The following is a 66589-nucleotide window of genomic DNA, read 5'->3' as shown; positions in this document are numbered from 1 at the left end:
GTCTCTCTCAAAAATAAACATTAAAAAAAATTTTTAAAGAAAAATATCCACCCAGAAGTAATATTTTGAAAGATGTTGTATCCATTAAATGGGAACAGGTGTTGTATCCATTAAATGAGAACAGGATGCTTTGAAAAGGGAAATTTGGTCTGTGTGTCCTCTCTCTCTGCCTCTCCCCCGCTCACACTCTCTCTTTCTCTCAAATATGAATAAACATTAAAGAAAAGGGAAATTTGGGGCAAGTAACTGTCCCTGGAAATTAAAAATGATAGCCAAAGTGATTCATTAGAAGGGTTGGAAGATAAAGTTTTTGAGAAACTCCCCCTGAAAGTATAACCAAAAGATAAAGTAAGAAAAAATAAAATTAGAGAATCAAATCAGGAGGCCTAACATTTTATAATAACAAGAGTTAAAGAAAGAAAACAAAGGCTTGAGGTAAGGAAATTATTAGATAATACAAGAAAAGGTCCACGAAGGGATATGTGTCTCTAGGTTGAAAGGATCCACGCTTTAAATGAAAAAGATCCTTACTGTCTTAATATCAGAACAATATAGTCAGAGAAGATACCATATTGCTGCTTCTAGCAATATAGTGGAAATCAGTAGGTACCATGAAGTCCTTTGATCTGTTGCTGGGCTCATGAGTCTGACATGAGTTTTCAAAGAAGTCTAAAGTTGGTGCAGGTCCTGAGTTCTGCCCCTCACCCCCTACCCCACTCCCTGTTCTGGCAGAAGCAAATACACATCTTTTCTGGAAAAAGTATCCGTAATTTTTTTTTTAACATTTATTCTTCAGAGACAGAGTGTGAGTGGGGGAGGGGCAGAGAGAGAGGGAGACAGAATCTGAAGCAGGCTCCAGGCTCTGAGCTTTCAGCACAGAGCCCAACATGGGGGCATGAACTCCCCAACCACAAGATCATGACCTGAGCCAACATTGGACGCTTAACTGAGCCACCCAGGCCCCCCCCAAAATATCCGTAATTTAGATCAGAAGTTGGCACACTTTTTTGGGAAGGGCCAGGAAGTAAATATTTGTTTTACTTTGTGGGCCATCCTGTGTCTAGCAACTAGTCAACTCTATTGTGCAAAAGCAGCTATAGACAGTCCATAAACGAATGGGCCTGGCTGTAGTGTAGTAGAACACTTACAAAAGCAGGTAATGGACCAAACTTGGCCCTTGGGGCATAGTCTGCTGACCCGTAATTTAGAACCTCACCCCTAATTAAGCTCACCCATATATGAGATGACAAAATTACCAAACACAAGGAAACAAGCCACTTGAACAAGTCAGAGATAAGCAACACACATAGACCCTGAAAGTGTGAGATACTAAAATTGTCACATCCAGATTATAATTATGATAGGTTTCAAGGGGAAAAATATAGGATCAAAAAGTAAGCAAGAAAAGGGAATAGCAAAAAAGACCAAGTAAATTATAAAAGCAAGCCAAAACAATATTTAGAAATGAAAAATTTTTTAAATCCATGGTGGAAGATCATGCCTCCAACACATACATTTAATTCTAACTCCCTTAGACATTAAAACAGCCAAAAGTTTGTTCAAGGCATTATCTCATAAAGACAAAAATAATGGGAGAGAAATAAATGAAAGTCACAAAATTTTGAAAGCTGGAAAACACATTAGTGGTGATCATTTTAGCAAACCTGAGAAGGCTGACTTAGCCTACAGTAGAGAAAGCTGAGGAGCAGCCTGATTTGCACCACACATCCTCCAGAATGCTCTAGGATTTGCAGCATCTGCTTGGGAAGGGGAAATAAGAGATTATTAAAAGTCTGTTAAAGAGGCAGAAACACACTGGAATGATAGAATTTGAAGTTGAATTACCAAGTGCAGAGTATGTGAAGCAACAGGATGTGTGTTGAAGGTGGGAGTGTCTGTTCATAATAACCATCTCCAGAAAGTAAATTTACATTACATTGTAAAGTATGTGCACATATCTGCTTATTTACCCTACAGAAGCTCTTGTACATGTGCCAGGAGGCATACTAAAGTCTTCATGTCTGCACTGTAAGAGCAAAAAAAAAAAAAAAAAAAAAGGAAAACTGTCCAAATACCCATTGACAGGAGAATGAATAAGTAAATTGAAGTTCAAACACCCAATGGCCTATTATGTAACACACAAAAAGGAACAAAATACCAGTGTCAATGAATCCCAAAAGTCATGTACAAAAAAGCAAGCCCAAAAGTATGATTTAACCTGTTTATTGAAAACAGGTAAATACAATACATTGTTGAGAGTTACTGATATATGTGGTGAAATTAACTTAAGAAACAAAGGAAGGGCACCTGGCTGGCTCAGTTGGAAGAACGTGTGACTCTTTTTTTTTTTTTTTTTAACGTTTATTTATTTTTGAGACAGAGAGAGACAGAGCATGAACAGGGGAGGGTCAGAGAGAGGGAGACACAGAATCTGAAACAGGCTCCAGGCTCTGAGCTGTCAGCACAGAGCCCAACGCGGGGCTCGAACTCACTGACCGCGAGATCATGACCTGAGCTGAAGTAGGCTGCTTAACCGACTGAGCCATCCAGGCGCCCCTGTGACTCTCGATCTTAGGGTCCTCAGTCCAAGCTCAATGTTGGGTGTAGAGATTACTTAAATAAAACTTTTTTAAAAATCAATAAAAAGTGAGGGATTATTAGTAGTTTTTTTAAGCTTATTTATTTTGAGAGAGAGAGAGAGAACACAAGCACCAGAGGGGCAGATAGAATCCCAAGCAGGATTTGGCTGTCAGCCCAGTCCCTGCTGCAAGGCTCCAACTCACGGACTGTGAAATCATGACCTGAGTTGAAACCAAGAGCCAGCTGCTTAACCTACTGAGCCACACAGGCACCCCTATTAGTACTTAATTTAGAATACTAGTTACTTCTAGAGGATTAGGAAGAAGATACAAACGAGGAACATACAAGGGGCTTTCAAAGTATTAATAGTGTTTAATTCTCTTGCTCTGTAACAAACCGCTCAAACTTAGTGATTTAAAATACTTGTTATGCTTAGGAATCTACAATGAGGTCAGAGCTTAGCATGGACCACTTTTCTGCTCCATTACAGTCACAGCTGGGTCAGCTCAAAGGGCAGGGGTTGGAATTTTTGGAATCACACACATCTGGAGGTTGATAGTGGCTGTTGTGCAGGAGTGGCAAACATCTGGAAGAGCATGCAGAACCAGAAATGTTGCAGCCATTCTTGAGAAAGGATATAGCTCAGCAGCCTCAGAAGCCCAGTATAGAGAAGAGCCCATCTTGACAAGATTTCCTGATGGGTCTTTGTCTCATAGAGTTGTTCATAAATTGATACATAAGAAACAATAAGATACCTAGGAATAAACTCCACTAAAGAGGTAAAAGATCTATATTCTGAAAACTATAGAAAGAAATTGAAGAGGGCACAAAGAAATGGAAAAGCATTCCATGGTCATGGATTGGAAGAACAAGCATTGTTAAAATGTGTATACTACCCAAAGCAATCTACACAATTAATGCAATCTCTTTCTAAATACCACCAGAGCTAGAACAAACAATCCTAAAATCTGTATGGAACCACAAAAGACCCCAAATAGCCAAAGCAACACTAAAAGAAAAGACTAGAGGCATCATGATTTCAGATTTCAAGCTATATCACAAAGCTGTAGTCATCAAGATAGTATGGTACTGGCACAAAAGCAGACACATAGATCAATGGAATGGAATAGAAACCCCAGAAATGGACCCACAACTATATGGTCAACTCATTTTTGACAAAAAGGAAAGAATATCCAATGGAAAAAAGTCTCTTCAACAAAATGGTGTTGGGAAAACTGGACAGCGACATGCAGAAGAATGAAACTGGACCACTTGTGGGGTGCCTGGGTGGCTCAGTCAGTTAAGCGGCCGACTTCGGCTCAGGTCATGATCTCACGGTCCGTGAGTTCAAGCCCCACGTCGGGCTCTGTGCTGACAGCTCAGAGCCTGGAGCCTGTTTCAGATTCTGTGTCTCCCTCTCTCTGATCCTCCCTCGTTCATGCTCTGTCTCTCTCTGTCTCAAAAATAAATAAACGTTAAAAAAAAAAAAAAGAAACTGGACCACTTGCTAACACCATACACAAAAATAAATTCAAAATGAATGAAAGACCTATATGTGAGACATGAAACCATCAAAATCCTAGGGGAGAACATGGGCAGCAACCTCTTTGACCTCGGCCTCAGGAACTTCTTATTAGACACATTGCCGAGGTAAGGGAAACAAAAGCAAACAGGAACTATTGGAACTTCATCAAGATAAAAAGCGTCTGCATAGTGAAGGAAACAATAAAACTCAAAGGCAACCAACAAAACGGGAGAAGATACTTGCAAGCGACATATCTGATAAAGAGTATCCAAAATCTTTAAAGAACTTATCAAACTCAACATCCAGAAAACAAATAGTCCAGTTAAGAAATGGGCAAAAGACATGAATAGACACTTTTCCAAAGAAGACATCCAGATAGTTAACAGACACATGAAAAGATGCTCAACATCACTCATCATCAGGGAAATACAAATTAAAACCACAATGTGATATCACCTCACACCTGTCAGAAGGGCTGAAATTAACAACACAAACAACAGGTTTTGGTGAGGATGCAGAGAAAAGGGAACCCTCTTGCACTGTTGGTGGGAATGCAAACTGGTGCAGCCACTCTGGAGAACAGTGTGATGTTTCCTGAAGAAACTAAAAATAGAACTACAGCAATTGCACTATTAGATATTAACCCAAAGGATTAAAAAAAATACAGATTCGAAGGAGTACATGCACCCCAATGTTTTTATCAGCATTATCAATAATAGCCAAACTATGGAGAGAGCCCAAATGTCCATCGACTGATGAATGGATAAATATATACAATAGAATATTACTCAGCCATCAAGAAGAATGAAATCTTGCCATTTGCAATGACACGGATGGCGGTAGAATATATAATGCTAAGCAAAATAAGTCAATCAGGGAAAGACAAACACCATATGATTACATTCATATGTGGAATTTAAGAAACGACAGATGAACATATGGGAAGGGGGGGGAGAAAACAGGAAAGAGGGAAACAAACCACAAGGGACTCTTAATAATAGAGAACAAACTATGAGTTATTGGAGGGAGATTGGTGGGAGATGGGCTAGATGGGTGATGGATACTAAGGAGGGTACTTGTGATAAGCACTGGGTGTTGTATGTAAGTGATGAATCACTGAATTCTGCTCCTAAAAACAATATTGCACTGTATGTTAACTAAAATTTAAATTAAAAAAAAATAATAAACGGGGGAACCTGGGTGGTTCAGTCTGTTGAGCTTCTGACTCGGTTTCTGCTCAGGTCATGATCTCATGGTTCATGAGTTCCAGCCCCGCATGGGGCTCTGTGCTGACAGCATGGAGCTTGCTTGGGATTCTCTGTCTCCCTCTCTCTGTGTTCTTCCACCACTCTCTCACCCCCTCTCAAAAATAAATAAACATTTAAAAATAAATAAATGTAATAATAAAAAAAATAAATTGTAAGAAGTTGTAACAATTGTATCATTTTGGACTAAAAGATACAGAACAGTACAAAAGAGACCTTTTGAACCTTTAAACTTATGTGGGGGGGGGAAGGGCTAAGAAAACTACTCAGCTATAGACATGGGCTCCTCTCTTTGTGAGAAATGAAAGATAATTTCCATGTGGCAATTGGCACAAGTGATGAGAGAGACAGAAAGAGGAGAGACAGACAGAAGCCAGACAGTCTTGTGACCTAGCTTGTCTTCCTCTGTTTGGGCTACTATAACAAAATACCAGACTGGGTGTGAAACCACTGTAGATGTAAAGATGGATGGAAATTAAGATGGACATGCTAACACTTTAGCAGGGCTTGACTTTAAAGTTTATTTATTTTGAGAGAAAGAGAATGAACGAGAGAGCATGTGTGAGTGAGGGAGGGACAAAGAGAGAGGGAAAGAGAATCCCAACCAGGCTCCCCACTTTCAGCACAGAACCGGAACTCACGAACTGTGAGATCATGACCTGGGCCCAAATCAAGAGTTGGATGCTTAACCGACTAAGCAACCCAGGCGTCCCAGGCAAGGCTTGACTTTAAACTGAACAAACTTTTCTCTTCCTCATTCTTGAAGCCTCCTCCTCCCTTTCACTTGTTTTTCTGTGGAATCCTTTGTTCCAGGAACCCAGTATCTGTATTGGCATCTCGCTGACCTCAATGTATACTTAGTAACGAGACTCGGATGGCCAGCACTAGCACTGGTCATGAAACCACCTTAAAGACATGACAAATGTGGCTGGCAGCATGTACCAGATTCCTCTCAAAACCGCCCAGATCCTATATTTTCCTATAATAAAGGGCAGGTGTGCACTTTTGAAGGCATTAGCCAGCTGCAGCCTCCTTTGCCTGGCAAGGTAATAAACTATCGTTCCTCTGTGTCCCCATACTATGTCTTTGTGTTATGCTTTGGCCCTGGAGCACAGAGGTTGGCTTTCAACAACAGGTGGCTTATAAACAACAAACATATATTTCTCACAGTTTGGGAGGCTTAAAGTCCAAGATCTGGGTGCCAGTCTGGTCAAGTTCTAGTGACTTCTTGCCACGGGTTGCAGATTGTTGCCTTCTCACAGTGTCCTCACATAATGGAAGGGGCTAAGGATCTCTCTGGAACCTCTTCTGGAGATACTAATCTCATCCATGAGGGTTCCACCCTCATTGCTTCTGTGTTATTTTATTCATTGAGGCAGACACAAAGGCCTCTCAAGTTCAGAGGGAGATAAAATAAACTATACCTCTTGATGAGACAGTGGCAAAATTCTGGAACAGTGTAAGGAACCAGAATTTTTTTTTGCGGCCACTTTTGGAAAATAATCCATCACATATAGTGTTCTCATAGGCTTGGTTGTAGACCTTTAAGATTGGACAGTTTTATATATATATTTCACAATGTTTGATAGAAAAACAGTCCTTAAATGGGAAAAAATGAAGCACTCTTAGACATTTCTACATTTCTACAATTTCCTGTATCTAGAGGAGGGGAATAAGTCCTTCAGAGATTGTTAAGCACAAATTGGTCCTTAAATAGATACGTACCAGAAAATTCAGTAAATTGTATTGGGAGAATGGAACATGAATATATGTGGTGTGTGTGTGTGTGTGTGTGTGTGTGGTGTTATCAAAGACCTAAATTCTTATCTTCTAGCTAAAATTTTAAAAATCTAGAAACAATGTAAGAATGTAATCTAGCAATATGTTAGTGAATAGCAAAATAGACAGCTAAATGGTTGAAATGACTCCCAGATTGATTTTGGGAGTTGGAAATTGCATAAGGAAGCAGTCCTATATGATTCTTCTGACCATGTACATATGTTCAATGTATTCAATTCTTAAAAAGAAAAAAAATGGAAGGGCTAAACAGCAAATTAGATTGTTAAAGACAGAATGAAGGGTTTTGGCAATATTTTTGTTCACATGAGCAGGAAAGTATTATTTGAATGTATTCTACATATCTCTTCAGGTTTCTTTGGCTCTGTAATAATAAAACTAATATCAATCTAATGACAAAAATCAGAACAGGGTACTATGACAAAAAAAAAGCAATCAGACATTAAGAAAGAGTCATTGAAATCAAATACAAAAATGTTGAAACAGAAAAAAAATCTACCAAGACAGTCTTGACTGTACCCACATAAGGAACAAATTAGTGGACTGCTACATAAAGGTGAAGGAGTGGCTCAGAATGTAAAATGCGAACATAGAAATAGAAAATATGCAGGTAAAAATTTAAAACATAAAAGATCAATCCAGAAGGACAAATAGTCACCTAATATCCAGATTCCAGAAATGGATAGGGGAAAGTATCAAAAGAACAATTTCTACAACTAACAATGACACATCTCCAAATTTAAAGATGCTGTTAAATTCCACCAAGGATCAACCAGAAAAAGCCCAAGATACATCTACATGAAATTTCAGAACTTAAAAAAAATGTTATTTACTTATTTTGAGAGAGGGAGAGAGAGAAAGTGAGAGAGACAGCGTGCAAGTGCACACAGAGGGGGAACAGAGAGAGAAGGAGAGAGAGAGAATCCAAGGTAGATTCTGCACTGTCAGCACGGAGCCCTATGTGGGGCTTGGACTCATGGACCGTGAGATCACAACCTGAGTAGAAATCAAGAGTTGGGCACTCAACCAACTGAGCCACCCAGGCACCCCAAGAAATTTCAGAACTTTAAAGACAAACAGAAAAATCTGAAAAACAAGTTTCTTGCAAAGGAATAAATAATTGTTGACCCTTGAACAACACAGGTTTAAACTACAAGGGTCCATTTAAATGCCAATTAAAATTTTTTTTTTAATATTTATTTTTGAGAGAGAGAGAGAGAGAGAGAGAGAGAGAGAGAGAGAGAGAGAGTGTGAGCAGGGGAGGGGCAGAGAGAGAGAAGGAGACACAGAATCTAAAGCAGGCTCCAGGCTCCCAAGCTGTCAGCACAGAGCCCGATGTGGGGATCGAACGAACCCATGAACCATGAGTTCATGACCTGAGCCGAATTCAGACACTCAACTGACTGAGCCACCCGGCCGCCCTAAATGCCGATTTTTTACAGTACTGTAAATGTATTTTCTTTATGATTTTATTGATATTTTCTTTTCTCTAGCTTACTTTAGTGTAAGAATAAATTATATAATACATATAAGCTTGTGTTAACTGGCTGTTTATATTATCGGTAAGGCTTCCAGTAAACAGTAGGTTATTAGTAGTTAAGTTTTTAGGGAGTCAAAAGTTATATGTGGATTTTCAACTGCATGGAGGGGAGGTGGTCAGCACCTCTGACCTGTGTTGTTCAAGCGTCACTGCATCAGATTGGCAGAAAGACTTTTATCAATGATATCAGATATTAGGAGGCAATGGAACAGTATTTCCAAGGTTCTACAAGAATTCCATGTCCTAGAATTCATTTTGACCCTAAAATTCTATGTCCAAGTAAATGATCAGTCAAAAGGGAAATTTTATTTCCTACAAACATTTTTTTTTTAATGCCTCAAGGGGTGCCTGGGTGGCTCAGTTAAGCGTCCAACTCTTGATTTCAGCTCAGGTCATTATCTCACCGTTGTGAAATCAAGCCCCTTATCGAGCTCCTCACTGAGTGTGAAGCCTACTTAAGATTCTCTCCTTCTCTGCCTCTGCCCTTCTCCTCTGCTCACGTGCTGTGTCTAAAAAAAATTTTTTAAGGTAATTTATCAAACTAATGTTTGTTGAGTACTTATAATAATACCAGGCACTGGGTTAAGTATTTTATGTGCCTCCTCTTATTTAATCCTCACAATGATCCCATAATGTAGGCAATATTATTAATCCCATTTTACAAGTGAGTAAAGTAGGGCTTAGAGAAGCTAAGCAACTTGCCCAGTATAGCTAGTAAGTGACAGAGCCAAGATTTGAAGAAGCCAGAAACCCTAGGGAAGGGCTCCCTAGGTATAGAGCAGAAAACACACGTAGTATGCTGGGGATCCATCCAAAAGACTGGAAAACAGAATCTGGAAGAGATATTTGTACTCCTATGTTTATCGCAACATTATCTACATTAGCCAAGCAATAGAAGTAACCTGAAATGTCCATCAAAAGATGAATGGATAAAGAAAATGTGATATGTACACGCAATAGAATATTATTCAGCCTTTAAAAAGAAGGAAATCCTGACATACACTACAACATGGATTAAATTTAAGGACGTTTTGCTCAGTAAAATAAGCTAGCTGCAGAAAGACGAGTACTACATGATTCTACTTATAGCAGGGATTTGAAGTGGCCAAACTTTTAGAAACAGAAGATAGAATGGTGGTTGCTGGGGGTTGGAGATAGAGGGAAAGGGGAGTTGTTCAATGCACACAGAGTTTCAGTTTTGCAAGACGCAAAGTTTCTAGAGATCTGCTGAACAGCAATGTGCGTATAGTGTTACTTGTACGTAAGCGTAAGTACAGTACACTTAAGAAGGGTCAAAGGGCACCTGGGTGGCTTAGTCAGTTAAGCATCTGACTTCGGCTCAGCTCATGAGCTCACAGTTCATGAGTTCAAGCCCCACATAGGGCTCTCTGCTGTCAGCACAGAGAGGGTTTCAATCCTCTGTCCCCTTCTTCCCCTCCCCACCCTTTCTCAAAAAAAAAAAAAAAAAAAAAGAATGGTTAAAGTAATCCATTTTATGCTGTGTTTTTTGACACAAAAGAAAAAAAAAGATGCTACAATATATGGACCTTACTTGGACAAAGTAAAAATATTGTAGGGGAGCCTGGCTGACTCAGTCAGTGGAGCAGGCAACTCATGATCTTGGGGTTGTGAGTTCAAGGCCCATATTGGATGTAGAGATTACTTAAAAAATAAAATCTTTAAAAATACATATTATGAAACAATTGCTGAAATATAAACACTCCTCAGAGGATATTTGATTATATAAAAATTATTAACTTCTTGAGGTGAGATAATGGTAAGATGGTTATTTATTTTTATAAATGTTTATTCATTTTTGAGAGAGTGTGAGTGGAGGAGGTGCAGAGAGGGGGACAGAGGATCTGAAGTGGGTTCTGCACTGACAGCATCAAGCCCGATGTAGGCTCTAACTCATTAACTGTGAGATGGTGACCTGAGCTGAAGTCCCACCCTCAACAGCCACCCAGGTGCACCCAGATGGTTATGGTTCCAACCCCCCCAACTGGCCATGATTGTTTTTTAAAAATCTCATAGGTATACAGAAATGTATCACATAGAATTTTTCTGAAAACAAAAAAGTGCATGAAAAGTCACAGTTGAACAAATTCAAATGTGACATGATTTTGAGGAATTGATAGAATCTAAAAAAATCTGATCCTGATATTTGGAAGTTTCTGCTTTGAGGTTGAAGATTTAATAGCATATAATTAAATCCCTTCTCTGGGTCTAGTCATGTTACTTGGTCCTTTCAAGAAATAATATTGTTTCAATTTTTTAATTCTTATAGACAATTATGAAAGCTTGCAGTTACAGATTTGAATGTAAATCTTACAAACCTTGACCTTTTTAAAGAAATGATATGGCAGACTAGATTCTGGAAGAGGAAAGAATGAGAAGAGGTGAAGGAAGTGCCCATGTACTAAATTTCTCATCTCAAATAGTTGAGAATCAAGGAGAATGTTAATTGATGGGAATACAGGTTTAAAAGCATATTATGTAAAATCATAAAATCAGCACTGGAAAATTATAAATAATATTCATTAAATATCCTTCTTTATTATTTAACAATTTTAAGTCTCATGCACGATTTAGTTTTCTAATATATTTTAAGTGTTTAAGTTTTTAATTTTAACTTTTCAACTAAATTCTTGAGAGCAGATTTAACCTTATACTTTTCTATACCTTCTCCTCGCTCCCCTGCTTACACAACGACACAACACTAGTATATGTACTTAGTATTGAATGTACTCAATATCATTTGTGCTCAATATTGAATTCGTTATTGGTATTTTGTTTCTAAAGAATCTTGGCGCTAGATGGGGCGCCTGGGTGGCTCAGTCGGTTGAGCGCCCGACTTCGGCTTGGGTCTTGATCTCACAGTCTGTAGGTTCGAGCCCCGCGTCGGGCTTTGTGCTGACAGCTCAGAGCCTGGAGCCTGCTTAGGATTCTGTGTCTCCCTCTCTCTCTGCCCCTCCTCCGTTCATGCTCTGTCTCTGTGTCAAAAATAAATAAACATTAAAAAAAATTAAGAATCTTTGCGCTAGAATTTCTGAAGTAGCCTGAGCCAATCATTTTAGATGAGGAAACTGAGGTCCCCAAAGAAAGAACCTCCATCTGCGGAAGCCTAGTCTACATGAGCTCACCACCAGCTGCCCCGCGCTCTAAATAAAGACCCCGACGGCTCTTCAAAGTTCATCGCGCCCTTGCTTCCCGGGGAAACTAGCCAAGCGTTTTTCCGGAAACCGTAAAGTGGTCGCGCAGAGGGGCGCCAGCCCCGCACATGCGTAGAACCATCTCTGCGTATCTCGCGCGCGTGCGCGAGTCGGAATTTTTTGTGGTCGGCACAGTGCTGCCGTGTTCGCTTCCTCCCGGTGCACTTTGAGCGTAGCACCCAGGGGGCTGGTCCTACGGGACAAGATGGAGTTCCTGCAGGTCCTGAAACGCGGGCTGCAGCAGCTCAGCGGCCACGGTGGCCTCCGCGGCTATCTACGAGTTTTCTTCAGGTGGGTGGCCAGAGCCATGCTCTTGGCCTCCGGGACTGGACTTGAGTTAGCTGGTTTCTTGGAAAGAGTCCTGGGCTTGGGTCCCCTTGGAGAATTCGCAATTTTTGTCAAGGACAATCCACCCAATCTCTACCCGGCTTCCCCAAGCCGAAGTGTGTGTTGGGGGTTGGGGGGATGGAGCTGTCTCCTTGAGACAAGATCAAAACCAGGTTTAGAGACCGAGCTGTAAGAGTCGAGGGCGTGCGGGCTGCCCGGCCGGCTTCCTGGAGAGGAGTGAGCTTTGTCCAGTACTCACAGTGTGACCTTGGGAAAGTTTTTCCCTTCACTGGCCTTCAGTTTCCTCTGTGCAGTAAGATCATAATGGTCCCTGCTAGTCCTCACATTCTTTGAATTGGGGGAGCAACATTGTTCGCGGAAACCGAATGGGAGACCCACAATCGAATGAAAGCCTGGAGACATTCGAATCATTTTCAGATGAAATACTTTGGCTTCCTGATTTCCTGAGGGTTTTTGCTAACTCCAGTCCTCAAGGTCTAGTAGGGATAATAGATAAAAGTAGTCTTGTAACTTGAAGATACTGCGTCTGTATATTTAGTGTTATGTAAGCATATCGGTTGAGTCGATTTGTCTTTTCTGATCTCGGTTGAGTCGATTTGTCTTTTCTGATCTGTCTTACCTGTCTACGTGGTGCTGGGGGCCACATGAGTAGGGATTCTAGAGCTCTTACCTGAAAGCTTGATTCTTCAACAGTGGGTGGCTTAATCCTGGAGATGAAGGCTAGAAGTGAACAACTAGTGACCATCCCCAGATTTCTTCATTTTTCTCGTTGGTGCAGCAGCCTTGACTGACTGAAAGTTGTTATACTAACTGTATTTTGTGTTTTGAACAAAGAATCATTCTAAAATATGTTTTCTTTTGATATTAACAGGGCAAACGATGTGAGGGTTGGTACATTAGTGGGGGAAGACAAATATGGAAACAAATACTATGAGGACAACAAGCAATTTTTTGGTGAGTACAATACTTTTTGATATAAATAATGGGAGTGAGATTGAGACTGGATTTGCCTCTGTTTTCTATAATATAGAAATTCCTATAATATACTAGGAGCTTCTTTAATGAGTGTGTAAACCAGCATACACTTTCTTTTTAATTTCATGGGATTATGTATGTTGTGTGTAAACAGAAATATTTTTACTTAAAAATAATGGCCCGTTTCTCCATATTACTAAGTTGGATATATCTACAGCATTCTTTGGATATTTGTTTGTGTTTTCTCATTTAAAAAAAAATTTAGCATTCTTTTTTTTTTTTTTTTTTCAACGTTTATTTATTTTTGGGACAGAGAGAGACAGAGCATGAACGGGAGAGGGGCAGAGAGAGAGGGAGACACAGAATCGGAAACAGGCTCCAGGCTCTGAGCCATCAGCCCAGAGCCTGACGCGGGGCTCGAACTCACGGACCGCGAGATCGTGACCTGGCTGAAGTCGGACGCTTAACCGACTGCGCCACCCAGGCGCCTTTTTTTTTTTTTTTTTTTAATGTTGGTTTTTGTTTGAGAGAGAGAGAGTGAGTAGGGGAGGGGTAGAGAGAGATTGGGACAGAGAGTTCCAAACAGGCTCCTCACAGTCAGGGCAAAGCCTGACGCTGGGCTTGAACTCACAGACTGTGAGATGATGACCTGAGCCAAAGTTCAGTGCTCAACCGACTGAGCCACCCAGGCGCCCAACAACATTCATTTTAATAGCAACACAATTCTCAACTGTATGGAAGAATCATTATTTTTTCAAACACTTCACTATTGATAGACATTTAGATTGATTGCCTTCAACCTTTTGCTATTAGAAACAATGCTGCAGTGACTTGCTGGTAACTACATCCACATTCATTTGTTTAAATATTCCAAGAATAAATTCCTAGGAGTGGAATTGCTGAGTCTAAGTATGCACATTTAAAATTTTGATGTATATATTGTGAGATTGTTAAGGCACTTCTCTGTTATCATGGCCTAACTGTGAAATCTTTTCCAAGGTTTCTCCATGTGCCTTCACATTCCCATTCCCCTGCCTCGTTGGATTACACTTTACTATTAGTTACTTATTCTCAAAATTGATTTCTCTAATGGAAGAAGCAAATCTTGAAATTTTATTTTTTTCTGCAGAAAGCTCTATTGTTTCCATTTGATCCAGGGCTTGGGAGAAGGCTCCAGGATGATGTAGAAGCAACCTAGTGGTTGCCGGGAGAGGCTCAGGCATGCCAGAGGAGCGCACTCAAAGGCATGGGCTCCAGAGGCTCTTAGTTGCACTTGAAATCTGTATTTCCTTTAATAGATAAGGTCACATTTATTTTGATCTTTTTTAACAAGACTTTTTTTTTCATGTTTATTTATTTTTGAGAGAGAGACAGACAGAGCATGAGTGGGGAGGGGCAGAGAGAGGGAGACCCAGAATCTGAAGCAGGTTCCAGGCTCTGAGCTGTCAGTATAGAGCCTGACACGGGGTCTGAACTCATGAGCCGTGAGACCGTGACCTGAGCCAAAGTTGGACGCCTAACCAGCTGAGCCACCCAGGTGCCCCTATTTTTATCTTTTTTAAATGTTTATTTATTTTTGAGAGAGAGAGCATGTGCACAAGCATAATCTGGAAAGGGGCAGAGAGGGGGATAGAAGTGGGCTCTGTGCTGACAGCAGAGAGCCAGATTGGGGGCTTGAACTGACAAACTGTGAGATCATGACCTGAGCTGAAGTTGGACACTTAACTGACTGAGCCACCCAGGCACCCTGAGGAGGTCATATTTAAATAGCATTCCTTGATGTTTGTTGATTATGTATTTACCCAGGAAAATTCTGTAAAGTAAATGCAGATTGCTTTTTGTTTATTGCCTTAAAACCCATTATAGGGATGAATTCAGTATTTTCTATTTGTGGGGTTAGGGGCAATAAGGGAGGGGTGGAAGGAATTAATATTATGCGCTTTTTTGACCAATGCTAAACTAGGTGTCTGTGTGATATTTAATTTTCATAGCAACCTTAAGATGTAAGTATAATCATCTACTTTTGTTTTTTAAGATTTTTTTTAAAAACATTTTCTTAAAGATTTTTTTAATGTTTTTTTATTTATTCAAGCAGGGGATGGGCAGGCAGAGAGAGAGGGAGAGAGAGAATCCCAAGCAGGCTGTGCCCTGTCAGCACAGAGCTGGACTCAGGGCTCAAACCTGTGAACCATGAGATCATGACTTGAGCTGAAACCAAGAGTTGGACGCTTAAGCAACTGAGCCACCCGGTTGCTCCTAAAGATTTTATTTTTCAATAACCTCTACATCCAGTGAGGATCTTGAACTTAAAACCCTGAGATCAAGAGTCCCATGCTCCACCAACTCAGCCAGCCAGGCACCACCCTCCCACTTTTTTTTTTTTTTTTTTTTTTAAGGTAAGCTCTGTGCCCATCATGGGGCTCAAACTCACAACCCTGAGTTCAAGAGTCTCATGCTGTAGTGACTGAGCCAGCCAACTGCCCTGTATTCATCCACTTTTAATAGGTAAACTGAGGCTCATAAAATTTGCCTAAAACTCATTAATAATAAGTGACAGAGTATTGATTAGAATCCAGGTTGATGCTCAACTTAAGGACCCAATAGAAATAGTTATTTATTTATTTATTTATTTATTTATTTAAAGTTTATTTTTGAAATTTATTTTGAGAGAGAGATAGCAAATAGGAGAGAGGCAGAGAGACGGAGACAGAATCCCAAGCAGGCTCCATGCTGTCAGTGCAGAGCCCAGTGTGGGGCTTGAAGTTACTAACCATGAAATCATGACCTGAGCCAAAATTAAGAGTCAGACTCTTAACTGACTGAACCACCAAGGTGCTCCAAGAAACAGTTGTGTAAATTGTAGTTAGATCCCCAACTATTTCACAGAAATTTGTTAAATAAAAAAATGCAGCCATACTGTTTTGATGACAGGAGCTATCCTATTTATCTAACCATCATTTATAATGTTTGCCTATTATGTGTGATCACCAGTTTCCAAGAGGATCTCTGGTGGTCATTTAAAAATATTTATATGGAAACATATAATTCAAGTATGATTGCTGTGAATACATTTCTCCTGCCCCAGTCTCAGGAAGAACACTTTATTTCCTGAATACCCTTAACAGTTGGAAACACACTCCTTTACTTTCTCCTCTACTCCCTTGGCAGCGGTACAGGGGGAGAAGCAAGAGTTCTCCACTGTGGGAAATGCCTGAGTCCCACCCATAGAGTGAGGCTGAGTCCCAGTGTAGGGATTTTGCTCTGGCAGCTGCCGGGCTATTGTTGAAAGCTTGCGATACACTTCCTGAGGCTTGTCCTCACTGATAAACCCGGGGTGCTATTCCTTTAACGTTTCTTTTATGTGAAAGCACATAAAAGTCTCTTATTAAAAAAAAAAAAAAAGTCTTCTTTGATATAGAATTATATATATATATATATATATATATATATATATATATTTTTTTTTTTTTTTTTAAGGTTGTGTTTATTTCCTCACATCTTTATAAATGTTGATCTTTCCACCCAGGTCGTCATCGATGGGTTATATATACAACTGAAATGAATGGCAAGAACACGTTTTGGGATGTGGATGGAAGCATGGTCCCCCCTGAATGGTAAGCTAAGTCAACATGTTATTTTATTTGGCTTGGCAATATTTGTTTCATTACACAAATATTTATTGAATATCTGTTTGTAAAACAGTCAGTGATCTGAAAGCGTCTGTCCTAGTTACGGTGACTGTGTAACAACCCTAAAACTTAGGGTCTTAAAACAACAAGCATTTATTTCTCAGTTCTTATGGGTCAGGAGTTTAGGCAAGTCATAGTCAGACTAGCTTATCTCGGCTCTAGAATGTCAGGTCGAAGACTCAAAGGCTGGATACCAGAATCATCTGAAGACTTGTTCATTCGGTATCTGGCAGCGGGTGCTGGATGTCACCAGGGAGCACAGCTGGGGCTTTGGGCTGGTACACCCTCTGGTGGCCTGCACTGCTTCAGGCAAGTGCTCTAAGAGAAAGCACCAGGCAGAAAGCCATGTGGCCTTAACTGACTTAGTCTTGGAAATTATCCTGTATCGTTTCTGCATTCCGTTGATTGAGGCAATTTGAAAACTCTGCCCAAGCTTAATGAAAGAGAACATAAACCCTGTGTCTTAATGGAGGCATGTCAAGATCACATTACACATTGGCATATATGATGGTGTGGCTGTCTTTGGGGAAAAACAGTATGCCACATTATCACGTGGCTATGGGTGAAGGGAAAAGCAAAACGAATTCTGACTCTGAATATTTGGCAACTGGACTTTAAGCAAGTTCCTTAACCTCTCTGGGGCTTAGTTTTTTCATCTGTAAAATGAGAGCCCTCAAATTCCTTAGGTCTCTAAAAAGTAATTTTATAATATATCTGTTTTGAAATGAAATTCTAAATGGTCTTACGTGGATTATCAAATTTTGTGTAAAATATTTCAAAGCAAAGTACTCCTATCTGTTTCATAGATTGCTAAAATAATACCACTTGTTTGATACATAATTAAACTCTAGGTATCTGTTATAGTTTGTCTAGAAAATTTCACCAGAAAACTAGAAATAAGTGTATTAGGTACCTGTGACATTTTATTTAATTGAACTTGATCATCAGAAACTGCTTGAGGCTCTGTTGTGTAGGAACTGGAATAATCTCAAGGGTATTCATAAAGACTCAATTAGAAATCCAGGCATATAACATAAGTTAATGAAGTACAGTGTGAGACAGTAGGGAGTAGTGGGGACTGTAAAGGACTGAAAAGCACACATTCCATCAAAGAGTGCAGCAGTGCTATTCATCACTCCCTGGTTCCATCAGCTGAGAATTTGGTCAGCGGTTTCTAGATAGGATTTTTCAAGAGAAAGTGGAAATGTGTATTTCAATGGTGAGATTTCTTGTTTTTTAAATGTTAATTTAAAATATTTGTCACCCTAAATACGGCACTATCCAGTAGAACTTTTCATGATCATAGAAATATTATATGTTTGTGCTGTCCAATAAGGTAGCCACTAGTCACATCTGGCCCAGGACACTGAAATTTAGCTAATGTGACCGAATTAAAGTTTTTATTTTATTTAAATTAAATAGGCTACTTGATTGAACAGAACGGTGTTTTAAGAGTATATTGTGAACTACTGAAACCAGTACTGCACTGTGTTGTTAACTAACTTGAATTTAAGTAAATTTTAAAAATATATATATTGTGAATTAAGCACATATATCACATTTCACCTACAACCAGTTCTCAGCTTCTACTACTTGGACAAATTAGGAGCATTGACCTATATCAGTGATGTAGTTTGAAGGCCACGATGCAGACATACCTAGTTTCATTATGCTTTGCTTTACTGTGCTGCCCAAATCAGAGAAGTTTTTTACAAATTGAAGGTTTGAGGCAACCCTGCCATGAGCAAGTCTGTTGGCGCCATTTTTCCAACACCATATGCTCACATTGTGTCTGTGTATCACATTTTGGTAATTCTCAACAATATTTCAAACTTTTCATTGTTGTTATGTTTGTTATGGTGACCCGTAATCAAGTGATCTTTGAGCTTACTGTTGTAATTCTTTTGGGGTGCCATGAACCACACCTATATAAGGTGGTGAACTTAATAAATGTTATGTTCAGACTGCTCCACCAACTGGCCATTCCCCTGTCTTCCTCTCCCCAGGCCTCCCTGTTCCCTGAAACACAATATTGAAATTAGGCCAATCAATAACCCTTCAAAGGCCTTTGAGTGTTCAAGAGAAAGGAAGAGTTGCACATCTGTCACTTTATTACATGTGCTGCTGAAGTGAGCACACATCTGTCACTTTAAATCAAAAGCTAAAAGTGATAAAGCTTAGTGAGGAAGGCATGTTGAAAGCCAAGATAGGCTGAATGCTAGGCCTCTTGTGTCAAACAGTTAGCCACGTTGTGAATGCAAAAGAAAAGTTCTTGAAGGAAGTTAAAAGTGCTACTCCAGTGAACACAAGAATGATGAGAAAGTGAAACAGCCTTATTGCTGATACGGAGAAAGTTTTTGTGTTCTGGACAGAAGATCAAACCAACCACAGCATTTCCTAAGCCAAAGCTTAGTCTAGAGCAAATCCCTACCTCTTCAATTCTGTGAAGGCTGAGAGGTGAGGAAGCTGCAAAAGAAAAGTGAAGCTAGCAGAGTTTGGTTCATAAAGTTTAAGGAAAGACACTGTTTCCATAACATAAGAGTGCAAGGTAAAGCAGCAAGTGCTGATATGAAAGTTGCAGCAAGTTACTCAGAAGATCTAGCGAAGATAGTTAGTGAAGGTGGCTACACTAAACAACAGATTTTCAATGTAGACAAAACAGCACTCTATTGGAAGAAGATGCCATCTAGGACTTTCATAGCTAGAGAAAAGTCCGTGCCTGGCTTCAGAGCTTCAAAGGACAGGCTGACTCTCTTGTTAGGGGCTAATGCAGCCGGTGATTTTCAATCGAGGCCTATATTCATTCACTGTTCAGAAAATCCCATGGCCCTTAAGAATTATGCTAAATCTTATGCTCTACCAACGGAACAACAAAGCCTGAGTGACCACACATCTGTTTACAGCATGGCTTACTGGATATTTTAAGCCTGCTGTTGGGACCTACTGCTCCGAAAAAAAGATTCCTTTCAAAATATTAGTGTTCATTGTCAATGCACCTGGTTACCCAGCAGCTCTGATGGAGATGTACAGTGAGATTCATGTTTCATACCTGCTAACACAATATCTTTAGCCCACAGATGAAGGAGTAATTTTGATTTTCAAGTATTATTTAAGAGAGACCTTGCATAAGGCTATAGCTGCCTCTGCTGGATCTGGGCAAAGTAAATGGAAAATCCTCTCAAAAGGATTCAATCATTCTAGATGCCATTAAAAACATTTGTGATTTCATGGGAAGAGGTCAAAATACCGTCATTAACAGGAGTTTAGAAGAAGTTGATTCCAACCCATTGATCATGGATGATTTTGAGGGGTTTATCACTTCAGTGGATAAAGTAATTATGGAAGTAAATGTAGAAATTGCAAGAGAACGAGAAGTGGAGCCTGAAGACGTGACTGAATTGTTGCAGTTTTATGATCAAACTTGAATGGATGAGGAGTTCCTTCTCATGGATGAGCAAAGAAAGTGGTTTGTTGATCTAGAATCTACTCCTGGCAGAGATGCTGTGAAGATTGTTGAAATGACAAAGGATTTAGAATATAATATAAACTTAGTTGATACGGTAGTGGCAGGCTTGAGAGGATTGACTCCAATTTTGAAAGAAGTTTTACTGTGGGTAAAGGCTATCAAATAGCATTATATGGCTACAGAGAAATCCTTAATGAGAAGGAAGAGTGAATCAGTGTGATAAACTTCATTGTTGTCTTATTTTAAGAAATCGCCACACTCACCCCACCACTCTGGTCAGTCAGCAGCCATCAACTTCAAGGCAAGAACCCTCCATGAGCCAAAAAATTAAAAACTCCCTAAAAGCTCAGATGGTGGTTAGTATTTTCAGCAAGCAATAAAGTATTTTTTAATCAAGGCATATGTTGTGGGTTTTTTTTAGATATACTGCTGTTGTACACTTAATAGACTATAGTGTAGTATAAACATAACTTTTATATGCACTGGAAAACAAAACTTCGTTTGACTTGTTTTATTGCAATATTTACTTTATTGTGTTAGTTTGGAACCAAGCCTGCAATATCTCCAAGGTATGCTTGTAATGAATTGTCTTTATACTCATTGGCTCTGATTGTGAGAAAGCAGCAGTGATATTACATGTTACCATAGCGTATCATTCTTTTACGATCCAAGGGACTGTGATTTTAGATCAAGAGCTGTCTACTTTCACTGAGGGGCATTTTATATGTCAGGGGCACTATTTGAGACCCAGGACTCAAAAGTGGAATTTGGCTTTAGGAGGTAAGGTGTCCAGGTTATTTGTTTGGTTGATTGTTTCAGGGTGGAATTGGTCCTAGGAGGATGCAGAAGACCTGTGGGCTATCTCTTTCAGATCTCAGATAGATTGAGATCTATTTCCTTCAAAGCACTCATCTTTACTCAGCGCTCATGGTCTATATTTTGGGAGAATGTGAGGGGAGGTGTGGGAGGGAACTGATTTAAATTATGTGATGAAACATATTTGAAATGATAACGTGGTAAAAACTATGAAAAGATAAAGGTACTATTCTGCCAAGCAAGTTCTTTTATATGATCTGAGATCACATGAAAAAGAGGTAGAAAGCTGTAGAAGATAACATCATTCCAGCAGGTGCCTGAGGACAATTGAGGATATAAAGCTGAATTTCTTTGTGGAGAGCAGCCTCCTAATGGCTGAGTACCTTTGATGACCCTTGTTTATAAGGGAAGCTTAAAGGCTTATGATGTAGGGAGAAGTGTTGTCGGACAAGTTTAGCTGTTTGTTTCTCAAGAAGACCCCCTCTTTGCTAAGTGTAATACATTGTGGAATTCTAAATTTCTGGAGTCTTACCTTTGATTTGATCCATGAGTAAATTTGTAGTTGGGTTGATTTTTTTTTTTTTTTTTAATTTTTAATGTTTGTTTATTTTTGAAAGAGAAATAGCGCAAGCAGGGGAGGGGCAGAAAGAGAGGGGGACAGAGGATCTGAAGCAGACTCTATGCTGACATTAGAGAGCCCAATGTGGGCTCTCACCAACCATGAGATCATGACCTGAGCCAAAGTTGGAGCCTAACTGACTGAGCCTCCCAGGTGCCCCGATTCAGTTTTAATTAGAGAGACAGGTATTATATACAAAGTAGCGAATAGCAAACAGTTTATCATTGTTATTCAAATAACTATTTTTGTTTGTTTGGTTTTTAATGTTTACTTATTTTTGAGAGAGGGAGAGAGAGAGAGAGTGTGTGAGCAGGGGAGAGGCAGAAAGAATGGGAGACACAGACTCCAAATCAGGCTCCACGCTCTGAGCTGTCAGCACAGAGCCCTACCGGAGGCTTGAACTTATGAACTGTGAGGTCATGACCTGAGCTGCATTTGGATGCTCAACCAACGGAGCCACCCAGGCGACCTTCAAATAACTATTGCATGCCTACCAGATGCCTAGAACTGTTATAGACACTGGGAATACAATAGTAAATAATGAGAGTTCTTGCTCTCATTGAATGGAGACAGAAGAACAAATGTATTCTGTATTTTAGGTAATGATAAATGCAAGGAAGATAATATGAAGCTGGCATTCATAAAAGGATAAAGAGTAATGGAGTGGCTGTCTTCTCTGGAAGTTAGAAAAGGCTTCCTTGAGGAAATGACATTTGAAGAGGGGAGGGAGCAAACCAGGGAAGGGGACAAAGAGCTCCAGGCAGTAGAAACCACAGTGCAAAAGCCTGTCTGTTGAGATATATTTGCATGTATTCAAAGAACAGCAGTGTGGCCAGTTTGGCTGGAATGGAATGACCACAGGGAAGATTTTAGGTAACTAGGAGAAATAGCTAGGGCCTGGATCATGTAGATGTGGTAAGCCATGCTTTTTTGGCTTTTTTTCCCTAAATTTCTTTGAAAGTCACTGGAAGGTAAAGTAGGATGTGATCTGTTTTATAATTTTTTTTTTAATTGGGAACAATCCTAAACTTCCTGAAGAGTTGGAAGTATATGAATCATTTCAAAGTAAGTTCCCAAAGGATGTCCTGAATACTCCAGTGTGTAATTCCTACAAACAAGGATATTCTCCTATGTAACCACAATTTAACTGTCAAAGTCGGGAAATTAAGAGTCGTATCATCTTCAGATCCCATTTAGTTTTCATCAGTTGTGCCAACAAATGTCTTTTATAGCCAGAGGGTCTAATTGTGCATTTCATGTGGATCTCATTTCTCTCTAGTCTCATTAACACTGGATTTGTTCCTTTGCTTTTCCTTAATTTTCATGACCTTCACACTTTTGAAAGTTACAGGCCAGTTATTATTTTTTTAATGTTTTTATTTATTTTTGAAGGAGAGAGAGAGAGACAGAGCTTGAGTGGGGGAGGAGCAGAGAGAGAGGGAGACACAGAATCCGAAGCAGGCTCCAGGCTCTGAGCTGTCAGCACAAAGCCCGATGCAGGGCTGGAACTTACGAACTCTGAGATTGTGACCTGAGCCGAAGTTGGACGCTTAACCAACTGAGCTACCCAGGCGCCCCTACAGGCCAGTTATATTGTAGAAAGTCCTTCAGTGTGGGTTTGTCAAGTGTTTTCTCATGACTAGATTCAGACTATGTCTTTGGCAGAAATTTCACAGAAGCAGTGTCCCATTAGGTGGCACCCTATTTTGATTAGTCCCATTACTGATGATATCTTCTCACTTGAATAGGGTATATCTGTGAAGTTTCTCCTTTCTAAAGTTTTCCCTTTGCAATTAATTAGCATTTTATGTAGAGGTACTTTGAAGTTATTTAAGTATCCCATTACTCATCAAACTTTCAGTCTACTCGTTTATTGTATCAGTATGAACTCCTCTTATAATCAATGAGTTATATAATTCATTACTATGCTTGTTCCATTTGTTTATTTATTTACTGACTTAACTTATTTTCCTGCTCTTCTTCACCTATATCGCTTATCGCCCTACCCCCATACTCTCTGGCAACCATCAGTTTGTTCTCTGTATTTATGGGTCCATTTCTGCTTTTTGTTTGTTTTGTTTTTTGTATGTTTTGTATATTTTAGTTACTTATATGTGAAATCATATGGTATTTGTCTTTTCCAGTCTGACTTATTTTGCTGAACATAATACCCTCTGGGACCGTCCCATCTGTTGTCACAGATGGTAAGATCACATTCCTTTTTTTATGACCGAGTAATATTCTACTGCATTTGTACACCACATCTTTTTTATCCATTCATCTTTGGATGGGCACTTGAGTTGCTTCCATGTCTTGGCTATTGTAAATGATGCTGCACTTAACCTAGGGGTACATATATCTTTTTCAATTAGTGTTTTTGTTTTTGTTGGGTGAGTATCCAGTAGTGGAATTACTGGATCATATGGTAATTTAATTTTTAATTTTTTGAGGAAGCTCCATACTGTTTTCCACTGTAGTTGTACCAATTTTATTTCTACCAACAGTGCACAAGAGTTCCTTTTTCTCCATATCCTCGCTAACACTTGTTATTTCTCATCTTTTTGTTGCTAGCCATTCTGACAGCTCTAAGATGATATCTCATTTGGTTTTGATTTGCATTTTCCTGATGATTAACGATGTTGGGCATCTTTTGGTGTGTCTGTTGACCATTTTATTTTATTTTTGAGAGGGAGAGACAAAGCATGAGTGGGGAAGGAGCAGAGAAAGGGAGACTGAGAATCCAAAGCAGGCTCTAGGCTCTGAGCTGTCAACACAGAGCCCGACACAGGGCTCGAACCCATGAACCGGGTGATCGTGACCTGAGCCAAAGTCAGACACTTAACCGACTGAGCCACCCAAGAGCCCCCTGTGATTTACATTTTTAAAGCATCTGTGTCATTGCTGTGAAGAATGAGGAAGGGGGGGGAAAGTGTTGGAGCAGGCTGATTGCTGGACTAACGTGCTAGTGCTGTGAGTTGTGAGTTTGGGGACTGTACCAGTTATCCATTACTGTGTTAACAGATTATCTTAAATTTAGCTTAAAACAATAAACAGTATCTCTCATGATTTCTTTTTTTTTTTTAATTTTTTTTTTCAACGTTTATTTATTTTTGGGACAGAGAGAGACAGAGCACGAACGGGGGAGGGGCAGAGAGAGAGGGAGACACAGAATGGGAAACAGGCTCCAGGCTCTGAGCCATCAGCCCAGAGCCCGACGCGGGGCTCGAACTCACGCACCGCGAGATCGTGACCTGGCTGAAGTCGGACGCTTAACCGACTGCGCCACCCAGGCGCCCCTCATGATTTCTGTGGGTAAGGAATTGAATGCAACTTAGCTAGATGCCTCTGGTTTAGGGTCTTTCACGAGGCTGCACTCGAGATATCGTTTGAGGCTGCAGTCACCTCCATAGCCAAATTCATTCACGTGGCTGTAGACAGACTTCAGAGATTTGCTTCCACGCTCACTCATGTGGGCCTCTCCACAAGGCCATCTCTTGTGGCAGCTGGCTTCTTAAGAGCAAGTGAAGAGAACACCTGAGATGGAAGCCACAGTCATGTGCGTGTGTGCGTGTGTATTTTTCCTTTTTGTTTTTTTTGGAAGTATAGTTAACATGGTGTTACATTAGGCCCTAATCTCAGAAGTAACATCCTACACTTAATGCTGCGTTCTTTTTATTAGAAATGAGTCAGTAAATACAGCCCATACTCATGGAAAGTGGATGAAAGTGGGGGAAAAAAACCTCAGTTTCTTTCTTCCCTAGTAGGGAAAAACTCTTCCCTGCTGTGTGTTTCTCTTGTGAGTCTCCTTTACATATCAGACACTTCACTTCTGACACTTCCGGTTACCAAATGTGTAGGGACTCCCCCCCCCCCCCCACAACAACAAGAAAGTCTCTGACAGCAGCTGGGTGTCCTACAGTTTAACTCATTTTTGACATTGTCTATCTGGAGATAGTGTCAGATCCCACAACAGGTAAGGTTTCAGTCCCACAAGACTGCCCCCTCTGCCTCTTGCTCTGATGCCACTCACAAGCCCAGTGCTTCTGAGCAGCCAGCTATAGATTGGTCAGGAGGTTAAGGGGGTGAAGCTGGAAATTCCAAGCTTTTGATCATGGCTTGGTCTTCCGGGTGACTACCCTCATCCAGGACCGTCTTGAAGCCTATCTAGAGTCACCTCATTAGAACAAGAGATGCTCCTACTGCTCTTATTACTCAGGAATTTATGAGAGTGTTGGGAGCCCTGTGTCAGGGTCAGATCAAAGACAGATATTAAGGGGCGCCTGGCTGGCTCAGTCGGTGGAATATGTGATTCTTGATTTCAGGGTCGTGGGTTCCAGCCCCATGTTAGGTGTGGAGATTACTTAAAAAATAAAATGTTTAAAAAAATATTTTTTTAATATTTATGTTTGAGAGAGAGAACTTGTGCAAGGCAGAGGGGCAGGGGCAGAGAGAGGGAGACAAAGCATCCAAAGTGGGCCCTATGCTGACAGCAGAGAGCCTGATGCAGGGCTCGAACTCACAGAGAGGTCATGACCTGAACCGAAGTCAGACACTTAACCAACTGAGCCAAAAAAAATAAAATCTTTAAAAAAAAAAAAAGACAAGTGCCAAGTGCCAAAAAAAATAAAATCTTAAAAAAAAAAAAAAAAGACAAATATTAAAACAATAGATGCTCCTAGTGTTATCATCAGGAAGTTACAAAAGTCTCAGGAGCTTTGTGCCAGGAGTTGGGTACAGAGACCAGTATATATATTTTCTGTTATCCATAGAGGATTACACAAGGGTATGTATACCCAGAGGCTGTGATCACGGAGGCCATCCTAGAGACTGCCTACCACAGAGGTATATTTTGAAGTAAAATGGAGGATTTGCTGATGGAGTGAATTTTGAGAGAAAAAAGTCAAGGATGACTTCAAGATTTTTGGCCTGAACTACTGGTGGTAACTGAGGTGAGGAAGATCGGGTAGGGTGGGGGAAGCAGAACTGGAAGAGGTAATGAAGAATTCTACTTTGTCTATGTCAAGTAGGAGATGCCTATTAGGAAACCAAGTGGGAATGGTGGTAGACAGTTAAACACTAGTCTTTAGGTCAGGATAGAGATTGGTGATGGAGATAGGACTTCATTGTCATTTTACCTAGTGTAGTATACAATGGAACTTAGTGAATTGTAGGTAAAAGGGTTAAGTGAATCTGATCTTCAGTTAAATGCCTAGCTTTGTTTCCCTGGAAACCAGATTTGATTGTAGCAACTACAGGAGTCCCCTCTTATCCACGGTTTTGCTTTCCATGGTTTCAGTCACCCCTGGTCACCCATGGGTTAGAAGCAGGTGATCTCCTGATGTATGGTCAGAAGGTCAGTAGTAGCCTAACACTATGTCACAATGCCTGCGTCATTTACTGCACTTCCTCTCATCAGAAAAGTGTTTTATCATCTCACATCACAAGAGGAAGGGTGAGAATGGTACAATAATATTTTGAGAGGAGGGAACTATATTCACATAACTTACTATATTACAGTTGTTCTATTTTACTATTAGTTATTGTTGTTAGTCTCTTACTGTGACTAATTTATAAATTAATCTTTATCCCAGGTGTGTAAATGTAGGAAAAAGCATAGTATTTATAAGAGTTGGTACTATCCACAGTTTCAGGCATGCACTGGGGATCTTAGAACTTAACCCCTGCAAACAAGGAGGGGGACTACTATATACTGCTAGACAAAATTGATCCTTGATTGGTACATTGCATCTGGATGAGAGCAATTATAAATGCCTGGTGACTTAGCTGTTTGAGCTTCCTTGTGTATTGCTGCTCTTAGATCTGGGATGTCCCTTGTGAGAATGGGAATCCTGAAGCTGCGCCTGTGGAGTTGTTGTTATTAGAGGTGTTAGTTTTTGTAGAGCATGAAGCCTTTAAGTCACGGCAGCTCCTGCACCTGATGTGGCTCTCCTCTCACTTGAGCCTAGGGAGTCCAAGAAAATGGGTCCTGAACAGCAGGGTGAGCAGCTGTCACCTGCACGAACTATCGCAAAGTCTCCCAATGAGAGGAACACCTGATATTGCCTACGGGGTGAGCTGTAGTTCTGTCCTCTTTCTGAGACGTCTGGTGCTGGAGATGGCCTGTGATAGTATATGAATCTGTAGGGTAGCTGCATAATCTCAACTAGAGAAGGATTCCCTCCTGAAGTGTCAAGTGTTTATCCTAGAAACAGGGAATTTCTTCAATAAACTTCTGTGGTTCACATACTGTTCCCTAATCTAGTGGGAACATTAGAAATCTTGTGGGAAAAAGAGTTCACTTTATCTCATCGCAAGGCCTTCATTTCTTTCACTGTCAGCAGCTAGTGAGGCTGTAGGGTCTACCAGTAGATAAACAAAAGGTGTATGTGCTGATGTGAATGTCTGGATAGGCAGTGGAGCTCCATGTACCTTGAAAATAAAAAACTGAATGCCTAGAACCTAGCACAGTACTCAGCTTACAAATCACTTATTCAACAAATGTTAAGCATCCCAGTATGTATCATGCACTGATAGATTTACACATTCACAGTGGTAAACAAAATAGATGGTCCTTGCTATCTTGGAGTTGATAGTCATTTAATGAATGCTAGCTGGTAGACTGTACTATAACTGAGTGTCTGTTATTTTTCTTTGTTACAGTACTTTTATTTTCTTAAAAAAATCTTTTTTTAATGTTTATTCATTTTTGAGAGAGAGAGAGACAGAAGAGCATGAGCAGGGGAGGGACAGAGAGAGAGGGAGACACAGAATTTGAAGCAGGCTCCCGGCTCTGAGCTGTCAGCACAGAGCCCAATGCAGGGCTTGAACCCACGAACCGTGAGATCATGACCTGAGCTGAAGTTGGATGCTCAACCGATTGAGCCACCCAGGTGCCCCTTATAATACGTTTATTTTCTTATGTAAGTTCTATTCTCTTATAGAATCAGCAGTGAGATTTTAATTTCTTTTTCAGGAGTTTATATGAGCTTAACCTGACTGAACAGAATACTCAAAGTATTTCAGTAGATCACAAATAGTCTTTTATGCCATTATACTCTGACACCATTTTGATTATCCTTAATTTTATCTCTGTAGCCACCAGCTATACAGTAATGCACCAAAGTCTTTATTTCCTTCCTTCTTCCTTCCTCCCTTCCATCCTTCCTTCATTTCCTTCCTTCCTTCCTATTTTGAGACAGAGAAAATCTTAAGCAGCTTCCACACTCAGCACGGAGCCATGGGGCTTGATCCCATGACCCTGAGATCGTGACCTGAGCTGAAATCAAGTGTGGAACACTCAACTGACTGAGCACCAGGTGCCCCCTTTATTTTCATTTTTATGCTTGTTAGCTTTTGCATAGAATTAGTGACAGATTGGGGTGCCTGGGTGGCTCAGTTGGTTGGGTGACTGACTTCTGCTCAGGTCATGATCTCACAGTTTGTGAGTTTGAGCCCCACATCGGGCTCTGTGCTGACAGCTCAGAACCTGGAACCTATTTTAGATTCTGTGTCTCCCCCTCTCTGTACCCCTCCCCTGCTCATGCTGTGTGTCTCTCTGTCTCTCAATAATAAATAAACGTTAAAAAAAATTAAAAACAAAAGAATTAGTGACAGATAAACCAAGAAAGTAGTTAGTATCTGTATAAAATTTGACAAAGGAAAATGTTGAGAGTAAAATGGTGGAAAATTTGGGCTCTTTTATGCATAATAGTATAAAATTACTGTTTCTACTTCTATCAAGAGTTTTTTGAAGTGTTGGAACCCTGAAATCCTTTAAATCAAGTTAAACAAATATGGCTTACCTAGATTTTTCTCTACTATGTGTATACTTTTTTCCCCACTTGGTGGCACCTTCTGTTCATTTCTAAGTAACATCTTTTTTCCCTCAATGTAGTACAGCCAGTCTCTCCTTGTATATTGATTTTTCTTATTAAGATTAATGGTTAAATTACTGAAGTAATACAATAAATACACTATTTTCCAAATAATAGTGTATGTTGAAAATTTCCTATTTTTAACAGAAAATTATTTTTGCCTTGAAGATTTTTCCATAGCCATAGCGTAATTAACACATGTTTTTACTCTTGTGAGGATCCCTTTTCCTTGTGGTCAGCTTTTTTTCAGTTAGCATATGATGTTCTAGATGCCTTTGTAGAAAAATAGGGTGCAAGTTAGGGAGACTGAGCGTGATAGGAATCAAAGTTGCTTCATAGGTTTAGGTTTGAGAGGTTGGATGGTGTCACCATTCACTGGGATGGGAAGACTGGGAGAAGAGTAGGATGGGGAGTGGAGGATTGCGGTCAGATTCTCTTTGGATATAGTAAATTTGAGATACCTATCAGAAATCCAAGAGAATAGATGTGTCAGGTGCCCAGCTGGTATATAAATCTGGAGTTTAGGACAGAGGTTGAGCTGGCAAAGAAAAATGAGAAGTACCTAGCAAGGTAAGAGGGAAGGCAAGAGAGACTAGTGTTTCAACAAAGATGAGAAGGCTAGCTGAATTGATTGATGCTGAGAGATTCCTTGAGATAAGTAAGGACAGAGAAGCATCCATTTGATTTGGCAGTATGAAGTTCATTGAGTCTAAATGGAATCTGTTCTTAAGAATGTGAGAGACCAGAAAAGTTTAAAGAATCTGGCAGGGGCCAGGGATAATCTACATAACCCCTGAGAGACAACTGTCGACATTTGGCATATTTCCTTTAGTCCTTTTAAATAATTTTTTATGTCATTGTTGTGTCCATAATCATATTCAGTTTTTTTTTCTCTTAATATTATAAGCAAATTTCCAGGTTATTAAAACAATCAGTACAATTACTGTTAATTTTTTTCTAATTATAAAAATGTGTAATTGTTATAGAAAACTTGGAAAACCCAGAGATACATGCAGTGGAAATAAAAATAAACTCCTTGGCCTAGAAATAAACACTGTTAACATTTCTTTTTTTTTTTCATTTTCTTTTTTTTTTTTAATGTTTATTTATTTTTGACAGAGAGAGATACAGAGCATGAACGGGGGAGGGGCAGAGAAAGAGGGAGACACAGAATCCAAAGCAGGCTCCAGGCTCTGAGCTGTCAGCACAGAGCTCAACACGGGGCTCGAACCCATGAGCCATGAGATCATGACCTGAGCTGAAGTCAGACGTTTAACTCACTGAGCCACCCAGGCACCCCTGAGGATCTGCATTTAAAGAGAAGGAATATTTCAAATGGATCACAGTGTGGAGAACAGATTACGATTTGTTGATCATACCCTCTTTAGAAGAAGGTTTGTGATTATAAATAACTATATATAGATATGTGTGTGTAACAGTATTTTGTTTGCTGGCCTCCTTTTCTCACTTAATAAATCACAAACATTTTCCCCATTTCACTAAATATCCTGCTTGTCAGTTTGAGATTTTTAGCGTCTAAGGGGCTTTTGATGTATAAAGATCAATGGAAATTTGGATTTAAAATGAATATACTGTTTATTACAGCTGCAATCTATTATCATTTTTTATTTTAGTTCCAGTATAGTTAGCATACGGTGAACTGTTAGTTTCAGGGGTACAGTACAGTGATTCAGCTCCTCTCTGCACCAGCCTGTGCTCATCACAAATGCACTCGTTAATCCTCATCACCTGTTCAACACATCCCCCGACCAACTCCCCTCTGGTAACCATCCGATTGTTCTCTGTAATTAAGAGTTACAGCTGCAATTTTTAAAACCTACTTGTTCTTCAGCCTTGAGGTCCAATTTATAAATAGGATAACAAGATTAGTAAATTGAACATTTTTGCATAAAAATAAAGAACAATTATTTTCTCTTGTTTGATAAACTCAAATGGAAAGGATTAAAATCTCCTAAACAATTATCTCCTTTTTCCAGTTTAGTTAATTACATTCCTTTCAACATTTTAGGTCACAATTATAAATGTAGGATATATATTTTTTCAATATCTTCAAATGCCCAACGTAGATAGATGAACAGACCTATCAAGCAAAATGTTCTTAAGCCCTTAAATGACTCATGTTTAATCATGCTAGAAACTTAAGGGTCGTCCTCACAGGTCTTTTTTCTCTAATATCCAGTCAGTCAGCAGGTTCCATGTGATTACTTTGTGAATATGTCCCACATCTGATCACTACTTCTGTCATTATTGCCCTGGTCCAAACCACAGTTAACTCTTGCTGGAAACTTCTACCACAACCTTCCAACTGGTCTGATTACATTCTTGCAGCGCACTAGTATTCTCCACATACTCAGTGATTGGAGTGGTTATTTTACAAATCCCTGCTCAGAACTCTACATTAGTTTCCTGTCATGATGACAGTGAAAACCCCAACTCCTTACAAGGCCTCGTGTGCTGTTGGCCCTGCCAGGCTCTGCATACACTGTCCTGTTCACTGCCCTGCCAACTCTTGACGTAGCCACTTTGTCCTCACTTTCCCTTGAATGGTGAGCGTACCCACCTCAGTCGCTCTGTACCAGCTGTTTTCCCAGATGCAACATGGGTCACACCTTTACCTTATACAAGTGCGTCCTCTGGTGGCTCCTCAGTCTACCCTATCCAGAAGAGCCCTTTCCTTTCACACTATGTCCTCTTCCCCTGCTCTAGTGTTTCCTTGGTAGCACTTATCTCTGCCTGGTGTTTTGTTATAGAGTATTTAATTTATTGTTTCCCCAGCTACCATGCTTCTTGATCATAGCAACTTTGTTCACTGCTGTGTCGCTAATGCCTAAAATGGTGTTTAACACATAGTGGATGCTCAATAAATATTTGTTGAATGAGGGGTGCCTGGCTGGCTGATTCGGTTAAGTGTTCAACTTTGGCTCAGGTCATGATCTCACAGTTTGTGGGTTCAAGCCCCGCGTCAGGCTCTGTGCTAACATCTCAGACTCTGGAGCCTGGTTGAAATTCTGTGTCTCCCTCTTTCTCTGCTCCTCCCCTGCCGGCACTCTGTCTCTGTCTCTCTCTGTCTCCCAAAAATAAATAAAAACATTTCAAGAATTAAAAAAAAAATTGTTGAATGAATGTAGATATACTGTCTTACTTGAAACAACCTTTGTTTTTTGTTTTTTTTTTTTTTTAAAGTACATTTCACACCCAGCGCAGAGCCCAATGCAGGGCTTGAACTCATGACCCTGTTATCAAGACCTGAGCTGCGATCAAGGGTTGGACACTTAACCAGCTGAGCCACCCAGACGCCCCTAATTTTGTAATTTGAATACAGTAATTGTCTTTGCTTCTTCTAGTTGATCCAGAAATGCTATGTCTGTCACTTCTTTTACAACTTGTATTTGAATTTGAAGGTAGATTTACATATGAATTCTATTCTGACTTTAACCTGTCTTTGCATGAGCCTGCAGGTGATTAGGGGAGAGGCAGAGTTAAAGGGAGAGAGAATCCCAAGTAGGCTGTTGCACTGTAAGTGTGGAGCCTGATGCAGGGCTCGAACTCACAAACCATGAGATCATGATCTGAGCCAAAAATCAAGAGACAGACACTTAACCAACTGAGCCACCCAGGTGCCCCAACCTGTCCTTTCTAATACCTTTTCCCACTGAATCATTTGTTTTGTTATAGTCTTTTAAAAATATTCCCCTGAATAAGTTGCCAGCTATCAGCAGCAGAGGATGTCTTCCTTTGGGTACATCTGCTTAATCCAGCCTCTTTCGGGTCAGGGGTGTTGTGTAAAATACTACTTGACCTGAACCAAAATGAGTGTTATTCAGTACACTGTGCTGCGAGATTCTTTTCAAAACAGATCCTTCCTAGTGTTTTATTTTCTGCTCCAGAAAATCAGAATATTAAGCCACTATGCTCTAAGAACTGCAGACTGCCTGCTGAGGTAGATTTTCCTGTGTTACAGAATGTTACTCTATAACATTTCTCTGTCAAAGTGTATTAATTATATGCAGAAGACAAGATTTTGATTTTTTTTTTTTCAACGTTTATTTTTGGGACAGAGAGAGACAGAGCATGAACGGGGGAGGGGCAGAGAGAGAGGGAGACACAGAATCGGAAACAGGCTCCAGGCTCTGAGCCATCAGCCCAGAGCCCGACGCGGGGCTCGAACTCACGGACCGCAAGATCGTGACCTGGCTGAAGTCGGACGCTTAACCGACTGCGCCACCCAGGCGCCCCAAGATTTTGATTTTTAAAATTCAGCTTTTGTTGAATACATTTCACTTACTATTCAGTGCTTCATTTAAGGTCAATTCTCACTTTTTTTTAATTTAATTTATTTTTTTAATTTACATCCAAGTTATCATATAGTGCAACAATGATTTCAGGAAGAGATTCCTTAATGCCACTTACCCATTTAGCCCATCCCCCTCCCACAACCCCTCCAATAACCCTCTGTTTGTTCTCAGTATTTAAGACTCTCTTATGTTTTGTACCCCTCCCTGTTTTTATATTATTTTTGCCTCCCTTCCCTTACGTTCATCTGTTTTGTATCTTAAAGTCCTCATATGAGTGAAGTCATATGATATTTATCTTTCTCTAATTTTGCTTAGCGTAATACCCTCTAGTTCCATCCACATAGTTAGTTGCAAATGGCAAGATTTCATTCTTTTTGATTGCCGAATAATACTCCATTGTGTGTGTGTGTGTGTGTGTGTGTGTGTGTGTGTGTGTGTATACCACATCTTCTTTATCCATTTATCCATCGATGGACATGTGGGCTCTTCCCATACTTTGGCTATTGTTGATAGTGCTGCTGTAAACATTGGGGTGCATGTGTCCCTTCGAAACAGCATACCTGTGTCCCTTGGATAAATACCTGGTAGTGCAATTGCTGGGTCATAGGGTAGTTCTATTTTTAATTGTTTGAGGAACCTCTGTACTGTTTTCCAGAGTGGCTGCACCAGTTTGCATTCCCACCAACAATGCAAAAGAGATCTTTCTCCGCATCCTCGCCAACATCTGTCATTGCCTGAGTTGTTAATGTTAGCCCTTCTGACAGGTGTGAGGTGGTATCTCATTGTGTTTTTGATTTGTATTTCCCTGGTGATGAGTGATGTGGAGCATTTTTCATGTGTCGGTTGGCCATCTGGATGTCTTTGGAGAAGTGTCTATTCATGTCTTTTGCCCATTTCTTCACTGCATTATTTGTGTTTTGGGTGTTGAGTTGGATAAGTTCTTTATAGATTTTAGATACTAAGCCTTTATCTGATATGTCGTTTGCAACTATCTTCTCCCATTCCGTCGGTTGCCTTTTAGTTTTGCTGATTGTTTCCTTCACTGTGCAGAAGCTTTTTATTTTGATGAGGTCCCAGTACTTCATTTTTGCTTTTGTTTCCCTTGCCTCCAGAGACGTGTTGAGTAAGAAGTTGCTGCGGCCAAGATCAAAGAGGTTTTTGCCTGCTTTCTCCTCGAGGATTTTGATGGCTTCCTGTCTTACATTGAGGTCTTTAATCCATTTTGAGTTTATTTTTGTGTATGGTGTAAGAAAGTGGTCCAGATTCATTTTTCTGTATGTTCCTGTCCAGTTTTCCCAGCGTCACTTGCTGAAGAGACTGTCTTTTTCCATTGGGTATTCTTTCCTGCTTTGTCAAAGATTAGCTGGCCATACATTTGTGGGTCCATTTCTGAGTTCTCTATTCTGTTCCAATGATCTGAGTGTCTGTTTTTGTGCCAGTTCTATACCATCTTGATGATTACAGCTTTGTAGTATAGCTTGAATTACGGGATTGTGATGCCTCCTGCTTTGGTTTTGTTTTTCAAGATTGCTTTGACTATTTGGGGTCTTTTCTGGTTCCATACAAATTTTAGGATTGTTCTAGCTCTGTGAAGAATGCTGGTGTTATTTTGATAGGGATTGCATTGAATATGTAGATTGCTTTGGGTAGTATCAACATTTTAACAATATTTGTTCTTCCTATCCAGGAGCATGGAATCTTTTTTCCATTTTTTTTGTGTCTTATTCAATTTCTTTCATAAGCTTTCAGTAGTTTTCAGTGTATAGATTTTTCACCTTCCTGGTTTGATTTATTCCTAGGTATTTTATGGTTTTTGGTGATTCTAACATTTTTCAAAGATGAGTTGTTGGCAATTTTCATAGCTGGAAATAAGGAAATAAACTACCTATTAGTCTTGGGGCAGAAGGAACTGCTCTTAGTTTCAGTTTCCAGAATAAATCTTTATTGTGTTCAAAGTTTGTCAGTGTATATAGTACATGCTAGAGATAGTCTCATGTAGAAAATTTGAGGTTTCTAGATTAAAAGTTCATTATTCATTATTTGAACTTTTCCCATGTAATTTCAGTGAATGACTTTGCATGATGGAGTTGGCTTAGAAAAAAATTCCATTAGGATAGACTGAGAGAAAGTCTGTCTGCCACTGAAACATCTGGGAATACTTTAGATTGAGTGATTAAAAAAAATTTTTTTTAATGTTTATTATTTTTGAGGGGGAGAGAGAGACAAAGTGCGAGTGGGAAGGAGCAGAGAGAGAGAAGGGGACACAGAATGTGAAGCAGGCTCCAGGCTCTGAGCTGTCATCACAGACCTGGACATGGAGCTTGAATCCACGAAACGTGAGATCATAACCTGAGCTGAAGTTGGATGTTTAACCGACTGAGCCACCCAAGTGCCCCTAGATTGAGTGATTTTTTAACAAAAGAAATGGTGGCTTAAGTGGTATGAAATGGAGTTAGATTAGAAATGGACAGGACCTATTTATGGTCTCAAAATAAATGACAAATGACTTGGGGAAGATTTTAAAACTGCCTCTAATTGGTCTGAATTAGAAGAAGGATTTTTCTTTTTAATAGCTTAATTTCGTCTTATAAAGTAGTACATGTTCATTATAGGAAATTCAGAAAGTAACAAAGGAAACAAAAATAACCTATTATCCTATCACACAGACAAACCATTCATACAGACAAATCACTGTTAACATTTTGACATTTTTTTTTTAATTTTTTTTTTCAACGTTTATTTATTTTTGGGACAGAGAGAGACAGAGCATGAACAGGGGAGGGGCAGAGAGAGAGGGAGACACAGAATCGGAAACAGGCTCCAGGCTCTGAGCCATCAGCCCAGAGCCTGACGCGGGGCTCGAACTCACGGACCGCGAGATCGTGACCTGGCTGAAGTCGGACGCTTAACCGACTGCGCCACCCAGGCGCCCCTTGACATATTTTTTAAAGTATTTATTTTGAGAGACAGAGTGAGTGAGCATGAGTGGGGGAGGGGCAGAGAGAGAGAGAGGGAAAGAGAGAATCCCAAGCAGGCTCCACATTGTCAGCACAGAGCCTGACACAGGGTTCAAGCTCATGAACCATGAGATCATGACCTGAGTTGAAATCAAGAGTTGGAGCTTAACCAACTGAGCCACCCAGGCACCTCAACATTTTGATATATATTCTTCTGATCTCTTTTTCTATTCATACTAATCCTTTTGTTTTTGTTTTTAATGTTAAGTAGGCCTTTTGAAGAGGTAGCCTGGGTTTAAATTCTAGCTCTACTACCTTGGGCAAGTTTTTAATAATGTACCCCAGTTTCCTCATTAATTAAATTGGGATAATAATATCTATCTCATAGAGTTGTTATAAGGATTAAAGGAGTTAATATTTGTAAAGTATTTAGACGGGCGCCTGGGTGGCTCAGTCGGTTGAGCGGCCGACTTTGGCTCAGGTCATGATCTCACGGTCCGTGAGTTCGGGCCCCGTGTCAGGCTCTGTGCTGACAGCTCAGAACCTGGAGCCTGTTTCAGATTCTATGTCTCCCTCTCTCTGACCCTCCCCTGTTCATGCTCTGTCTCTCCCTGTCTCAAAAATAAATAAAACGTTAAAAAAAAAAAGTATTTAGAATGGTATCCATGACTTATAAATGCTATGTAAATACTGTTAAATAAATTAAGTGAATGATCTGCCATTTAAACTTAACATATGGTGAACATTTTCTCAAAGTCATAAAATATTCTCTGTAATACAATTTTTAATAATGTTTTAGTCTTCTGTCATGTATATGTCATGAATTATTTTAAAAAAATTTTTTTTTGTGTTTATTCATTTTTGAAAGAGAGAGAGAGACAGAGCACAAGTAGGGGTGGGGCTGAGAGAGAGGGTGATACAGAATCCGAAGCAGGCTCCAGGCTCTAGCTGTCAGCACAGAACCCGATGCAGGGCTCGAACTCAGGAACTGTGAGATCGTGACCTGAGCCGAAGTTGGATGCTCAACTGACTGAGCCACCCAGGCGCCCCTATGTCATGAATTATTTAAGTATTCCGTTTCATTCTTGGTTTTATTCTTTCCATTTTTTTCACTAATATAAATAAAGCTGTGGTCAGTGACCTTGTTCCTAAACATTTACCCACACGTCTCCATTTCCTTAAGGCACATTTCTGTGGATAAAATTGTTGCATCCATGAATGAACATGTTTTGAAAGTGTTCGGTACTTCTTGCCAAATTGCCCTCGATTTATATTCTTAGTGTATATACATTCAGTTGTATGTGAGTGTTAGTCTCTATAATTTCACCAGTGTTGGGTATTATTACTTTTTAAAATCTTTGCCAGTTCAGCAAATAAAAATATAACTATATCTGACTTTATTTTGCATTGCCTTGATTGAGCTAGCTTTTTGTGTTTGCCATTTTTACTTTTTTCTTTTATGATTCATCCTTTAATGGCTTTCGTCCATTTTTCCTTTGGACATTTGACTTTTTCTTTCTGATTTGTAATGATAGGTGAACTACTTTTCTGTATATGACAAATATTTCCCCATTTGTTTTATCCTTTAACCTTGTTTGACATAGACATTTCAGTTTTTATGTAGTAGAATTAACACTTTTTCTTTATGCCTTTTTGCTTTTAATGTTAATCTTAGAAATGGTTCTTCACATTCTATAAATACCAATATTTTATGAATATAAATATTCACTCATGTTGTATCTGAGCATTATTAATCTGTCTGGAATCTATTTTGATGTATGCCTAGGGAAATCTAACTTGATTTCTTTTCAACAAAATTCATTATTCTAGCATAATTTGTTGAAAAATATTTAGTTGCCCCAATAATTTGAAATGCCAGCCTTGCCTTATATATACTTTAGTCTGTTTGGAGAATTTTATTCCATATTATTGTTCTTTTTTACCAGTTTTTATACCATTCTAATGTTTGCAAACTTTAATGTCTGATAATGCCAATCTTCCTGATTGTTAGGGGTTTTCAAAATTTTCTTGGGTAGGCTTTCAGCTGATCCATAGAAATATAATTGTCAAACCCCGTTGGGATTTTGATTCAGCTTGCATTTAGAAATAACAGTTACTGAGCCAACAAGGTTTGAGTTGGCTATCTTGTGATGAACTATTTTTGTCTTGTAAATGTTAGATTTATCATTCCCATCCTGGGGTTATTTAGATAGCTCTCAGGATTTTGGCAGATACTTAGATGCTATCATAATCCTAACCCTATTTCATCTCTTGATTGTAATTTAAGTCTCTTGACCAAAAGGTTCTCTTCAACCATTGAGAAGCTGTGTTCAAGCCTCAGCTTGGTGGCATATGTGCTTTGGGACCTTGGGAAAGTCATTTCAATTCTGTTTACTCAGTTTTGAAATATGAGATACTTAGATTAGTATGAAGTAAGTAACTGAATGGTATGTGTGGATATGCTTCATAAACTAAAGTGGGAGAGAATACTAGTTTTAGTATGATGAACATTTTTACCTCAAAAAACAATCATGGTTTTCTTTAGTCTTTCATATCCATTAAAAAAAAAACATTATTTAATGCCTGGGTGGCTTAGTCAGTTGAGTGTCTGACTCTTGATTTTGGCTCAGGTCATGATCTCACGTTTCAGGAGTTCGAGCCTCACGTCTGGCTCTGTGCTGACAGCACAGAGTCTGCTTAGGATTCTCTCTGTCTCTCCCCCTCTCCCTCACTTGTGTGCTCTCTCTCTTTCTCTAAAAAATGAATGCATGAACAAACAAATACTAAAAAAAATTTAATGACCCAGCTGAAAATCTGCTTTGCAAAAACTGTTTGGTGTGGAAATGTAGAAGGTATGATTTATTTAGCCTTTATTTAATAATACTATACCAACAACAACAGAAAGGTTACATCAATCTAGCAGATTATAAACATTTCTTGTTTCTTATAGCTCTTTATACTGCCATCATGAGAATAAATTGTTGCTCACTCATTCCTTGATTCTTGCCTGTAGCCTTGCTGGATAAACATTTTCAGATTTTATGTATTGTGGTAAAAATATTTTTTAGTTTTCTTGAGCATTTTCTATTTCTCCCTGAGATCTTCAGTCCCTCATTTAAGTAACTGGATAGACATATATCAGATTTGGACTCTGTTTTCTTAAATATCATTTTAACCTTCAAGAGTCTTGACAGCAATTATTTAAATAAAATTTTTCTGTTATTTTGTTCACATAAATTAGTTACTTAAGCTGCCTCAACAAGGTAAAAGTTAAATATTTCTGTTGTGCCTTAAGCTTACATAAAGCCCCTTGACAAGTATCAGCCTTAGTTTTGACAACTAATCCCTCCTTTGAGTGGCTAGTAGAGCCTGTCTCACTGCCTGCCAGCATCTCAGTTGGGGCTCATGTTCATAGTCGCAGTTTACTGGTCCACGTCATTTTCCCTAATCCCCAGTTTCTGTTGGAGGATGTGAGAGAGACACCAACCCAGTGTGTACAGATGTCTTCATTCTTTATTGTGTTAGCTGATCATGATACAATGTCTTTAGACACAAATATAGCAATAGTAATAATAATTTATCTCCTCTCTTTTTGGTTTTAGCCAAAACCTAGCTATATCTATCAATTACTACTAACAGATATTCTTAAACATAAGTAGCGTCATAAACTTTTCTCATTAATGTAGTCTTATTTTACTGAAACCTCCTCTACTTGTCCTTTTCTCTATAGCTAGGAAATCCCCCCTCCCTTTTTTTTTTCTTGGAGCTGCCTTTCTCTGCCTGTTCCCTCCCCTCATTCCCTTTTCCCATAACATCATCCTTTCTTGTGAGCTTCCAGCCTTGGGGAATCTGGTACGAATCCTCTTTCCACTTCCTGTCCCATATAAACTCAGTGTGGCTTCCTGCTCAGTTCTTCTATTTGTCCCTTGGACTTTGATCCCTCCTTTTTCTGCCCTTAGCGACAGCTTCACTGTCTTTTTCCTTTCTACTCCATGCACCCAGCTTCCTTTAAAATTAAATTGTTAAACACTTAAAAACTGAAATACTTGTGAACTTTAGGCTGTGATTTAATGTTTTTAATATAACAAATTGTATGTACTGTAGTATTCATCTGAAGCTTGAATTTAAGGTGCTTGCAGAGATCTCTTCTTCAGCAAGAGCCTCTCAGTTTTAAATTAGAGCTTCATCAGCCAGAACAGCCTGAGCATACCGAAACTCCAGATCAGCCTCTAGCATCTAATAGCAGTGCTGTATTTCATCAATTCTGAAATACATTTTTACCTCTAAAATTAGGGTACATATTATAATCAATAGTATCATGAGTTAACTGGCAGCATGTTTTTGTTAGAGATAACATATATAATGGTGTATATTTGAAAATTGATAGTGTCGTAGATACGATGAAATATAGTAACAATAAAAGCAATAGCTAACATCTTTTGAGTACCTACTGTGCACAAGAATTTTTCTAGGGGCTTTAGTGTATTATCTCATTTCATCCTTATGCCATCTTTCAGAAGTCAGGATGCTCAGTTGAGAAAGCTAAGGCATAGAAGTGCAGCTAGTAAGTGAGGGAGCTGAGATTTGAGCTCAAGCCACAGAATAGCCCCAGAGCTGCCCGCTTAGCTCGCCTGCCACCACACCATCCTGCCTCTTCATAACTGTCTTTCTTTTCCTCTTTAAGGCATCGTTGGCTTCACTCTATGACTGATGATCCTCCAACAACAAAACCACCTACCGCTCGTAAATTCATTTGGACAAACCATAAGTTCAATGTGAGTGGCACTCCAGAACAATATGTACCTTATTCTACCACTAGAAAGAAGATTCAAGAGTGGGTCCCACCTTCAACACCTTACAAGTAAAGACGATGGAAAATAATTTAAACATGTATAATATGGGGCTCTTCATGTAATTGCACTTTTACTGATTAAAATTGTTTGATTAAGCAATGTCTTTTATGCCTTTTTGCCCTTACCTTTGTCATTCATGAACTGCAAAATAGAAGCTTACAAACATGTGTAATCGAAGTAGACCTCTGTTGGGGTGTATTACCCCCTTGCTGCCGCGGGCATGGCTGTGCTTCAGGACATTGCCTCACATAGTTGACCGACGGGAAGGCCTAAAGCTGAGCTGAGTCCAACAGACTTTATTGTGGGAATCTGAAACATGGTGGGACACAGGCTGAGTCACCAGAGCTGAATGGCTTTGATGGTAGCTCTCTAAGGGGAAGGTTATCAGGGATTTCCTATTTCCTGAGTTTTGGTTCTTTCACTGTTTATTTGGACCTGTGAACTATCACAGGATCCATTCCAATATATTCTGATTTCCTTAAGCTAACTGGCATCATTGATTTTCTTGTTGTTTGCACATAAAAGAACTTTAGCTAATATCCAGATTGGTTCCAGAGAATGGGCTGTAGACAAAAGACCTTCAGGGAAATGTGGAATCTTCGGAATTGGTCGTATCTGGGTACTAGGAAAGGCAGTGCAACACCCTTCTGTATTCTGGATGCAAAGCTAGCAGCTTCGGTGATCAGACAGCCTATCAGATTATTGCCTTTAGTCACCAGTTTCCATGAGCTCCCTAAGAAGGCCTTTGGATATTGGTTAGCAGCCACCATGGAACAATTTAACAGTGAGAAGAGAAAAATGCTAGGAATTTGAAACCAGATGGTTGCTTGCAAGAGCACTGGAGAACTTACAGGAGAAAGTGAACCTCAATTCCCAAATCACAACTCCAGGCATTGAGTAAAACTCAGGGCAATTACATGACCTTGCTAACCTCCTCAGGTTCTTCTATGAAAATGAAGGGATAGAACGGACTGACTGTTGATATAGGGACATCTGGAAGAAGTTAGGATATCATTGGCTACACATTAGGGTTACCTGGGGTGGTTTTGGTTCTGGTTTTGTTTTTTTTAATACAGAGATCCAAGTTACTAAATCATCTCTGAAGATGGGATCCAGGCACCAGTATTTTTTAACATTCCCCACAGTGTTCCCCCACCTGATGAATCCATTTGCAGCCAAGGTTGTGAATTACTAAGCTAAAGAAATCAATACACCAAACATTCTTCTGAAACATTCTCGATCATAAGACACTAGAGGTTGCTCACCGCCTCACTGTTCAATATCCCTTACTTAGCTGGATCAGATTACATCTGGTGCCCTCAGGAGATACTGTATTCATTGTGCTATGTTGGGCAGTTTGCCAATTAATGAAGAGCAGAACCAAACACTAAAAGCTGGCCTGTGCTAGATTGGATTTCCTACGCTCTGTCCGTCTGCCACTTCACTAACTGTTCCGTCAGGGCCCAAAACATTGTTTTCTAATGCCATTAGGGACACATCAGACTTGTGAGCAATTAGAAATTCTGTCCTGGCTGCTATTCTTTATGGATCAGATATGCTGGAGGTTCACCTGTTAGAGAAAAATGGGTGTAGTACTTATGGGGAGGGGAAAGGTAGAAAGAGGTGATAATTGGGAAATGACCTGAGCTGCAGCAATCTCTGGCTATGTTTAAGTAATCTTAGGACTTCCCAGTAGGAGAGCACCAGGCAGCCACCTTAGGTCTTAACCTGATTTGTGTGTGTGTGTAAACAACTTTACAGATCTAGGTAAGGAGCGCTTGAGTCAAACTAGAAGATCACAGTTTCTCCCTTAACTCCTAGACGTGAGGTAATTCTTAGGACCAGAACCCTCGACTTAAGAGCCGTGCCCTAATAGTAGATATGTGTGCTATGAACCTTCTGCCCAGCTGCTTCTTCAGGTGATGTATACTTGGAATGGAGAAATATCTAAAGTTTTCAGGGATCCGCGGATACTTGCTCCAAGTTAGCCCCAACTTTAGGGGGAAGAGAGAACACTATAGCCCACTCACTGGTCAGAATAGAGACCATGGGAGGCAGATGGGACCCTCATTTCACCGGAACATGAACTCTTTTGTCTTCACCCCATCCATCCCTTGGTTCATTTCCTCAGTTCCTAAGTGTAGATGGGCTGGACACCCTTTGCAGAACCTCAGCATTAGGTCTCTGCCCTGAGAAGTAAGTGCTCCAGTGGCAGAAGGACAAGGAGTAGCCATTGTGTGTTCCTTCCCTGCCAGAATAAGTGAAAAAGCAGAATCTCTTTGGGGTGCAACATCAGTACAACCATCAGAGGGTAGAAAGATGCGGATCATTCCTGTCATATCCCCAAAGGGACAGTGTACTTCCATTTGACTGGTAAGTAAGAGTGATCGTCTTGGAGAATGACAGTGGGCTGTACGATAAAACTAATCTTAAGATGATCTAAACTGTAGCTGCTGTTCCTGAAATGGTCTCTTTATTGGAGCAGCTTAATATAGCCTCTGGCATTAGAGAGGTAACTATGGGTCTAACCACTGCATTTTTATCCATTTTGGTTTGTAGAATCCATCAGCAGCTGTTTGCTTTTACATGGCAGGGACAGAAATAACTTTATAAATCTGTCCCACGGATGTCAAGTCCAGCCATCTGCTACACAAGGACACATAATGCCTCACCGAACCATAAGATGTTACGTTAGTCTACTGTGTTGATGCAGAACAGACAATACCGGAAACCCTAAAGCCTCGGTGAGACACACATATACCAAAAGATGAATCTGATTCTTCCAGAAATGCAGGGACTTGACTCCTTAGTAAAATCCTCAGGGATTCAGTAGCCTGGCACATGTTGAGATGGCCCCTCCAGTGTTAAGGACAAATTGCTACAACTAAGAAAGGCATGGTACTTTGTGGCGCCCTGGATTTTAGGGACAGCATATAGCACACAGGTGTCTTGCACTTACTTATTTACCGGGTGACCTGAGAACCTGGCAGTGCAAAAATAATCTCTCTTGGTGGCTTTAGTCCAAGCAGCTCTGCTGCTCAGCTCTCCAAGTATTGGGATGATCGGGATGCTCACTGAAGTCAGAAACCGCAAGAGTCACAGTGGAAGCCCACAGGACTGCGGAGCAAGGCCTGACCCCATTTTGGAAGATTACTCTTTTCCTTTGAGAAACAGCTTCCATTTGTTCTGGTATGTTAGAGACCATGGGACACCATGTATGCTCTAATCCACCTACTGATTAAGTTACCATAGCACTGTGTCACCTCATATGGTAACAGAGCAGGCCAGGAAGGCACTTCTAGTTTGTGGGAGCAGAATTCTCCCCACTCTGTGCCTTTAACCACCCTATTCCCACACCTGCTGCTACCGATCTGTCCCTTTGCTCTTGTGGAGAGTTGTTGGCTAATTGAGAATGCAGAAAGTCAAGCCTGGCTTATAGGTATTGTGGAACAATATTTACTGCCAGCTGCAAGCATACTCTGGTATACCACAGCCCCTGTGAGCAGTTATCTCGAAGGACAGCAGAAGGCAAATCTCACTCAGTAGGCAGGATTTCAAGCAATGCCTTGTATCATGTACTTTGACTTGAAGGAAACATGATCTGAGTCCAGTTACATAACCAATCACCGATTATATGGTCAAAGACTTGAAAAAAGCAACATTGAAAATCGGTGTGAAGGTTTTGGGACAAGCTTTGCAAATGGACCTTCAGAACTGGACCCACAGTCCAGGAAGATTAGAGCAAAGCAGCTAAGTGTTTATAGGGATCACCTCCTGAGCACAAACCCTTGCCTCTATGCCAGCTTCTGGGGAAAGCCAACATAAAACACACATCTAAGACCAGCAGCCTCATCACGGCAAGTTCATTTCATTGGACTGCTTCCATTTTGGAGGGAGCTTGATTTGTTTCCAAGGAAATAGGCACTTACTCTAAATGAGGATCTGCTTTCCTTGTCTGGTATATCTGGGTCAGCACCAACATTCTTTGGCTTAGAAAGCCTTCTGTTTGGGACGCCTGGTGGCTCAGCTGGTTAAGCAACCAACTCGTGATTTCGGTTCAGGTCATGATCTCAAGAGTTTGTGAGTTCAGGTCCTATGTCAGGCTCTGTGCTTAGCTCAGAGTCTTGGGATTCTTGCCCTCTCTCTCTGCCCCTCCCCCACACGTGCGCATGTGTGCACTCTCTCTCTCTCTCTCTCACAGTAAATAAACCTTCAAAACAAAAAACAAAAAAAAGCCTTCTGTTTCATCATACACAGGAGAGTGCCCCTGGCCCAGAAACTCTCTTCACAGAAAAGACGAGAGGCAATGAACCCGTGTCTGCTGGAGTCCCCGCTTGTGTTCATGAGGTGCCCTCGTCTCTTTCTCAGACCTCCTCTTTCTCTATTCTCCCTCTATCACCCATTTTGTATGCCACATCAGCCTTTCTATTCTGAAAACAGCCAGGTTCACTCTGGTCTCAGGGCCTTTGCCTTTGCTCTTCCTCCTGCCTGGAACAGTAACATCTTTGTACTGCTTCCTCCTTTTTATCATTGATGTCTCAGTTTACCAATATCGCCTCAACAAGATGTTCTGGGTCTGCCTAACCTAAAGGAGCTCCCGTGAAACATCCTATTATTTTAGTTTCAGTTATATACATTTGCTTGCTTTACCTTCTTCATAGTACTTACTGTTTCTTTTTGAGAAAAGGCATGAATAAAATTATCCCAGTAAATAATCTGTAAATCCAGTAAAGAATTCCAGTAAATACTCTGTGTGTTAAGCATTTACTGAATACACCTGTGAAGGCACTATACATATAGACATAATAAAGTAATCTAGTACTGATCAGATTTAATAAGTTTGCTACAGGAGAGATAACAACTGAAATTAAGTAGCAGCAGCCTTGAACAGCATGCTAATTCTGTGATTTCAGGAGGTAAAAACCCTTGTGGAGAATAACAGCAGAGCATGCAAATAGTTACAAATAGGAAACCAAAAAACTCACATCGACCAATGTTTATAAGAGAAAGAAAAAAGTACACTCATTGCCATGATGTGCCGCATTTCCAGAAAGACTGGTAATTATTTTCAGGATTTGTGGTCACTCGTGTGATCGGCCTGCAAAGACCTCTAGGCCTGCTTCACAGCTTTAAATCTCACTCCTACATGGGGAGAAACCCCATCTATAATATTCTCCTCACATGCAATGGAATCCATACCCTGCTGTGCACTAGTACGAAATGCTGTTGCATCCTAAGTGCACAGTAATCAAGCCACATTTGCCAGCTCTGGCTCCAGCAAGGCAATGTCTAAGATTGAAGCAAATAACGAAATGACGGAAGTGGACCTGTGGTGGATTGTTTAACAAATCCGCTGGGATAGAACAGGCCTTAGAAAAGTTGTTTCCCGGGGCACCTGGGTGGCTCAGTTGGCTGGACATCCGACTTCGGCTCAGGTCATGGATCTCACAGCTTGTGAGTTTCAAACCCCACATCCGGCTCTGCGCTGACCGCTCAGAGGCTGGAGACGGCTTCAGATTCTGTGTCTCCCTCTCTCTCTGCCCCTCCCCTGCTCACGCTCTCATCCTCTCAAAAATAAATAAACATTAAAAAAAATAATGAGAAAGGAAAGTTGTTTCCCGGGCTGATGTCCAACCCTCCTGTGCCAGAGCAAGGGACACCATGCATGTCTCACCTACGTGCATAGGGTGTGAATGGTGCCCCCTGCATGCACAATGCATTAGTTCTGGGTTACTCACCAGGATGTGTCAGAGAGAGAATCCAGTTCCTGGAAAGCATATGTCTGGGCATCTGTTGTTTGTGCTTGCCCAGCATTGCTTTTCTTGTCTTCTGTCATAGAATCCTGATTTCTCGTGGGGACCATCCTTCCCCTACTTTTAGTCTATATGAATCAGTGGATTTTTACCCACTCTCCAATTCTCAAAATATTGTATGTATCCCACTGGCTTCAGTGATTGATTCAGGAAAGAATACACGACCCAAGACATGCCAATGAAACTCAAGTACATGACATTAGTTGGAAATACTGGAAAATAGAATTCTTCATTCTATAAGATTTGAAGCTAGGTTTGAAGATATGTGCCAGGTGGGGCCGGGAGGCACTCCACTAAGGAAGGCAGCCTGAAAGTAAAGTCAGTGTGAAGGAAAGTGGAGCCAAGAGAAGGAACGAGACAGATTCCTGATGACTGTTCAGCACCTGGCTCCAGATGAGCCTGAAGCTAGAACTCACTTAGACTTCTCAGGAAAGTGGACCAAGAAATTTCCCTAACCTTTTCTCCTGAATCTAGATGACGTAGGGTTCTTCCACTTGCAACTGACTGTCCTCACTGACATGACATCTGTATGACTTTATTACTTCTCTATAGTCATGAAATTTGTTATTGGTATGCACCGTCTTTCTTGTCAGATATGGCCCTGAGTATGAATTTTCTGACTCGTAAATGTGGGTATATCGTGGGCCAGTGGTTGTTAGGATTTATTACTGTAAACTAATAGCTTTAAGATTTCTAAAATTTGTGCTGAGGTGGGTACGTACATTCCGTGAGGCTCCTGCATATGCGTTTGAGGATATATCCAGGTCTTTGAAATTCCTGTATGTGATGGCTCAACTGGATGATTCCAGTTGGAGAGGTCTGTGGATTTGCAGATTCAGCTACATGTAGTCTGGAATTGGAACTTTGAGCCACAATAAAATCGCTAAAAAATGGACGATCATGGGGCACCTGGGTGGCTCAGTCAGTGAAGTGTCCGACTTCAGCTCAGGTCATGATCTCGCAGTCGGTGGGTCGGAGCCCCACGTCGGGCTCTGTGCTGACAGCTCGGAGCCTGGAGCCTGCTTCGGATTCTGTGTCTCCCTCTCTCTCTGCCCCTCCCCCATTCGTGCTCTGTCTCTCTCTCACTCTCTCAAAAATAAATAAACAGTAAAAAAAATTTTTTTTAAATGCACAATCATTTTTATGTCACTAAATAAGGCTAAGCATCAGCCCCACAATTTTAAGTGATTTATAATGCTCTTTTCAAAGCAATGGGAGGATGAAAAATTATGTACCAGAAAATCTGCATCCTAATTTGAAATTTAAATTAAGTTGCCATAAAAAATTATTTTCTCATTCATGAAAAGCTGTCTGTTTGCAGGTAGGATTAATAAATTTACAATGTTAATGTCAAAAATTACTCATAGAAGAAGCAGTTTGCTATATAAAAGGCATCCACACAAAATATGCTATCTCACAAGTATTATCTAATCAAACAGCAATAAGGGCTAAGAGAGGATGCCTATGGGGGAGGGTGTTGGTTTTCAGAATCTGGGAGGAATCTATATTTTAAAGATGAATATATAATATTAAAACATAATTTTGCATTGGTAAAATGAATAAAACAATCCACCGTATTATTTTCATGATACAAACTGCAAGGAATAAAACTCAGTCAAATTCGTGGCTGTTCAGACATGTGAGTTAAAAAGAAAATTGAGAATTAGGATCAACTGCTAATAGGTATAGGGTTTCTTTCCAAGGTGATGGAAATATCCTAAAATCAGTTAGTGATAATGGTTGCACAGCATTGTGAATATACTAAGAACTACTGAGTTATACACTTTAAAATTTATGCCATGTGATTTTTAAAAAAGGTCTAAGAAACTTAGTTCTTAAATTTTTTTTAATGTTTATTTATTTTTGAAGGAGAGAGAGAGACAGAGTGTGAGTGGGGGAGGGGCAGAGAGAGAGGTAGACACAGAATCCAAAGGAGTCTCCAGGCTCTGAGCTGTCAGCACAGAGCCCGACGCAGGGCTCAAACTCACAAACTGTGAGATCATGACCTGAGCTGAAGTCGGAGGCTTAACTGACTGAGCCACCCAGACACCCCATAAGAAACTTAGTTCTAATAGACTATTGACAGTGATCCAGGATCTTCAGCACACAAAAAAAGTGATGTTTACCTGACTATAGATCTTCTTTTTTAGAAATGTTTTTAAAGTTTATTTATTTTGAGAGAGAGAGCAGGGGAGGGACAGAGAGAGAAGGAGAGAGAGAATCCCGAGAAGGATCCACGCTGACAGCATGGAGCTGGACGCGTGGGGCTCAAATCCCACGAATGGTGAGGTCATGACCCAAGCCGAAATCAAGAGTCAGACGCTTAACTGACTGAGCCACCCAGGCACCTCCTACTGTAGATCTTCTTAAAATCAACTTGTCTCCAGGGCAGACAGGAGACATATGATTATTCCATCTTCTGGCAATAGGTTGAGTTTAGTCTTCTGCAAATTCCCTTACCTGAAGGCAAGTGCAATGTGACTTGGGGCCGGATAAGGTATGGAGTAAAGGTGTGGGAGGGGAACGGAAAGGAAGGGAACGAGAAAAAGGTAGGTAAGGATGCCAAATGCCTAAGCATTATAAGACCATATAGAAGTTGGATAGCCACTGGGGAGGGCTGGATGCTGATCTGACCAGGATGTCCTGATATTAGATTTTGATACCTCTGGCTAGGAGAGACTCTCAGGAAACTTTGGCTAAAAAGAAAACCAATTTAAAAGTGCCTTCAGTAATAAGGCATTTAGGGGCACCTGGGTGGCTCAGACAGTTAAGTGTCAGACTTTGGCTCAGGTCATGATCTTGTGGTTCTTGAGTTAGAGCCCCGCATCAGGCTCTGTGCTGACAGCTCGGAGCCTGGAGCCTGCTTCAGATTCTGTGTCCCCCCCCCCTCTCTCTCTGCCCCTCCCCCACTCGCACTCTGTCTCTCAAAAAAAAAACCCATTAATAATAATAATAATAATATTTAATAATACACATATTAAAGAATCTATAGTTAGACTTTAGCAAATAGGTAGTTTCTAAGTTCAGTGGCTTAATACCATTATCAAGGACTCTGGTTTTTCCCATCTCTACCCATCCTCACTATGGTGATGTCTTCTCTTAGTTTGGCTCCTTTCATAGTCCTAACTACTGCAGTTCTGGACGTCACATGCAGATGACAACATCCAGAGGCAGAAGAAGGGGGATGCCCATGTCTTCTACCCTTTTTTGAAAGGACAAAAAAATCTTCCCAGAAACTTCCAGCATTCTCTTGGTCGGAATTGCACCTCTTGCCCATGTCAGTCAGTCACTGGACAAGGATCATGAGATGACCAAGTCTGATTTATTAATCAACAGTCATCCCCAGAGGCCAGACAAGGACTCAGCTTTGTTGAAAGACATGAAAGGCAAACAAAATTAAGGTTCTGTTAGCAAAGGCTGAAGGAATAACTCTTGGTTTGCACTAATGATATCTGTCATGGAGAATCCTAATCTGAGCTTGGTGGTGCCCTACTGGCTCTCGTGGTGTCATAATGGAGAAAAGCAGCCTTGTCTGCTGGAAAAAATACTATTTTTCTGGGGCTTTGTCCAAAAATGTAAAGCTCTTTTGACAAAAACCTTTTTATTTTGAACTATGTACTTATAGGTGACCTCAGACGACCTCCCTTACTTAGGTCGGCTTTACCAGAGAATCTCAAGGCGGTTGCATTTGGAGACAGCTTGCCCTGCAGGCTGACCTGGATATGTTTCAGTTTGAGAATTGAGATGGCCATTAATACTGTCATATGACTGTGCTTGCTCCAGTTCCTTATTGTCCTCACACAGTAAATTAAAACCCTTAACTAATTTTCCATTGTTGAAGAAGAGCAAAGATCTCATATTTTCCCTCATGGTCCCTTAGAGCAGTTTCTCCCTGACTTTTGACTGAGTAATGGCTGCCTTGCCTTCTTGTTTCTTGTTCATCTGTGTTTGCTGATTGAGTTTGATGTTGAAATTTCTTTTAGGGTCCTAGAATTAACCACTCTTTCATTTTGCACACCGTATTATGGAGAACATCTTGGAATCTAAGAAATAAACTTCTTTGCCCAACTTTATAGCATATTTATACAATTAATGATTCAATGATTATTTTAGAACACTTGGTTGTTAGATTCCTGTTTTATTAACAAGCACCCTGCACGGTTTTGTTCTTCTCTCCAGCATTGCTTAGTCCGGGAAGCAAGGTGACAGATTAGAGGGACGATCGGTTCTAGAGTGGACCTAAGACCACCCTAGAGGTTACTAGCCATGTAGCTTTGAACAGTTAACTTCTAGGAACTCAGTTTCCTCATTTACAACACATGAATAATAAAACCCTCCTCACGGAGTTGTCAGGTAAAGTACCTGATATATGGTAGCCATTACTGTTATTATCATACCTTTTTTTTTTTTTTTTGGTAATTTAATTTTATTTGTTTTTAAACCACTTTATTGAGGTTGGATTGACAGATAAAAAGCTGTACATATTTATTGTATACTACTCGATGAACTTAGCAATAAGTATACACCCGTGAAACCATCATCATCATCAAGGCTATAAACATATCCATCACCTCCCAACTCTTTATTGTTATTATTATAATTTTCTGTGGTAACAATGCTTAACATAGAATGTACTTTCTTTTTTTTTAAGTTTTTTTTTTAATGTTTATTTAGTTTTTGAGAGAGAGAGAGATAGAGTGAGAGAGGGGTAGAGGCAGAGAGAGAGGGAGACACAGAGTCTGAAGCAGGCAACAGGCTCTGAGCTGTCAGCACAGAGCCCGTGGTGGGGCTCAAACTCATGAACTGAACCGTGAGATCATGACCTGAGCCAAAGTCAGATGCTCATCCAAGCCACCCAGGTACCCCAAGATGTACTTTCATAACAAATTTTAAGTATGCAATCTAGCGTTGTTAGCTACAGGCATTATGCTGTATAGTGAATCTCCAGAGGGCATACCTTAATTATTGTAAACGGCTCACAGGCAGGGACGCCTGGGTGGCTCAGTTGGTTAAGTCTCCGACTCCTGGCTCCGGCTCAGGTCATGATCTCGTGGTTCATGAGTTTAAACCCTGCTGTCAGCACAGAGCCCGCCTCAGATCCTCTGTCCCCCTCTCTCTTGCCCCTCCCCTTCTCACACTCTCTTTTTCTCAAAAATAAATGAACGTCTAAAACAATGTTAAAAAAAAAATAGGCTCACAGGCTAAAGATCCAAACACCTAACAAAAATTCTAGAATAATGATAATTTGGTTTACTGATGAATAGTTCTCAAAAGTATGACCAATTTTAGGCCTTTTTACTATTACTTATTTTTAATAAATAGAATCATATAAATACTAACTAGTTCAACGAAACCTTATATTAGCTGTCAATATAGGTCACTAGGCAGTACACTTACCATGATGGCACTGAGTAATGTATAGAATCACTATATTGTACGCCTGAAATTAATATAACACTGTAGGTTAACTCTCCTGGAATTAAAATTTTAAACTTAATAAAAAAGTATGGGTCACCTATACAAGAATGACTTAGAGATACTTTTGAAAGTTTTTTCATGCAATATTCCTTTAAGTATTTTTTTAAGTTTATTTTACTTCTTTTGAGAGGTAGACAACGTGTGCATGCACGCTTGTACATGAGTCGGGGAGGGGCAGACAGGGTGGGGGAGAGAGAGAGAGAGAGAGAGAGAGAGAGAGAGAGAGAATCCCAAGCAGGCTCCGCACCAGCAGCACAGAGCCCCACACAGGCTCAAACCCACCAACCATGAGGTCACGATCTGAGCTGAAATCAAGAGTCTGTCATGTCACTCAGCCAACCAACAGAACCACCCAGGCACCCCTCCTTTAAGTTTTAATAAAAACTTAATTTTGAATTATTATTTTACTGATTAAAAAATCCGTAATAAATGTAACCTATATTTGGAAATAAAGATCAAAATATAGCTATGATATTAGCTTTTATCCTTTTAGTATCTCCTTTAATTTATGGGAAGTTTATATTTGATATTTTCAGTAATGTACAGTTAATTTCCCACCTCCTTCGGGGGCTAATTAAATGCTTTAGGAAGATCAAACCAAATCCATAGTACATTCCAGACAGCTGTAATTCTGTAATGTTTTGCTTTTGCCAAGACAACTTAGACCAGCTTAGGATAGTAGCAGGTTATGAAAATGACTTTAATAACTAATTCAATGAAAGTGGTGTACATTTGTTCTTTATCCGCTCAGCACCAGTTTTTTCTCTTTGAAAATAGTATCTCCTTCCTTTGAGGAAGTTCTTCCCATCCCAGTCCCAGAGTACCCCACCTCCTATCCTTACACCAGGAGTGAGTATATGACTGAGGCCGGGCCAATCCTAGGACCATCCTCAATTAGTGGCCCAGAAATAAGCATGTGACCCATACCAGGCTAATCAAATCCTTCTCTAGGAATTTTTCTAAGTGAAACTGGTAGAGAAATTACTCTGTCCGACCACGGTCACAAACACATATGTATATATATACATATATATGTATATATTTACATATATATATTTACTATATATATATGATGGAATATTACTCAGCTATAGAAAAGAGTGAAATCTTGCCATTTGCAACAACATGGATGAAACTAGAGGGCATTTTGCTAAGTGAAATAAGTCAGACAGAGAAAGACAAATATCATATGATTTCACTTATATGTGGAATCTAAAATCCAAACGAAACCAAAAAACAACAAAACAAAACAGAAACAGACTCATAGATACAGGAAATAAACTGTTGGTTACTAGAGCAGGGAGGGGTTAGGGAGCAGGCAAAATAGGTGAAGGGGATTAAAAGGTATAAACTTCCACTTATAAAATAAATAAGTCATGGGGATGTGATGTACAGCATAAGGAATATAATCAATAATTTGTAATTATTTTGTATGGCGACAGGTGGTGGGGGTCATTTCATAATGTATAAAAATATTGAATCACTATGATGTATACCTAAAGTGAAGAAGGTATTGTATGTCAATTATGCTTCAATTTTTTAAAAAATAGTTTAAAAAATTAAAGAAAGAAAGAATGAAAAGAGTCCCAGGTGTGTTAAGTCCCTGATTCCTAGCTCTGGAGAGCCTTAGGGCTGCCCAATTCCTGGATGTCTTCCTTTGATTCTATGACTTTCTCCTTCCCACAAGTCCCTTTTTGCCCAAATGAAGTTCCAGCTGAATTTCTTTTACTGGCAGGAAAAACAGCCCTGACAAATAAAAGAGGGCATTAGTAGTCTTCAGTGGTACTTGGGTAACAATCAGTGCTTTCCAAGCTTATAAAGCGGGTTATGGAAGAGAGTAATTTTTATTTTCATTCTTGTGAGATAGGATTATTAGTGTCTTATTTAATGCTATGTGGCTTTAAAGGAATAAATGTCATTTGTAATTAGATTAAAGGGATGTGTTTGACAGCCTTCACTGACCTTCAGTTTTCTACAGATGGCTTTCTCTGGCTAAGTTGTCACTCCAAACCTGGACTTTGATTGAGCATTGTTATTTTGGGTCATTTGTATGAGGCCTCCATTAGCCCAACTCAGCCTTTTGCTCTTGCTTTATCTTTGCAGCCTCCTAACGACAGGTCAGCTTCCAAATGCCAGTATGGGACTGACAGTCACTACCTAGGCCATGTTACTTCTGACTGTAACTGTTGCAGTGGATCTTTTGCTTCCACTCATGGAGCTTGTATCACTTGACGTTGATTTCTTTTCAGCCGTTGCTAGGATACACCATCAGCATCCATTCATCCTTTAGAATTACAGCCAACTCAGGCTTTTCCTGACTTCTCAGTATTGCAAAAGCAGAGGCAATGTCAGAAGATTCCCTTTTGATTTTGTGAAGGGTCATTAGGAATGTTGTTGGGGACTTGGGGAGGGCAGGTGCTCTAGCCCTGAGACTCAAACGTTGGGTAGGATCTTCCTGGTCCTTCAGACTTGAAAAAAAATGGACTTAAACCCTCCCTGTTCCTTTCACATTTGAACAAAATCCAGTAATCTATCCAAAGATTCAGGGAAGGGTACAGTTTATGTTCATACAGATTAAGCTCTGACTCCAGATTCCTATTTCTGTTGAACTAATCCATTCAGAATTAGTCCATTCAATAGAATATAGAGTCCTATATATGCTATCCATTGCAATTCTACAACAGCATGGATATAGACCTCAGCCCCTTCTCCTAATTTCCATAAAAAATTACTCACAATAGATATTTTTCTGCCCAGCAGACTTCAAAAAGACGATTTGGGGTGACCGATGGTCTTATTCTTCAAAAAGATTATCAATCTCAACATTAACATCAGGTATTTGTAAATGTCCTCCTCAAATCTGTTGTGTTGCTTGCTTTTCCTCTTCTCCTGTTATTTCCTGCTCTGTGAGGAGCTAAAAAAAAAAAAAAAAGGAAAATGAGTTCTCATTTACATAATACAGAGCAATTCAGTCTTCATCTATCCTATATCCAACTCTCTTTGCATATCTAAGAATTTTGCTTTGTCATTAGAGTGTATAAAGGCCCAGGTTTGCGTTCATTTCGTCTCACGTCAACATTTTGGGAGCTTGCTGTGCTAAGTGTTCTGTAAGGCTCTGTGCTGAGTGCTTTTTCCCTGCGTATCTCATTCAATTCTCAAAACCACCCTGTGAGGCAAGGTGCTTATCTCACAAAATGAGGCAACAGAGGCATAGCAAGGTAAATGGCTGTGCCCAGGGACACTCAGCTAGTTGATTTTGAATTCAAGTTCCAGGGCATTCTAGCAACCACTAGAAAGAAACATGATTTGAACATGACGGCCTCATGGAGCTGCACATAGCCCTGGACTCTCCACCTTTGAACTACTTTCAGGTTCTCACCAAGATAGAGTACCAAGGCTCTGTCTTAAGCTATATTATTTCTCATCTCTTTTACTAGCAGCTGAACAGAATTCCTAACCTATTCCTAACCAGGAATCCCTAACAGAATTCCTAACCTCTACTGGGATTAAAAAAATAAACTATTTGCCAGTATTTAAAAATTGGGTGGTTATACATAATAATCTAGATTTCTGCTTTCTCTTGAGAAACAAACCTATCAACCCCGGGCCTATATTACCCTTGGTGACAATCTGCTACAGCCCGACCACTGGTGGATAACTAATTTGTGTTACTTACAGGCTTTTGAGCCTCTTTCACCTCCGTTTTGTTACTTTTTGTCCCCCAGTCCAGCAGGCTGGTGAGCAGAAAGGAGAGGCATTGGGGGACTGAGCTAGAAGCTTGATGTGTTTACCTCCTTCCCTACTTGGGAAAAGCCCTGTGATGGGGACCTTTGCATTTCTACACTCTGGAGTCTGTTGAGAGGGAGTTTCTTTGTCTGTTTTGCTCTGAACTCAAGAAGGGAGTGATCTCTAACACATCTGGGGCATGGTGGCTGGAGTGATGGTGGCCACTAATGTGGGCTGTGTAGGGGTGGCAGTTCTGGAGAAGGTGGTTGAAGCAATGGACAGCACCTGAAACCCTGGCATGAGTGGTCAAGGAGCCCCTGAGCTCAGCGTAGCATTCCCTCCTGGTGGGGGTTGAGGACTGGAAGGATCTAGGGATTGTGGGAAGAAAAATTCCACATGGGGTGAAGGGGGAAGGTGACTGCCCCCTTACTAGAGTAGGAGAGCCTAGACTCTTGAGATGCCACTCCTGAGAGCAAGGAAACTCCATCTCCAGACCCAGAAACATGAAAATGCCCCACATGGCTGGGCCTGGGACTGTTCTCCTACAATGGGATCTCATTTAGATGTGAAGTAAGGGAAAAACCAGTCAGCCTTGGGAGTCCCCAGAGTTCCCTTTACTGATCTAATTGGTGCTGTGTTTATTCATTCACTCATTTTTACATGCATGTATGCATTTCTTCCCTTACCTCGTTTCACAGAGGATTTGTGGCTGCTTACAAGAAGAATACCAAAATTTTTAAGGAGTAAAATATAAGTACACTTAGGGTTTACAGATGCAGTGGGTATAATTTTTTAATTAAAAATATCTCTACTGTATTTTTCTTATTACAAAGGCAATAAATGAGTGTTGTATAAAACTTAGATAATATAACAAGAGAAATATTCGAAAAGAATATTCATAAAAAATAAAAAAATAAAAAAAAGAATATGCATTATCCCACCACCCGGAGAAAACCACTAGAAGCACTTTATGGGATGCTTTTGGTGCAAAAAATGTAAATATTTTAGTATTTTATAAGTGTAATTATAACCTCCATGTTGTTTTATAACTTTTTTCATTCAACAATTTATTATGAACATTATGCAAATACATTTTCATCTACAGCATCGTTTTGTTTTATTTTATTTATTTTTAATATTTATTTATCTTAGAGAGAGAGAGCACAAAGGAGGGAGGGGCAGAGAGAGAGGGAGAGAGAGAATCCCAAGCAGGCTCCATGCTCAGAACAGAGCCTGACGTGGGCTCGATTTCACGAACTGTGAGATCATGACCTGAGCCAAAATCGAGAGTTGGGCACTTAATCAACTGAGCCACCCAGGTACCCCTACAGCATCATTTTAAATGACTGAATAGAATTCCATTATATATTCCATTATTATAGAGGGGCACCTGGGTTGCTCAGTTCATTAAGCATCCGACTCTTTTTATTTAATTTTTTTATTTTTTGAGAGAGAGTGAGGAGGGGAGTGTCAGAGAGAAAATCTTAAGCAGGCTCCCCGCTCAGTGTGTTGCAGGGTTCAATCTCACAGCCTGACCGGAAATCAAGAGTCAGAAGCTTAACCAACTGAGCCACCCACGTGCCCCAAGCGTCTGGCTCTTGATCTTAGCTCAGGTCTTGATCTCAGAGTCATGAGTTCAAGCCCAGTGTAGAGCCTACTTTAAAAATTAATTAATTAATTAATTAATTATAATAATTCTATTATAGAGATATATCATAATTTATTTAAACCGTTAACCTGATTACCAGACAAGATTTTGAAATCTGCTATGTTCTGACATACTAGTTGGAGACTTTTATTTCAGATAAATATATTGGCTCTGTCAGCCTGGCAGACCCCTGGCATGAATCAAGAACATAGCTCAGGAAGTAAGAAGAAATCTATTGAACAATCATACTACCAAACCTATTTTACTTTTCTCTTCCAAGCACAAAGGAATGATTGTTCTCATTATTTTCTATCTTCCATATTATGTAACATTAGAGTTTTGAACTGAGCTATGCTAACATTATTAATTGTATCTCTAACTTGGGAAATTCTTCAGTGAATGAATGGAGATCCATTTTCTTTTTTTTTTTTTGATAGTTTTTTTTTTATATATATGAAATTTATTGACAAATTGGTTTCCATACAACACCCAGTGCTCATCCCAAAAGGTGCCCTCCTCAATACCCATCACCCACCCTCCCTCCCACCCCCCATCAACCCTCAGTTTGTTCTCAGTTTTTAACAGTCTCTTATGCTTTGGCTCTCTCCCACTCTAACCTCTTTTTTTTTTTTCCTTCCCCTCCCCCATGGGTTCCTGTTAAGTTTCTCAGGATCCACATAAGAGTGAAACCATATGGTATCTGTCTTTCTCTGTATGGCTTATTTCACTTAGCATCACACTCTCCAGTTCCATCCACGTTGCTACAAAAGGCCATATTTCATTTTTTCTCATTGCCACGTAGTATTCCATTGTGTATATAAACCACAATTTCTTTATCCATTCATCAGTTGATGGACATTTAGGCTCTTTCCATAATTTGGCTATTGTTGACAGTGCTGCTATGAACATTGGGGTACAAGTGCCCCTGTGCATCAGTACTCCTGTATCCCTTGGGTAAATTCCTAGCAGTGCTATTGCTGGGTCATAGGGTAGGTCTATTTTTAATTTTCTGAGGAACCTCCACACTGCTTTCCAGAGCGGCTGCACCAATTTACATTCCCACCAACAGTGCAAGAGGGTTCCCGTTTCTCCACATCCTCTCCAGCATCTATAGTCTCCTGATTTGTTCATTTTGGCCACTCTGACTGGCGTGTGGTGATACCTGAGTGTGGTTTTGATTTGCGATCCATTTTCCCATGGCATACTTGAACCACAGTGACACGCAGAATGCTAATATAGTGCTGGGTTTCAGGAAGCAACCATCCTTGATAATAAATAAAGCAAGAACTTAACAGAACATTAACTTGCTCTTTGGGGTGTGCCCCATGAGTCCTTCCAAGAACACCGGGTAAAGTATATGTATCAAGATCCATCTTCAGAGATTATTCATGGGGGTTGTTTTCCTATGTCTCATTTCATGTGATGGAGCAGCTGCTAGCCAGCTGAGCATGCCTTCTCTTCCAGTCATCCGTTCCAGTACACCTCCCCCCCACCCCACCCATTTTTTAAGCAAAAGCCACGTTCAGGAGAGAGACTTTCCCTATTTGCCTTTCTCTTTGATTGAGAATGTATATTACACACATTTCTCCTTTTCCTGAACATCTGATGTTCAGTGACCTATTATTGGCTATCCAGCCATTATTCCCCCTCCTTCATAGTGATAATATCCTATTTACCTTAGGAAACCATCACCCCCACCATCCTCAGCCACGGAGAATTTATGTGAGGGACTCCACAGCCACCTCTGATTAGAACCTGATTTCCTTCCCCCCGGACACAGTGATTGGCTCAGAGTTGGTCACAACACCTAAGCTAGTCCAATCAGAGGTCCTTTGACTGGGATTCTGGGGTTCTGGGGTACAGAGTACATTCTCTCCTATTTGATAGTTCAGTAGTCCCCCCTCTTATCCATGGTTTCCCTTTCACAGGTTTCAGTTACTCCAGACTGCAGTCCCAGAGTAGAGGATCCTCCTTCTGATGGATTGTCATAAGGTCAGTGGTAGCCAAACATAACACACATAACATGGTACCTATGTCATTCACCTCACCTGATCTTACCACATAGGCATTTTTATCACCTCCCGTCATCACAAGGGGAAGGGTGAGCACAGAAAAGTAAGCTATTTTGAGAGAAAGAGGGACCACATTCACACAGCTTTTATTACAGTATGTTGTTGTAATTGTTCTATTTTATTATTGGTTATTATTGCTAATCTCTTATGGTGCCTAATTTATAAGTCAAACTTTATCACGGGGTGTACGTATATGGAAAAACATAGCATATGTAGGGGTTCAGCACCACCTGCAGTTTCAGGCATTCCTCTGGGGGTCTCTGAACATATCCCCTCCTGATAAGAGGAGACTGTAATGAGAAAGCATCTCCTCCTTTGGGCTGCTGGATCAAATCTTCCCCAAGTCCACATTACATTTGTCCCTTTCAAGTCTGTGAGCCAATAAATTCTTTTTCTGTCTAAGCCAGTTTGGGAAAGATTTTCTAGAAATGTTTACAGCTGAAAGATCCCTAAACTAGCTGATGCCATTTGTGAAGAAACTATAGGTGGTATAGTTTCCAGCTTTCTTTCCGTTGACACTCTTCTTATTTACAAATTCTTCCTCCTCAGTAACCCATGGGGTTCCGCCCCTTAAGCCTACAGAGCTGCTTCTCATCACTGCCTTTATGCACCTCTCCTTTTTTTCCATACATCCCAAGCAACCAGCCAGCCTCCTTTTCTTTTCAAAGCCCCCAGCTCCTTCTCCCTGGGAGATCTTCTGTTTCCAGAAGTAACAAAGAAATGGGACACAATCCCCCAGTTTCCTTCTTCTTTCCTTAGAAGGCAAGCACTCAGGATCTTTCTGAGTTGAGTTTGTTGCTAACCGCTGGGGGAAAACATTTGGGGAAACAAAATTGTAAACATGGGGTGTTTGCATGGGTTGCAGAAAGCACTTGGCTATTTTTGTCTTTGGGCTGTAGGACCTAGTTCCTGGCTGGTTCCAAGCTTTTCCCCTTATATGACAACAGATAATTGTCCTAAATGGATTAGTTCAGGATAATGGAAGCTTGTGCCTTTACTAGTTCTGGGGACATATTAAGTTGCAACCTAAACTTGCCTCCTCATTTTTGCAGCAGGTGTGGATTTCTAGGTCTCCTTAGAGGACGGAAGCACTTCCGACCTCCTCCCCATGCTCTTCACCTACATTATAGATACCTCGTCGGCCCTCTGGAGAGCTCTCCAGCTCTGGCCCTTGGAAATCCTACCCTAGTGTAAATAACACCTATTGTTTATTCCTCAGCCTTAAGTTTCTTCCTTCAAGGTGAGAGTACCCGGCTGGAGACACCTCTCCCCAACGTGCACTCATGTGCTTTGGGCAAGAAGGCCCTTAGCTCTATAGGTGGGCTCTGATTAACTTAAACTAATCAGTAAAGCCCACACATCGGACTACAGTGGTTGGTTCAGGATGGGCGCATGACCCTATTAAGGCCAAAGAGACATGAGGAAATATTTGCTGAAGTTCTTTATCATCTCTTGCAACTTTACAGATGCAACTTTACTTCAGCCCCTGGAAGTCCTCCCTTATTTTCATGTCCAGATCTCTCTCTGTCCTACTCAGTGTGCCTCTAGTGCTTTCTCAAGACAGATATTAATGCAGATTCTATTCTGACTAACGTTTGGTTCCTTTACCTCTTATTCTAAACCAGGGATAGCAAATAGGTTTTATCACGTGGGTCCTCATCCATAAGTATTCGTTCTCTGGGATCTGTGCTGAGAAAGATTGTGAGGATGCTTCTGGCTTCAGCAAGAAAAGGTATGATGATCACTTAGTAATGTCTGCTACGTGAGTGGAATGGAGAGTGACCATGTATACCTCATATTTTTGCTATCACTGTTCTTTTTTTAAAAAATGTTTATTTATTTATTTTTGAGAGAGAGAGCATACATGATCCGGGGAGGGGTACAGAGAGATGGAGAGAGAGAGACAGAGAGAGAGAGAGACAGAGAGAGAGAATCCTAAGCAGGCTCCACACTGTCAGCGCAGAGCCTGTTGAGGGGCTCAATCTCACAACCTTGAGATCACGACCTGAGCCGATATCAGGAATCGGATGCTCAACTGACTGGGCCACCCGGATGCCCCTGGGTATCACTGTTCTTAGTCAAGGTTTGAGTTTTCCTCTTCTAGTAGTCACATGGCCTCCCAGTGATTAAATGTGTCCTTTCCGGGTTCATGACCCTTATGGGTGCACCCAATAAGCTTTTGCTCCTTGCCTAAGGAACACTTTGAGTTCACAGTCCTCTTGCAGACTGAAATGATTGACCTTTCCGAAGGCAAACCCTTCCTGGTTTGTATTATTTGCTCCTTCCATCTGCTCAAGTGCCTGGTGGCTCATTCAAGTGTTCCAGTGGGGTTCCTCCCCTTTTCTCCCAGCTACGAAGTTCATCTTAGAATTATAAACTTACAATATAAAAATAGCTTAAGCACAAATAGACATGATTTCCACCAAGAGAACATGTGGACTGTTTATCACACACCAACCCCCACCCATGACTAATCAAGATTCATCCTTTTTCTAGGCATAACCGACCCAGACGTTATTCATGATTCTTTCTTCAAAACCACAGCAAAGTCTTTGGCAGTGTAGAAATTCTGATCCCTGAACAAAATCAATTTTTATTGGCGTTTGAACCCTACAAATGCCTTACTATATTTGTTCTGTTTTTAATGGGAGAACTTTGTCTTGTGATTATAAACTATTTCTCATATGGGTATCCAACGTAGTGTATGATGAGTGCCAACTTTCACTTAGTATCACAGCTCAGGGACAGATTTGTTTGAGGTCCCCCTCACCTTTGTGAACAAGTTCTCACTAGTGATTGGAATAGTGATGCAGCATTTTCAGAAGGGTGTGTCTTAGTCTGTGAGCTCCTCGTGGTCTGTGCTGTAGAAGGTGCAAGGGGCCCAGAGTCTTCTGTGAGGATGAGAGAATCCCCATCTCGAGACGCTTAATTAATCACACTGCAGAGTCCCTTTTATCATATAAGAGAATAGGTTCCAGGGATTGGGACACATCTTTGGGGGCCATTATTCAGACTGTCACAGACTTGTGTCTGCAGGTGTCCTGCTGCTGCTCAGGAAGAACAGGCTTAGCATTATGTCATTTTCTTGTCCCACACTGTAACTGTCGGCAATATGATAACGCTGTATACAGTGCACACAATTTAATGAAAATTTTGGAACATAATTCATGGCTCCGTCTGTGGTAGACCTGTTATGGTTTTGCCACCCGGGGTCCACGTCTCCTTCTCACCATAGCCAGACTGGGTTCATCCCCAGCTCTGCCACTCACTAACTGACCTTGGGGAATGTACCTAAACGCTGTGTCTCAGGTCTTTACACGTAAAGTGAAGGGATATGTGTACCTCCAGCACATGATTGTTATGAGAATTAACTGAGTTAATGTGTATTAAGTGTTTTGAACACTGCTTGACACACAGTTTATGTATGAGCTGTTCTTACTGTTACCCCCATTTTCCCCTGGAGAAACCGCTCTTCCCTTCTTCCCTCAGCCTATGTGATTCAGAGAGAGCTGCTTCACTTTTACCTCGGCATGGCCTGCCGTCTGGCACCCGAGCCCTGCCTGAGCGGGGGATTTGCTGGCCCAATCTCCCCGGGAAGAAAACTTGGCCAGGGAGTGGATCCAGCGTACCAGTTGACTTGCCTTTGGTTAACTGCCACTGCTTAGTAAATCAAAGCTTATTTTATTTTATTTTATTTTATTTTATTTTATTTTATTTTTTAGTGTTTATTTATTTTTGAGAGAGAGAGAGAACACGAGCGGGGGAGAGGCAGGGGCAGAGAGGATCAGATGCAGGCTCCGTGCTGATAGCAGAGATGCTGGGCTCAAACTCACAAACCCTGAGGTCATGACTTGAGCCAAAGTCAGATGCTTAACGGACTGAGCCACCCAGGGGCCCCTCAAAGCTCATTTTATAATTTAAGTGATCCACTTTATAAAAGAAAATTACTCCCATAATAAATAAAGTCAAGATTGACTTGTGAAAGCTGTCTGCTCTGCTTTGAAGTGATAGGAGCCGAGCCAGGATTTCTGATCCAGCTCCCTCTGTCCTGCCGAGTCCCACTTCTCAGGACGACAGTTTCCAGATGTTGTTGAATCGTTAGCTGGCTGTCAGCTCCTCTCTCATTCTTTTTGTCCTTGTGGACTTACACCTAGTTTATTCTTTTACAGTCGTGTTATTGGGATTTCAGAAGGGGGAAGAGATAAAAAGCCTGTGTTCAACCCACTTTATTTAATCATAAGGTTTTTGAGGAATTAAAAGAACTTTGCTGGAAAATGGACAAGCAGCATTGCCCCGAGCAGCCTGTCTTTTACCAGTCCCTAAAGTACACCAATGTGGGTAGAAGTTACATCCTCAAATCCTGATATCTATTTTTGAGGAAATGTGAACACTCAGAAACCTAACACACTTCAGAGTGAAATGTCTTTACTTTAAAGGAAATAATAAATTCCGTAGTAAGAATTAATCCCTGTGCTTTGTTCAAGGAGAAGAAGGGTCTGGCCCCACAGCCTATAGTCTTGCAAATGAAACCTGTTTGCTGTGGCTCCTGGTGCCTCCTACCCACTCCTTTGTCTGCTTTGGGGATTGTTCTCGGGACTCCCAAACATACCAGCTCTTTGTCAGGATTGATGGCGTGTTCTGATAGACTGTGGGTTACTTTTTTGGCTTTGTTTTTTAACCACTGTCTTTCTTTGCTCTGTACCTTGAGAGAAGCTGTGCCGTCACAGCCCAACAGTCACCTGCCCCTTGCCCAGTTCTCCCTCCTGTATCAGCTGCCTCCGAGACTACAGAACAGAAACAAGGAGAAACGAGGACATAATTCAGTCATCTGAAAATGGCATTCAGGAAGTGCCGGTTGCTGACTCGTTTACCTTAAGATAATACATCTTGACATTTTGGGGGTTAGGATGAGCTGCCCACTCGGATAATTTTCTATACATTTCTCCTGGCGTAACCACCAAGCCCCTCTGGAAACCTTACAACCTTTATGCTTACAAGCATAAAGTTGAACAAAAATCAAAAGGCTGCACTAATGCTTCAGCAAAGCTCCATTTTATTTTACTTTTTTAAGTTTATCTTTATTATTTATTTTGAAAGAGAGAGAGGGAGGAAGAAAGAGAGAGAGAGAGAGAGAGAGAAAGAGAGAAAAAGAAGGGGGAGGGGAAGAGAGTAGTAGAAACAATTCCAAGCAGGCTCCAAGCCACCAGGGCAGAGCCCAACATGGGGCTCGAACTCACAAACTGTGAGATCATGTCCTGAGCCAACTGCACCATCCAGGTGCCCCAAATCTTCGTTTTAAAGTAACCTTTTTGCTCTCTTCCACAAACACAAACCTCCCCGCACCCCCCCCTTAACCTTTTATTTCAGGAACCCGGGACCACCCTGAAAACGACTAACAAGGCTGGCAGCACTTACACAATTCCTGTTCAAACCGGCTTGATCACGTATTTCCCTATAACCCCCCCCCCCCACCCCACCCCACCCCTGCCTCTCCCTCTGCGCTGGCTTGCAGTTTTTGAAGTCCTTAGCCTGCTCAGCCTCCTTTGCCTGGCAAAGCAATAAAGCTATTGTTCCTCTTTATCCCAAACTGTCTTTGGCTCCGAAAAGCACAGAGGTCATTTTTCAACAACTCTTGATTTACCTGTCCACGCCCAAACACCACATGATAAATCAGACGCCAGGACAAGTTCCGGGTTTTGTGGAAACTAAAGCTTATACAACTTGGGAACAGGTGGGTTCCTTCCTTAGGGAAGAGAATGGAAAATTGTGAATATAAAATTAAGTATGAAATTGAATATATACTTAAAATGGAAAGAGAAATGATAGCAAATTACAGAATTTGAAAAGCTCACAAATGCTACAAAAATCTAGAAAAGTAATATTTTTATTATTTGACAGCCTGACGTATCTCTTGAATATCATTATCTCTATATTTTTTGGTGACATACCTGTATACACTCCTTTACATGACAGTGATTTTGTAATAGCATTTTCTATAGAAAGATAAATCACTTTTTTCC

The 66589-nt window shown here is 40.5% G+C and overlaps 1 protein-coding gene across 1 annotated transcript; it reads left to right on the top strand.

Moving 5' to 3' along the window:
• The first annotated feature begins 12118 nt into the window (after positions 1-12118).
• On the top strand, positions 12119-41931 carry NDUFA12 (NADH:ubiquinone oxidoreductase subunit A12). Its single transcript, XM_047067028.1, has 4 exons — positions 12119-12210; positions 13139-13221; positions 16769-16856; positions 41664-41931. Exons 1-4 carry the CDS (start codon positions 12125-12127, stop codon positions 41842-41844), a joined length of 438 nt encoding a protein of 145 aa, XP_046922984.1. The 5' UTR covers positions 12119-12124; the 3' UTR covers positions 41845-41931.
• Positions 41932-66589: the final 24658 nt, after the last annotated feature.

This window comes from Lynx rufus, unplaced genomic scaffold, assembly GCF_022079265.1.
Source record: "Lynx rufus isolate CCGP_SWC_20201006 ecotype Redwood Valley unplaced genomic scaffold, mLynRuf1.p SCAF_7, whole genome shotgun sequence".
Lineage (NCBI taxonomy): Eukaryota > Metazoa > Chordata > Mammalia > Carnivora > Felidae > Lynx > Lynx rufus.
This window is presented reverse-complemented; position numbering and strand designations above follow the sequence as displayed.

Bases quoted from the DNA above. Each gene is read 5' to 3' on its own strand.
- NDUFA12 (XM_047067028.1), top strand. From the start codon at position 12,125: ATGGAGTTCCTGCAGGTCCTGAAACGCGGGCTGCAGCAGCTCAGCGGC. The intron at 13,222-16,768 runs GTGAGTACAATA...CTTTCCACCCAG, and splicing joins GGACAACAAGCAATTTTTTG to GTCGTCATCGATGGGTTATA. The intron at 16,857-41,663 runs GTAAGCTAAGTC...TTCCTCTTTAAG, and splicing joins AGCATGGTCCCCCCTGAATG to GCATCGTTGGCTTCACTCTA.